Raw genomic sequence first — 70,656 nt, 5'->3', positions numbered from 1 at the left:
CCTTGTTCACCGCCAGGCTGTACACAACTGGATCTCCTTGTGAGCCTCCCGCCAGGCTGTGAGGTGCTCAGGGACAGAGGCTGTACCTCATTTGTCTGGACTCCCCAGGGCCAGTCACGGTGCCTGGCACCGAGTGCGCTCAGCAAACGTCGCCGAGCGGGTTCGGAAGCGTCCGGAGGGGGGATCCCTTTGCCACAGTGACACCTCGTGGTAGATTTCGGAGGTGCAGCAGAGACCGGGCAAGGGGCAGGAGTAGGCGACAGAGGCGGCCTTTGTCGCTCAGGACCTTCGCTGGGTCTTGAATCCTCTTCTATTCCTTTCTGCCTTCCATTCCCGACCCCACCTTGTCCGCCAGCGCCCACTCTGGGACCCACCCTCCCACCACCGGTACTGCTATTGGCTGGAGAGACCCACCCACTCGTGACCAGCGGACTTGGGCACTTAGCAGATGGTGCACGTGGGCGTGTGTGTGTGTGTACACGTACACGTATCTCGGGGTACCTAGCATATACCCTGAGCAGATTTTTAACACTACCCCTCTTCTATAAGACAAAATTATTGGCAGTAGTAATCATGAAATGAATAACAATAAATGGCAGGCAGCCAAAATTTTCTTTTATTGAATTTCCTATATAAACTCATGCCATTTCAAAAATAAATAAAATAAGAAATAGTCATTATAGTTCAAAAAGGGAAAAAATGGGCAAATACTTTTAAATTACATTATTTAAACAAAGAGGGGAAATATACTTACATATTGATTTGTCCCAGTAATGAATAACATTACATTAGAATTAAATAAGACTAAAATACTAACAATCTGCAAAGAGACTTCAATTTTTTTAAACACATTGTTCAAATTCAATAAAATATTCCCTATATAATGTAAAATGTGCATTTTCCAAACAAAAACTATTGCAGCTTCACAGCTTGCTCTCTGATTCACAGTTTTAAATTTTAGTCACAAATAAAATTAAGCAATTCAAGTTCTGTTCTACAACTTCACTATCACTGAGCTAGGGCCTGGAGACACAGGCTGCACCTGAAGTGACTTGGTAGATTCCAACCATCAAAACCTGTCTAGGGGCCAACAGCGGAGCCAGGAGTTCTTGGAATTAACTTTCATGTAGAACACAAGGTTAACTAAAGGATAAGTAATATAAATGTGCACATTTGAAGCCTACATATGTAATCCCAGCTATTCGGGAGGCTGAGGCAGGAGAATTGCTTGAACTTGGGAGGCGGAAGTTGCAGTGTGCCGAGATCACTGCACTCCAGCCTGGGCAACAAGAGCAAAACTCCATCTCAAAAATAAATAAATAAATAAATAATAAAAATAAATAAACAGTTTAAGACACAAAAAGACAAATGTATGATTCTACTCATGTGAGGTACCTAGAATAGGCAAATTCACAGAAACAGAAGTAGAATAGAGGTTACCAGCAATTGGGAGATGGGGGATGGAGAGTTATTGTTTAATAGGTACAGAGTTTCTGTTCAGGATAATGAAGTCCTGGATCGTGGTGATGGTCACACAACATCGTGAATGTACTTAATGCCACCGAATTGTACACTTAAAAATCATATAAAACATCACATTGAAAAAGCAGTTAGATGGTAAATTTTATGTTATGCATACTTTACCCCAATAAAAAGTCAGAATAAAACAGGTTAGAATTAACAGAATAATTTGGGGAGGGGAATGGAGCATCATTTTACGGACGCAGTTAAGGAATTGAAGCGCAAGTTGATAATCAAAAGCATGATGACTTTTAAATTCTCTACAGACAAAGCACCTGCCTGCCCCTGGCTGGCTCTGTCCTACCTCCTGGCCCTTGGGACATCACTGGTGTGTTTACCTTTGTGGGTCCATGGTTTGGTTGTCCTTTTTGTGTGTCTGAGTCTGTGAGGTATTTGTCTTTCTTTTTTTTTTTTTTTTTTTTTTTTTCTTTTTTGAGACGGAGTCTCACTCTGTCGCCCAGGCTGGAGTGCAGTGGCCAGATCTCAGCCCACTGCCCACGGCAAGCTCCGCTTCCCAGGTTTATCCCATTCTCCCGCTCCAGCCTCCAGAGTAGCTGGGACTGCAGGCGCCCGCCACCTCGCCCGGCTAGTTTTTTGTATTTTTTGTAGAGACAGGGTTTCACCATGTTAGCCAGGATGGTCTCGATCTCCTGACCTCATGATCCGCCCGTCTCGGCCTCCCAAAGTGCTGGGATTACAGGCTTGAGCCACCGCGCCCGGCCAAGGTATTTGTCTTTGGGTTTCCAATATGTGTGTCTTGGTCTCTCTGCTTAAGTCCCATTTTGTGTACATTTGTGTGTTGTGTGAGGATTAAATGAGATGATCAGGGCCAGGCACACGTCACAGGGCCCATGATAAAGATCCAACAGCCATTTTCTGCTGTGTGCTTGTGTGTGTGTGTTCATCTTTGTGTCTCCCTGCATCTATTGGTGAGGGGATCTCGTGTCTCTTGCGTATGTTTCTGTATGTGTCAGCACTGTGTGTGACAGGCACAAGGTCCACCCCTGCTCCTTCTCTCTGGCCGAGGGGTGAGTGGATGGGGCTGTCAGGGAGGGGTGTTGCTGCCCTCAGTTCTCAGGCTTAGGGATCTCCCAGAGCTGGCCTGATGGAAGAGGATGCCCCACAGCCTGGCTTTCCGGACAGCCACACCAAAATGTCTCTGAGGCTGTCTTCTGGGTGAGTCCCAGGCTTTCCAGAAATTCCAGTTGGCTCTGCACTTGCTCCTCCATGGGCCCCAAATGGAACTGTCAGTATTGGATAGCAAATAACCCCAGCAGTATCCAAGGCCCCTTGAGGATACCTTGATTCACGTACTTACACAGAACTAGTGGTGTGAATCATTAGAGCAAATGGCCTGGGAGCCATATGCAACTCAAATCCTGAACTGCTGTCTGGAGACACAATCCATGTTCCTCCCCTAGCTGGGGAGCCTGGGCTCATCATCAGGCACCTCTGTGGGTCTCAATTCTGCAACCTTCCAAGTGGGCACAGTCACTTCAATTGGAATCCCTTCCTCCCTCCCTCCAAACACACCCTGCAGCAGTCTTCAATGTGAGTCCCTTTCAAGGCCAACAGGATGAGCCTTGTGAAGGTCTTCAGCATTCAGAGCCCTTGATGAATAGGTGGGGTGGGGTGGGGGCAGGGAGGCGGCCTGCCAAGGCCGGCTGGCCGTCCTGCAGCTTCAGGGTCTGGAGGGAGCAGGGCAGACTCACAGAGGGGAAGGGAGGCCTCTATACACACTTCCCTTTCCAGCTCCAAGGTTCCCAAGTGGAGGTGGGGTGCGGGTGGCCAGGAAACCCGTTTCCTGAACAAAGGTCAGCCCCTCTTGCCGTTGATGCTCTTTTGGGAGCCTTGGCCTTGGCCAGCAGGAAAGAAAGGCTCCTTCTCTTTGGGTGGGGGCAGGTGCTGGCACGGGACTGCCTGGGAAACAGAGTCCAGTGTCTGGCTCCAATGGGCATTCAGACACCCAGGGCCTGGCAGGCTCTGCCAGCTGCCTGAAAAAGTAGGCATTGTTCTGTCTTCATCCACACCAAAGGGGCCTTCCCTCCACTGCTCCTGGGAGCCTGGCCGACTCTTGCTGCCAGGGTGGGCTGGGACCCAGAAGTGCCCACATCCAGGCACCACAACCAGCTCTGTGGGAGGAGCGGCAGGTGTGGGCTTGGGGGATGGGCTGGGACTCATTCTCGTTCTCATTCAAGTGCTTGGAGTTTGGGAAAAGAGTTCTGGATTCTGAACCACCCTCTGAACTACAGGAAGGTCTGATTTGGGTGTGTGTGTGTGTGTATGTGTGTGTGTGTGTGTGTGTGTGTACCAAGCAGCAGGGACACAGGGCCTCTCAGATGCTTTGGGTGTCCCAGTTCCCATCTGTGTGGTTCAGCTCTGCTCTGGCATTCTTCCCTCAGCTTTCCACGCTAGCAAGAAGCCACAGAACTCCTTCATTAGTCTAGAGCTCTGGGAAGGGAGCTCCTAAATGCATTGATGAGCTTAGGAACCCCACTTCCTGATGGGGAGACTCAGCAGGACAGGAGGCTTGTGTGGGTTGTTTCCCTATTCCAGGAAACGGGCCTTTCCTTCCGGGAGTGAGCAAAGCTAATGAAGAAGGGACCTTCTGCTCTTTCATCCATGACACACAGGTGACTGAATGCAATGCGGTGCCCTAGACTGGATCCTAGAACAAAGCTCATTCCCAGAAAAACTGCTGAAATCCAAATAAGTATGGAGTTTAGTTCATGGTGTTGTAACAATGTTAATTTCTTAGTTATGGCAAATGTACCATGGCAATATCAGAGGTTAATGTTAGGGCAATCTCACTGTACCATCTGCAACATTTCCGTAAATCTAAAGTCATTTCAAAATTAAAAGGCAGGTAGATGCTGTAGCAGGAGTGTTTACCACCTCATCTCTTTACCCTCAACATACTCTAAGATTGCTGGAAGCCTTAGTCCAAGACTGCTTCTGAATACAGCTAATGTGCCATTAATGACAATTCCACATTCACACTGGGCCTAAGGAACAAAACTACTATTTAGAGACCAGATCGTCATGAATGTCAGGGGCTTGATCCCAGGCATCTCGTTTAATGCACTCCCCATCCTACAAGCAGTAGCTCTAACTTGTTTGAGAGATGGAGAAACCTTGGATCAGTGGGATTGTGAAGCTTGCTGAGGCCACAAAGCCAGAACTGCAGAGCCCAGTCTTGCTGAATTCCGAGTTGGGGTGCTTTGGGGGGTGCTTGCTGGGGTACTGTGCCTATAGGGTGAGACTTGTATCTGACAAAGCAGCTGGCTAAGGAAGTGGGTCCTGTGATGTGAGGATGGTCCGGAAGAGGAGCCGTTTCAAAGTCTGCAGGAGCTGCATTCTGTCTGCAAACCAGTGGCTCCTCATGGGAGAAGACTTAAAAGTAGCCCCATGGTTCATCAGAGGCCTGAAGGCCATTCTTAAGCCCACCCTCCTCCGTCACCAGTTCCTGCTGCTGTCCTGGGAAATAAGAAAGCAGCATTCCTCCACCCCCAAACTCAACCCTCCTTGGGGCTCTTCTGGTCCTTTCTAGGCCCCTTGGGCAAAGGAACTTTCCTTCACTCCCAATGCAGCTGCCCAGGCTGTGGGTGGCTGGGGCCCAGCTGGCCCCCCCGGTGGGTGGTGGGGGGTGTGGGGAGGATGCCTCCGTGGGCGGCCAGTGAGAGCCGGCTTCCTGGGGGCTTCCTGGGGCCTCCCCGGGACTGAGCAGCGTGGCCACTTCCGAAGGCCCCTTTGTCCGTCCCTTTATCCAGAAGAGCGGCTGCAATTGTGCAGGGCACAAAGCCCCCGCGGGCCCTGACTTCCCACCCCTGCCTGTGGCCTGCCTGGGAGAGGGTTTCCCAGGCTCCTCAAGAAGGCAGCCTCCTGCCCCCTCCTAGGCAGCCAGGGACCCAGATCTTCTACTTCCGGGCCCAGGATCTATTCATCTAGCCTATCCCAGCTCCCCCGTCCCCCAGGGGGCCCAGGCATTCACAGAGGCCATGGACTCACTGCTCCTCCATTGCCCATCCTGGACACACACGGGCAAATGGTTCCCAGGCTTACCACTGGGGTGGCGAGGGAGACCCCAGGAAGAGGCTGTGTGCTCCATTCACCTGCTGCAAAGCATTTTTGGAGGATTTGCTGACATAGAGGCATCCTGGGGTGGTGGATTGAGTGTGGGTCACCCCAAGAGGCAGCTGGAAAGTGGGGTACAGCCTGGGAGTGGGCTGGAAGGCATGCCTGCAGGGTCCTCGTGCCTGCTGTGAACACAGAGCAGCTGTGCCAGAGGAGGGACACAGTGAAGGAGGGAAGAGGGAGAAGGAAAGGTATCTTGACCTCCTCCTCTCCTCTCCTTATGCCTTTAAGCATTGGCATGCTAAGCCCTGGGCCGCCATCACTGCACTCAGTCCTTCTAGTACTAGTACTACCCCTTCTTATAGACAACCAAGGCTGAAAGGAGTCAAGTGACTTTCTCAAGGTCTCACAGTGGAATTCAAGGTAGTGGGTCTTTGACACTTAAGTCTGTGCTTCCCCTTCAGGAAAGGGGGCAGGGAATGCCAGAGGGGTGAACTACATGGCCAAGCCTGCAGAGGCTGCTCCAGGGCTGGCTGCCTTGCCTGGCCTGCCCAGGTACTGGGGCTCTCTGGGAACCCAACTTCGGCTGATCCCCTGGGGATGGCCCCCTCTGCTCAGTCTAACGGCTCTGGCCTGTCTAGGAAAGGGCCAGAAAAGCCCTTCACCCTGGTTTCATCCCTTACCTCTCTGCCCACCCCTCATCGCCAAAGAGGGACTGAGGATGGCACTCCCGGGCCTATCCATATGCCCTGGGAGCACTCCTGGAGGAAATCCTGGCCCACCTAGTGGCTGACGGCTTTTACCCAACCTGTTTTCTTCTGGGTTAGACGAGGCAGTGACTCAAGGTCTAGAGGTCCTTTCCTGGAATCCAGAAGGGCATTGCTAGCCCCAGGGGCCAGGCTCAGGACATCAACCCTCTAGAGAGAGCCAGCCCTGCTCTAGCCTCCAACAAGCCCAGGTCCTTCTGGTGTCCTTAGGAGCAAGCTCGTTTCTGGATTTCTCTGCAGTGACCGAACCAGCCCTGCTGACACTTCCTTCTCATGCCTCTTCCTTGCCTCTCTCTTCTCCCTCTTTGCTTCCACCCTGTTCTCCTGTACTTCCTCCTTTTCTCTTTTCTATTTTCCTTCCTCTCCCTTCCTCTGTCTTCCTCCTCCCCTTTCTCCTCTTCCTCTTTTGTCTTCTATTCCTTCCTACCCCCTTTTTCCTCTCCCTTTCCTCTGCTTTCCTCTCCAGTCCTCCTCCCCTTCTTTCTTTCCTTCCTCCCTCCTGCTTCACATCCTCTTCTTCCTTGGGCCCTCTGTCCCTTCCTTTTTCTCTCCCTCTTCCTCCTTCTTCTACCTCCAGTCCTCTCCAAGGGCCCAGGACTTGAAGCTCATATAAACAATGTAGTGAGCAGTCTCCTCCTGTCATCCCAGAGTGCCCACAAATCACAAAGCTTACATCAAAGGGAGGTCTTGGGCTTCCTCTACTAAAGTCCCTCATTTTACAGATGGGCCCAGAGAGGGTATGCAACTTGCACAAGGTCACATAGCTCAGAGCACTGAAGTACCATGTAGCCACTTGTCCATGGGCATACAAATAATCACAGTTACCATTAATTGAGTAACTACTCAGTGTTAGTCCTGTGCCAGGTACTTTATATCTATTCCATGATATCAACCCTTTAGAATAGGTGTTGCTGTTGCCTTTTACTTTGCACAGGGAACTGAAACACAGAGAAATCCAATGACTTGTCCAAGGTCACACAGCTAGAAGGCAGAAGAGCAAGGATTCAGCCTGGATTGGCTCAACTCAACTCTGATCTGCTTTTTTTTTTTTTTTTTTTTGGCATGCTAAGCCATATGACATCTATTCTCTGTCATCCAGGTTGGAGTGCAGTGGCACAATCTCGGCTCACTGCAACCTCTGCCTCCCAGGTTCAAGTCATTCTCCTGCCTCAGCCTCCCAAGTAGCTGGGACTACAGACGCATGCCACCACGCCTGGCTAATTTTTTGTACTTTTTGCTAGAGTGGGGTTTCACCATGTTGGTCAGGCTGGTCTTGAACTCTTGACCTCAAGTGACCTGCCTGCCTTGGCTTCCCAAAATGCTGTAATTACAGGCATGAGCCACTGTGCCGGGCCCAACTCTGAGCATTCATGAGATCTGCTAGGGTCACTAGCTCTAGCTTCCTCCTCTTCAGGACTCATTGGTCACTGACTTCCCCAGAGCCTGCTTGAGGTCCCACGAGGCCTCTGTGTTATACCAGACTATCCTTTGTCAGCCCAGACCTGAGGCCGCATTATACACCTAGATCCTGCCTGAGATGAGACCATCAGTTCAACCAGGGAGCCTGTCCTGCTTGCTCAGGCCTCGCACATGAGGGCAGAGGAGAATCTTGGGAGAGCAGGGTGGAAGGAAGGCCTTGGAGCATCTCCTCTTTGCATCTGTCTGCCCACCCAGGAGCTCTCCTTCTGAGATGTTGTATGAATTCAGCATCCACAAAAGCTCAGGGTAGAGGTGAGAGTGCAGCTACAGCTGTGGGGATGAGGCCAGAAAGGAGGCAGCAAGAGACACTCCAACCCCTCGCTGTCTCTTGGAGCAGAAGGAGACCTGTCAGATGCGGGAGGGCAATGGGCTACACCCTCTCGAAGAGGTGCTAAGCTTGGGCCTCTTGCCAGCTCTAAAGAGAGCCTGACCCCGGCTGAGCCAGGTCAGTGTAGGCCAGAATGTCTGCAGGACGCTGCTCAGTCCAGCAACTAGGTTCTTGCCCTTCACATGGCTTCCCTGCACTCGTCGGTCACAGGCCCTATGAGTGTGGGAGTAGTAAGGGATCCAGGTGGCAGGGAGTCCCTGGTGCTGGCTGGCTGAGCACCCCAGACTAAATGTGTGCCAACGCCAGGACCTGAGAGGAGAAAAGAAATGGGTCCACTTGACAGATGAGGAAACTGAGACCCAGATTGGGGAAGAGAGTTTTGTGAGTTCACACAGTAGATGACAGACACTCCTGGCTCTTGGAGGAGAGGATTCTGGGAGGACCACCAGGGGATCCCCCTCCTCATCCCATACTGGCTCACCAGCCCAAGAGTGCTCAGAGCTTGGAGGACTGCTATTGGGAAGCTGGGCAACTTCTTCCCAGAACAGGGCTTGGGTCCACAGGGAGTGCTTATGGAGGTCCTGCCTGCAGCACCAGAGCTAGCCCATATGGCATCTCCATTTGAGTTGGACAAAAGGACCCCTCTCCCTATCACTTTACCTCCCTTTGCTGGATGGTAAACACATCCAGACTTTTCTTTTCTTTTCTTTTTTGACAGAGTCTCGCTCTGTCACCCAGGCTGGAGTGCAGTGGTGCGATCTCGGCTCACTGAAACCTCCACCTCTCAGGTTCAAGCGATTATCCTGCCTCAGACTCCCAAGTAGCTGGAATTACAGGCACCTACCACCATGCCCAGCTAATTTTTCTGTATTTTTAGTGGAGATGGGGTTTCACCATGTTGGTCAGGCGGGTCTTGAACTCCTGACCTCCAGCAATCCACCTGCCTAAGCCTCACAAAGTGCTGGGATTACAGGCGTGAGCCACCATGCCCATCCCACATCCAGACTTTCTGATCCAGTGCCTGAGGGCACCCCACTCACCTGGCCCCTCTCCATGCCCCTCTCTTCCCTCTGCCATCACCTCTCTCTACAGCCCCTCTTCCTTCTCTATCTACCCTCTCGTTCTCTGAGCTCAGCTGGGCCATGTCCCCAGTACCCCCAGAAGTCCCAGCTTTACAGAGGGCCTTCCACAGGCCTCTTGCTGGCGTCCCTTTGCCTCTGCTTGCCCCAGCAGACCCACCTTAGCACCTGCTGTGCCTTTGGGCCAGACGCCATCCCTCCTTCCTCTCCTGGACTGCTCCTAAGCATGTATCCGGTCTTAGTGGTCCCTTCTTTTAGGAGGCCTTTGCACCTTTGTGACCCCGTTGGCTGACTTAGCTGCCCCTCTGCTAGGCTCCTCCTTGGGTGGGCCTGCATGCTGCATGCTGACACTCTGGTTCCCCAGGTGACACAAGGCTTCCAGAGCAAGGGAGTCTATCTGTCTTTCACCCAGCTGCATCTCTATGCCTAGACCCAGAATAAAAATCGCTACTATTTAATGAATATATTGAATGTTTCCTGTGTACCAGACACTGTGCAGAACATGTTATATACCATACCTCAGTGACTCTTCACAATGACCTCTTATGTTCTATTACTAATAATAAGTACTAACAATAATATATGCTATCATTAAGCCCCTTCTACAGGTAAAGAACTGAGTCCCAGAAAAGTTTCCTGTTCAGGAGTATGTTTCAATCTTCTGTGATAGGTACCGTCTCTGGGAAAATGAGGGTTGAATGAACCAGTGAACAAACCGCAAGGATCTTCAGAGATGGGCAGGGAGAAACTGGGCTACTTCTCTCACCAGAGGGTGGCATCGGGTCCCTGATCCCAGCAGGGACTGTGTCCCAGCCCAAGGGGCTCTAGAACCTTCTGAGATTAGCTCTGGGTCCAAGCCTCAGGTATGAGATGTATGCACCTCATTCTGTGAGTTCTGGGCCCACCTCTGTAAAATGGGCATTGCAATCCTGCCCTGGTTGCCTGCATGCTGGTTTCAGGGGCTCAGGCCCAATCCTGAATGTCAACATGCTTGAAAATGGTAGGCCGGGTGCAGTGACTCAATCCTGTAATATCAGCACTTTGGAAGGCTGATGTGGAAGGATCCCTTGTGCCAGGGAGTTTGAGACCTGCCTGGGCAACATAGCGACACTCCGTCTCTAAAATAATTTTTTACACCATTTTGGGAGACTGAGGCGGGCAGATCACTTGAGGTCAGGAGTTCGAGACTAGCCTGACCAATGTGGTAAAATCCTGTCTCTACTGAAAATACAAAAATTAGCAGGTGTGGCAGCAGGTGCCTGTAATCTCAGCTACTCTGGAGGTTGTGGCAGGATAATCACTTGAACCCAGGAGGCAGAAGTTGTAGTAAGCCAAGATTGCACCATTGCACTCCAGCCTGGGCAACAAGAGTGAAACTCCATCTCAAAAAATAAATAAATGAATAAATAAATTTTAAAAATTAGCCAGGCATGGTGGTGCACACCTATAGTCCCAACTACCTGGGAGGCTGAGGCAGGGGGAGTCGCTTGAGCCCAGGAGCTGGAGGTTGCCATGAGCCAGGCTGGTAGCTGTCCACTGTGCCGTGAGCATAGATGGGAGTGAGATGGTGGCAAGTCACAAGGAGCTGGAAAGTTGCCCCCTGAGGTAATGCAGCTGTGGCTGCACAGGCTCTATCCACCTGCTGTGTCAGGGAGGAGGGAGGAGAGGAAGAGAGAGGGCACTGCTGGGGCAGTGGGCACAAAGCCGGCACCAGGTCAGGCAGGACCAGTGGGCAGACCAGGGTCAGTGGCCTGGGTGAGGTCTAGGGCATCCAGATGCCCATCCTCTTCCCAAGGCCACTGTGGCTTCCCACTAATCCTGGGCATAGGGAGGGGTGGAGCCAGGAGGGCAGAGCAAACCTCACAGCCTGAGGGGAGCACCTGTGGGCGAGGGGCCTGGGAGAGGAGCTGAGAGAGGAGCTGAGGCTGCATAGCAAGGAGCTCGACAGTGAAACAAGGCTGAGTGTCGTTGACTTATTCAACAACCTTTATTGAGCCCTTTTACTGAGCATGATGATCCAGGCATCATGATATACAGCTCTGAACAAAACACATGACCATCCCTGCCTCACAGAGCTGACATTCTGGTGGAGGAGGTGGGCAATAAACAAGATAAATAAGTACATTATAGACATGATCTGAAGGTGAGGAATAAAGCAGGAAGGTGAACAGGGTGTGCTGGGGCTGCCATTGCAAATAAGGAGGCCAGGGAAGGCCTCATTAACAGGGTGACATTTGAGCAAAGGCATGAAGCCAACTCTGATGCCGACCCACCTATTCATGCTTTGGAGTCAAGTTCGGATGTCAGCTCCAAGACTGCAAGGGTATTGGTTTTTTTCACTGGTGGATCCCAAGCACTTGGGTGGGGCCTGGTGCCTGGTTCAATAAGTATTTGTGGATATGATAGAAATGAAAAAAAAGGAGTCGTTTGGCATCCAGTCATTGCCGGGGCTGGTGCTGGGGTTCTCCTGGTGAAGATTCCAGCCCCCACCCTCCTGGGACAATGCTTGAAAACCACTGACCCTACTGGAAAAGTGGCAAGGGGCGGGGTGGCGGGAGGGCGGGGGCACAGGCCAGCTCCAGGTTGGGGACGTTTGCTGTGTACAGGCAAGACTATGTCATCTTGCTTGGGTTCCCGGGTCACGCAGGGTCTGCAGTACTGTGGTGCCGTGTGATCAGAGACCATGGTGGTGGCTGGGAGCCTCTGATGTGCTTCTGGAGCCGGGCTGCAGTGGCTTACACGGGGCAGCTGAGGGTGTTCCATGTCGGTGGGGGTAGGGGCAGGGGCTCTAGGTTCTGATTGCCGCCTGCCGCCCCTGGGAAGGCAGTAGGTGGTGGCTGGGTTGCCTGGAAGTCACCTGCACCCCTTCATGACTGGGTCCTGATCCCATCCTAAGTCTCTGTGGGGTGGCGGTGGGGTGGCAGCTTGCTGGGGTGTCTACCTGGGAGATATGGAACTCTAGGTCCTAGGCCCCACGAGGGCCTTTGCAGGCGAGCAGGGAGCGTCAGTTTCTGCATGACGTCCTAGAACAGGGAGCGTCAGTTTCTGCATGTGTAAGATACCAACCTGCCTGTTTTAGGGGCTGTTGTGAAGACTGAAGGGAAGGAAGGACCTGGCAGCACCTTTAAAAGGCCCCTGAAGGGCTGTGCTGGGTTAAAATCCCGCCTTCCCCTAATTCCTAAGCCTCTGTGCCCTGCGAGGGCTGCATCTGCCCCAAGAGGGCGCCCTTTCCTAATTTTCACAAAAGATTTGCAGGGGCCAGCAGCCGCGATGGGGCACAGGCCCTATCAGGAGAGAGGGTGGCCTGCCACCCGGAAGCCCTTGGGGACTCCCTGGGGTTAAAGCACCTTCCCTGGTGCGGATGTTTGCCAGTTCTCGGAGGCAGGCGGAGTGGGGATCCCATCCCCAGTGGCAGATGAGAGGCCTGGATGACCTGCGCAAGAGATCGTGCGTGGAGGTGCGGCCAGCAAGTCCGGGGCTATGCTCCACGGTCGCCCCGGGATCTGCACATCACCTGCCCAGGTGGCAACCGGTTGAAGGCTTCCAAATGTCCGACACCTCTCTCGATCCTCCAAGCCCAGCTCCCACCTGCCCATCACCCTATCACTAGGAAAGGAGGAAACAGTTAATAAAGTCCTTATTTCCATCACATTTGCCATTTCCTGATCTAAGTAGAGTGTCAAGAGAGTGACAGGCTAAAACTGCTGATTACCGTGGCTTGAAGGCAGTGACCAGTGAAAGGCACTAGTCACTGCCTGTTTTGGGTGCCTAACCCTGTAATTAATCAGCAGTGGTGGGGGGGATAGGGGGATGAGAAGAAGCTGGGGGTAGGTTTGTGCAGCTCCCACCCCAGGAGGTGGGAATACGGCAATTAAAGGGACAGATACTCTCCTCCCCTCAACAGCCTGGTAGGTGGGTCTGAGGATGGAGGAGGCAGGGACAAAGGTACAGTCACCAAGAAATCAGTTGGGTTATTTTGATTTCAAACCCAGATTGTCGGTCTGTGCCTAGGGTCTTCTCTTCCCCCACTCCCCCAAATCCCTAGGGTTATCATTCAATCCAGTTTAGCAGCCTGCCCTCTGGGGGCCTAAATGTTAGAACAGATGAGGCTGATGGAGACTCAAACACACAGAGCCATTTAATCCGTCTGGCAGGAGGGACTGTTTATAGAAGAGATTTCATTTATTTTACTCCCAATATTGAGGAGGCTTGGCGGGGAATAAACCCTTCCTCTAGGTAGGCTGGTAAACTTTGCAACTTGTTTGCAAGCATGTTTGAAACATATGGTATCATAGGAACAAGGATAGCCTGAAGCCTGGTTGCAGATCACACTTTTCATTTTTTCACTCATCCAAGTTATTGATTTTGTCGGCACTTGTAGCATCAGGGGCACTGCAATCTGGATTGGGGTTTCTGGCATTCCTTGCAGGATGAGCCCCGGGAATGGTCTCTGACTGCACAGCACCAGCCTGCCACTGGTGGGGACCCCTTTGTCGTTGGGGCTGTTTTCTAGGATCCAGTGCGCTGCCAGCCAGGGCTCAAGAGGAGGCTTGGAGCTCAGATCTGGATCTCCTGGGCAGGCAGCAGTGCCCTCCTCTGAGGCAGAAGTGTGCCCCAACCTCTAGGTGGCCAGGTTAGGGAAGCTAGGACTTGATCTTCTGACCTGTTAGTCCCCTGAGGATCAGTCAATTAATCCACTAAAGCTCGGTTGTTTTTATTTGACTCCTAACACTGTTGCCCCACCAGTCCCCTTTGTATACCCTGGGGGCTGAGAGACCAGACAAGACTAAAATCCACAGAGGGGTCAGAGGGGAGGGCCTGGCAATTAACCCTGCATCCTGAGCAGGTTGGAGTCAGGGGTCAGTGGGGGTGGGGAGGGGCTGACCACCAGCTGCCACGCCCAGGAGGAGGCCTCCCGGGACACCCACAGGTGGGATTCCAGGCAGGCCCAAGTTGGGGAGAGACAGGGGACTCTGAACAGCTTTTTCCCTTCCCCACACACCAAGGCAGGGCCCATCCTGCTCCTGCCCAGGCCTCTTCCTGGGGTAGGACCCCTGCCCCCCACCCCATCTGAAGCAGCAGCTGATTCCCTCCCCTGCTGTCCCTCCCCCCTCCACTCTACTTTCCGAGGAGAATAACCTGTGATAATTTTTTCTTCTTCTTTCTGGCAACTAATGGACTCCTTAAATAGCAAAAATTGCGGCCTGTAATTAAGATCTTGCTTTTTAAATGATTAATCATTGTAACCCCTTTGAGCAGCATCCCACTTCCCACTCTTCTCACATTGAAATGCAGATCGTTGGCAAGGGAGGGAGGTGCTCCCAAGCCACTGAGGAGCAATTAAACCTTCCCAGCTGTCACTCGCCCGCCTCGTCTGCCTCCCCGGCCTGTCCAGACGCCTAGGAAGGAGAGTGCAGGGCCCCTGCTCCACGGTGGCGCCAGACTCACCAGCAGCCTGGCTGGGGGGCACCGGGCCGGTCTGCCTCCAAGCCTGACCCTGGCTTGCCCTTGCGTGGCAGCCCAGAAGCTGGCTTTTGGACACTCCCAGGAAGTCAGATCATGTTTGCTGAGCACTTGCTGGGTGCCCACACTTTAAAAGATCTCATTCAATTTTCACAGTAGCCACCTGAGAGAAATGTGAAGACGCCCATTTCTACAAACGGGCAAGCAGAGGCACAAATTCACAAACTTCAGAAGTGGTCATAACAGGATTTCCAACAAGGACTGGCTGATCCAAAACCTAGCCTTCGTGTAGTTGGCAGGAGGTCATGGGAGACCTCACTGAACACGCGTCCACACACCACACACGCACGCACACACAAAACTCTTCACCAGCTTGCAAAGGGCTCTCCGGGTTGATCTCTTTGAAGTCATTGTTGCAAACAACTGCCATCATTAGTCAGTCTGTGGAAGTGTTTCCAAGCCTTCTTCCATTGATATATACATGCAATGACAGCACGATTTGGGGGTGGTAGGTCATTGGAGCTAGAAGGAAACTTGGAATCCTCAGAGTCCATGCCCCTTTTTACTCAAGAGGACACTGGGGCCTGAATGTCAAGAGACTTGGCCAACATCAAAAGTCACATTTGCAGCACTTAGCAGGTGCCAGCTTCATAGCAGGCGCTCATGGATCTGTTAAATAGTAAACATGGAAAGATGTACTTCTTCCTTTAGGGCTCTACTGTTGCATTTTTCAGAAGGGATTTTTGTGTATTTGTGTGGTGGTGGCAGAGGTTTGGGGGCAAAGGAGCTCCATCCTTATTGACTGTTTCAGAGGAATGGGCAGGAGAGAAAGAGAGACAGTCACAAGCATGAACAGGGCTTCTGTGTGTGGCTGTGCAGACCCCTGCACAGATGTGCTGGGCTAGGAAAGTTGGAAAGGCCCTTTCACTGCTGGCTAAGCCAAGACGTGTGCATGGCTTAGTGTGGGCCTGGACCAGGGCTGGAGGAAGCGGGAAGGCCAGCATGCTGCAGAAGGAAATCCCCTCTCAATCTCCGACAGAGAGCTGATTCCAAAAGAAACCCAGACCTAAATAGTCAGTGACCCACCCTGGTTAAGATCCTAATGATAAGCTGTGGGTTGGGGGCGGTACCTGCTGCCTGTAGGGCAATTTGGCAAGATTGGCACCATTACGAATGCATATAAGCATTGGTCCAGCAAGGCCCATTTTGGGAATTTATCCTACAGGTACACTCATACTGTGAGAACTCACTTATGTGCAAGACTATTTGTTGCAGCATCATTTGTGAAAAAAGTTGGAAACCACCCAAATGAGCCTCAAGAGAGGATGGGTTCAGGTGAAACCATGTAGCTGAGTAAGAGAATGAGAACGATCTCCTTGCTCTGATAGAGAAAGGTTGCAAAGATCCCCATGACACACTACCATAAAGAAAAACAGCATGACATAGTGCACTATGCCACCTTTTGTGTGAAAATAAGAGTCACGTTTGCATTGTCATGCATTCTTCTTTGTACATGTTTATGTACAAAGAAGCTCTGGAAGGACACATAAGAAACTAATAACAGTGATTATCTTTTAGGGAGTGGTGAGAACTGAGCAGATGGGTGACAAGGCCATGAAGACTTTTCACCGCAGAACTTTTTTTGTACTAGATGGAAGTATTAGCTATTTAAGGCTGGGGGCAGTGGCTCATGCCTTTAATCCCAGCACTTTGGGCGGCTGAGGTGCATAGATTACCTGAGGTCAGGGGTTCAAGACCAGCCTGGCCAACATGGTGAAACCTGTGTCTACTAAAATACAAAACCTAGCCGGGTGTGGTGGTGGCTGCCTGTAATTCCAGTTACTCGGGAGGCTGCGGCAGGAATCGCTTGAACCTGGGAGGTGGAGGTTGTAGTGAACCGAGATTGTGCCACTGCACTCCAGCCTGGGTGACAAGAGTAAAACTCCATCTCAAAAAAAAAAAAAAAAAAAAAAAAAAAAAAAAAGAAAGTGTTAGCTACTCAAAAAAATTAATATGAATGATCCTACATGCCCACCCCAGTGGGTATACACTGTCATAGGAGGTGCATGCCCTGGGACAACACCACTTATGGCCTGGCCACGTGAGTATCCAGGGCTGAGCCTGCTTTTCCCTTTCCTTCCTCAGGGGCATCCATCCCAGTTTCCTTGGTCTTACTTAGCTGGCCTCACATCAGGACTTACCCAATCATCCAGACATGGCTGTGGCCCCTCTTTGTCTTGCACCTCCAGAGTGTCAGGCAGGTTCGTGGTCTCTGCCCCAGCCATATGTATCTGTGACACATACACACGTACAATCACATGCACACAGGCTCGTACACAACATGCACTTGTAAGCACACAGGCACACCTGGGTACACGCAGGCCTGGGCCCTTCCTCACATTACAGATGCTTCAGCCACAGGCAGGAGCAGGGGACTGATAGGTGTGAGTGACACCCAGGAGAGGAGGAGCTGGAGGAAAGGAGGGAGCTCCCCCTCCCTCTGGGCCATTGCCTCACACAGTCCAGGTCAAAGTGGGCACTGAGGCTCCACATTCCCCAGGACTTTGGGGAGTGGGGCGCTCGCGAGCTCAGGAGGCAGGCCACCCTGGGTTGGAACCCCAGCCCTGCCGCCTGCTCCAGGTGTGCCAGGGCCTGCATCCTTACATTGGCAAGTCTAGAAACCGAGGCACGGGGAAGTCAACTGACTTACTGAAGTCCCCCAGCTGGTGAGCAGTGGAGCCAGGATTGTACCTGTGCAGGCTGGCTCGGAGGATATGATCCTCTTCCCACCACTGGCTGCCTCTAAGTCCTGTGGATCGTGGGACTTTCTTTCAGCTTTCTGGGGCCTTCTAAACACACCTCATCCAAGATAGGGTGAGAAGTGGGTGCTTAGGACGCAAGAAGGTTTTTGTTAGGGCCCTTTCTCCTCCATACTCCCATAAGAGGTGGCTCACTGGCTTTTGTTCAGGGTCTGACACATGGTGGCCAAAGGGTCATTGGCCTGGTCCTGCTGGGCACGTTTCAGGACAAGTGCCCCTGGGTGCATGGGGTCCTCAGGAAATGCCTTTGCTGCCCAAGACTGCCCAGGGATGAGGTCTCCTGCGGCAAGGGCATCCCAGAGACCACCACCATTTAGAAAGGGGTAGCCCAGCTCACCTTGCCCAGAACCAGTGCCCTGTCCTGGGTCCTCATGCCCATCATGGCCCTGCCACATCCTCCCAAGGTGGCGCTAAATGGCACAAGCCCTTCTGTCACTCTGAAAGTGCAAGACCAGGAATATGTTCAGGTAGAACTGTTTCCGGCTGCAAGTAATTGATGGACAGGGACTTAAGGCAAATGCGGCCTTATTGATTTCACACGGCAAGAGGGTGGTGGGCCAGGGTTGGTCCTGTGACTCAGTGATGTCAAGGAATGGGCTCAGTTTTTCTGGTAGCCGTGGGACTTGAGTCTGAGGCTTTCTTTTTTCCTGTCCCCTTACAACACATCTCACCAGCCCATCAGGGAAAAGGACCAGTGAACCCTAATTTGTTACAGCCAGGAGCTGTTGGAGCAAGGAGCGACTCTAGCATGGATGAAGGCCTGGGTAGGGAGCCTGGTTAATACAGGGGATTCATGTGGCTCCCAGTTTGCACCCTCCCCACCATCCTGGCCTGGAGGAGAGGGAAAGGGAGGTCAGTGGCTTCTTCCTTTCCCCACCCCCACCCGCATTCCAGGACACCTCCTGGAGCTGTGCTTCGCCCTGGGCCAGCCCACCCTAGACCGTTCCCATCCTCTCTGGGTGTGATGAATGCCAGGGCTGCTTACAGAGTCACAAATTAGGTTGCCAAAGGCATCCCCAGCCTGGCCTGGAAACACCTCCCGGCTGAAAGGAGGCGCGTCTGGGCTGAGCAGACGTCTTTATTCAGCTGTAATTGATGTTTCACAGACGTCTGTAACTCCGTCTGGAGGGACACAAAGCGCCCCCATGCTTGGCCCGGGCAGCCTCTTTATGTCGTCCCTTTTCATCTGGCAGTCAAAAGTGGAGGAGCCGCCTGGGCTCTCCTGCTTGGTCCCTGGGCCAGGACAAAGGCGGGCGCTGCACACAGAAGCCACCCGGTGGGCCTTCACCTCCTGGAGTGCTCTATGCTAATCTAGCGCCAGCCCAGACCCCTCCTGCATATCGATGGGCAGCAGGGACTGCCCCTGAAACAGGCAGAGCCCTGGCTCACCCGGGAAGGGGTGGCTCCCAGCAGCCAGACCTCAGTCGGTGGGTCCGCCTGAACCCAGACTCAGTTGGCTGAGATGGTGGGTGAAGGGACCTTGTAGCGGAGCAGGGGTTCTTAGCCTGGGACCCAGCGCCCCCAGGGGAGGGACATGTGAACCACTGAAATCACAGGCAGCTCTATGCACAGACTTTTTCTCTAGGAAGAAGTTCCATATCTTTCATCAGGTGCTCAAAAAGGTAAGTCCTACCAGGCACAGTGGCTCACACCTGTAACCCTGGGGCTTTGGGAGGCTGAGGTGGGAGGATCGCTTGAGCCCTGGAGTTCAAGATTAGTCTGGACAACATACTGAGACCTCATCTCTAAAAAATTTTAAAAAATTAGTCAGGTATAGAGGTGCATATCTGTAGTCCCAGCTACTGAGGCTGATGTAAGATGATCCCTTGAGCCCATGAGTTTGAGATTACGGTGAGCTGTGATCATGCCACTGCCACTGCACTCCAGTTTTGGTGACAGAGTGAGATCCTGTCTTAAAAAAAAAAAAAAAAAAAAGAGGTAAGTCCTACTGCTGGGCTCACCTAAACTCCCATTTTACAGATTAGAAAGCGGAGGCCCAGAGAGCACATGCCCAATGTCACGTGATAAGTTAGTGGTACCACTTCTGCTCAAAGACCCTCTCTGCTCTGCCAGACACCACACAGTTGGGAGCTCACAGAGGCCAGGCAGGTTACCGTAGGGGAGCAACCAGGTTTTCCAAGGAGGGGCCAGGGAGACAGGGGAATGTGCAATGATCTGCCAGGGTAAGCCCAGTGGTGCCAGACCCTCAGGGGAAAACTTAGACTTTTAAAAAATGGGAAATTTGCCAATTAAAAAATGCTGATTCATAGCTTGCAGAGAGTAGAGTTTGAGACTTTTGTTTTTTGCCTCACTGAGTTCCTCCTCCTCTCTTCTGCAGGCAAGGGAAGCTCCAATGTGGCCACACGAATCCAGATTCTCCCTCTGGCCCCCTTGCCCTGAAGCCAGAAGGGGGCTGCAGTGCAGAGCTGGTGCCCAGAAACCCATGCCAGTTGTCCGTAGTGCCCCAGAGCAGGTTTGCAGCCCTCTGACTGTGGGGCTTCTGCTTTTGGTTGTCAGTCCTGATTGAGATGCTCTGTCTAGAGTGACTGCAATTCCTCGGCTTTCCTGAGCCCTGCTATTTCCCAGGCTGGAGGCAGAAGTGACAGGTTCATGGTGTGCTGGTCCCTGCAGGGTGCCCTGACCTTCCCTCTGGGCTTGGCATGATCCTGCAGCATCCTCCAGAGAGGGCGAGAGGGAGCGAGAGGAGACCAGAGTGGGAGAGACGGAAAAAGAGAGAGACAGCCACAGAGAGAGAGAAAACAAGAAGAGAGCGACAAGGAGGCAGATGTAGAGGGAGAGAAGGGAAGGGAGGCAAGGGAGCAGAGAGGAAAAGAGAGAGAGGAGGAGAGAAAGAAAGAGGGAGGATGAGGATCAGATCGATATAGAGAAAGACTGATATAGATATAGATATAGATCAGAGAGAGAGAGACAGGAAATGGGGCTGCCTGGAGAGATAGAGAGACACAGAGAGACAGAGAACAAGACTGAGGCAGAGAGAGCCAGAGACAGAGCGAGAGAGAGAAGGAAAAAGACCAAGAGGAGAGGAGGTGAGAGGCCAGGGGAGGAGAGAAGGCAGGGAGCGCACAGTTCCAGGTCTGGAAGTTGCCCTTGACGGGTGGGATGTGGGAGGGGGTGGGGGGTGTCTCTGTGGTTCTCAGGCTCTGAGGGGTGAGAATCAGCACCCTCCCAGATGATTTGCTCTTTGCTGTGATGCCCGGGCCATGCCCACCTGCATCTGAAGCCCAGGTGAAGCCAGAGCTACCCCTGTGCTGGGTCCACGATGCAGACTTCCAGGACTCACCTGTTCTAGACCATGCTCTGAAAGGCAGAAGCGGGGCTTATGCTGATATCCAGGGAGGCGCTGCAGACGGGAGACCCCACCTGCCCATCAAAGGAGTTTACATTTATTTGGGAACAGGTGAGACACAATTTTTCAAATTCTTAAAATTTAAAAAAAATGTTACTGGTTTTTAGGGTAACAGCACAGGAGGGGATCAAGTGAAACATAAAGTTCTCCTCCCCTACAATACCCTCAAGTACAGTCTAGGGGATTTAAAATACTGGGGGTACCCCTATCCTTCCCTTCCCTGTGTGAGATGAGATTGGGGCTATTGGTTGACATCACGCCATGGTGGCATCTCTTAGGAACATGAGAAATGCCAGGTCCTTAATGACACAGCTTTTCACAAGTACCCATGTGTGTAAGTACACACACACACACACACAATTTATGCTTCAGATGCAGCTCCTGGTGTATCCAGGGGCTCAACTAAGTGACCTTTCATTGCAACCGGGGGTAGCAGCCAACTAGGGAGGCTGGATCACGTATCAGGCACTGGTGTGCTGCTCATAACTATGGCCTTTGGGACACTTCACTGTCTTGTTCTCAGCGACTCAGGTGGGGGCATTTCAGGCACAAGAGAAAGACAAACAAAACTTGGCCAGCAGGGGAGATGTCTGAGGGGAAAGATGAGCAGATAGGCCAGGCTCATTCTTTTGTTTATTCAATGAGTGAGTCCTTCTTCTAGCATTTACAGTGAGTGGTGTTTATCTTGTATGCATTTAATCGACAGGCACATAATGATTCACACTCAAGATGTTTTTAATAAAAAATACTGTGCAAGTACAGTTGAATATGCACTTTCTTGCATACTACACCTTATATATCCGTGACACATTTATACGTGCATATTACTGTAAAGAGTTGTATATATCGTACTATGATACTGTGTATACTGACTTGCTGAGCAACTTAAAGGCCCAAGGATAATTTTTTTTTTTTTGGGGAGATGGAGTCTCACTCTGTCACCCAGGCTGGAGTGCAGTGGCACAATCTCAGCTCACTGCAACCTCCACCTCCCAAGTTCAAACGATTCTCCTGCCTCAGCCTCTCGAGTAGCTGGGACTACAGGCACGTGCCATGACACCCGGCTAATTTTTGTATTTTTGATAGAGATGGGGTTTTGCCATGTTGGCCAGGCTGGTCTCGAACTCCTGGCTTCCAGTGATCTGGCAGCCTCGGCCTCCGAAAGTGCTGAGATTACTGGTGTGAGCCACTGTGCCCAGCCCCAGGGTAACCCAGTTCTATTAATAGCACTAGCCCCACCCTCTGGGGGAGGGTTCTGGGTGGTTTACGTCATTCATAGAGGTCCCAGTCCCCACACCAGTGAGTGGTTTAGGCATCAAAGTGTGCTGTGCCATTGGCACAGTCATCTACTGCAGCCTAACAAACAACTTCAAAACTTAAAATCGCAGCATTTATTTTGCTCAACACATCTGTAATTGGGGAGGAAACAGTGAGGACAACTTGTCTCTGCCATGTGGTGTCAGTTGGGCAAAGTTGACTGGGACTAAAAGGCCCGTTTCCAAGAGGGCTCACGCACATGGCTGGCAAGTTGTGCCAGCTGTAGACTGGTCATTCAGCCTAGGCTGGGGGCCAGGGGACTCCTGCTTGGCTGGGTCCCAAGAGACAAGAAGTAGAAGCTGACGATTGTTTATGGTCTGGGCCCTAAGAAACTGGCAGTGTCACTTTTGTCCTAGTCTATTGGTCAAGCAGGAGCTTGACCCACCTAGCTCAGATTCAAGGGAGGGTATAGACTTCACCTCTCAAAGGGAGGGGTATAATTTAAGAGCGACATTGTTAAAACTGTCATAGCCAAGAGAACATGGGAAGTCTATTGGGGGATTTCTGGGAAAGGTTTCTTTGCTCTCAAAAAGAGACATAAGCATAACAGAATAACAATTGAGAGTCCAACATAAGAAATGAGACAATCTCAAGAAAAACAAGAAGATCATACACTTGACCCTACATGATTATGTTCCTAATTTCATAAAATTCAGGGAAAGGAGAAAAGCATTAAAGTATCTTCTACAATTGTTACAATTGGGATAATAATAAAGCATAACTAAATTACATATAATTGTGTGACTTATACTTTAAAAATCCTGTAGGATTTCAATATTTGATGGGAAAACTCAATATTGTCAAGATGTCAGTCCTTCCCAAATTAAAGCATATATTCAGTGTAATCCCACTGAGATTGGAAATTACAAGCAGACTCACTCATCTGGAAGAGTCAACGTGAAAAATTAACCAAGAAAAATTTGAGAGAAGAGATGTTCTTACAGGATGCAAAAGCACATAAAAAGCGTTGTATGGTAGCACAGGTAACAAGAAATTGGAAACAACTTGAATGTCAACAGGGAAATAGGTAAATAAATTAGAGTGGAGGCCGGTGTGGAGGTGCACACTTGTAATCCCAACACTTTGGGAGGCTGAGGCAGGAGGATCTCTTAAGCCCGGGAGTTTGAGACCACCCTGGGCAGTATAGTGAGACCCTGTCTCTATTTTTTTTAAAAAAATTAGCTGAGTGTGGTGGTGTGCACCTGTAGTCCAGCTATTTGGGCTGAGGTGGGAGGATCTTTTGTGCTCAGGCATTTGAGGTTGCAGTGAGCTATGATCACACCATTGCACTCCAGTCTAGGCAACAGAGCTCTTGCTCTCGCTCTGTCTCAAAAAATATAAATAAATAAGTAAATTAGAGCAGTAGGTCTCAAACTTGAGCATACATCAGGATCACCCAGAGTGCCACTAAAATACGATGGCCAGACCCATTCTTAGTGCTTCTGAGTCAACAGGTTGGTAGGCATTCATTCAAGTGTTTGTAGCAAGTAAGTTCCCAAATGATGGTGATACTGATGGTCCAGACCACACTTGAGAACCACTGAATTACAGAATGTTCTAAAACTGATAGAAACACAAGGGGGGTAAGCTGAAAAATAACATCAGTTTTCAAAAAAAAAAAAAAAAGACTCTAGAACTAAAATGAAACCAACATATATTTTTATATATATATATAATTTTATATATAATTTTGTATATATATATATATAAAATTTAACTTAAAAACATGTCTGAAAAGAAGAAAGTACACAAAAGGAAGAGATGGTTATTCCTCTTCCCCTAAGCATTGCTAGGTCTGCATGTGATGCCCAGAGCTGCTCGCCACCTTTATATTGACCTCAGGTTGAAGCCAATGGCAAGAGGTGTGGAGCCGTAAGACTCATAGGAAAGCAAAACTGGATGGATACATGAGCCTGGAATGTCCCTGGGGAGATTCTTATATGAATTCATAAATCCTCTTATGATTTAAGCCATTTTATTGGGGTTTTCCCAATAGTAATAGTCAAAACCGTCTAACTCATGCAGTAATGATTATGATTGTTTGTAAAGATCAAATAAGGTCATATAAGTGAATGCTCTTTGGGGACCTTGACACATAGTAAGGTTCTCACATCCAGTCACCATTTTCTATACTTATTCTGCAAAAACCTTCAGAGCTGGGCCATATGGGGACATTATGTGGAAGCTGGCAGATGCTCTGACCTCCAGGAGCTCAGGGAATACAAGGGGAGCCAGGACAAGCAAAAAGAGGAATTTAATGGCTCATGAACCTGGGATATCTAGGGCTGGACTGGCCTCAGGTGTCACAGTCCCTGCTACTCAAATTACGGCAATCAGCCTTTTTCAATGTGTCTCAGGGCTCCTCTTTGTGAGCCAGTTTTATTCTTTCCTGCTGTGTAGAGTTTCCTCCATGCAGCAGGAGAAGAACATGGATTTCACAACCATAAACTTACGTCATAGTGTCTGAGCAAGCCAAGAGGAAAGACAAGGCTCCTTTTTCTCTGCCTTTGTTTACGAAATCCCAGGGAAGAAGGCTGATTGGCCTAGCTTTGTCAGGTGCCCTTATCTGTGCCAATCACTGTGGTCAGAGGGATGGGATACCATGCTTGACCAAACAAATGTGTGATACATGGTTGTTTACATACATCATTTATGATAGCTAGATATAGATATCTGCAGAACAATATTATCACAAATTCAGAGGCAGGCAATGCGCATATGTATTATCTCAGTTTCTGTGGGTCAAGAATCTTGGAATGGCTGAGCTGGGCCCTCTGCAAGCCTGCAATCAAGGTGTGGGTCAGGACTGGGTCCTCATCTGGAAACTTGACTGAGGAAGGATCTACTTCCAAGCTCATGCAACTCTTGGCAGAATTCAGTTCCTTGCATTTACAGGACTGAGGGCTCATTTTCCTGCTGGCTGTCAGCTGCCCTCAGTTTTACAAGCCACTCTCAGTTGGACCTGAAATGGCCACCTGCTTTATCAAAGCCAGCAAGAGTGTGAAACACTCCAGCAAGACAGGTGCTACAATCTTATCTATTTAATTATGTAACCAGGTACACAGAATCACCTGCATCCCATACCTTTGCTGTATTCTATTCATTAGGAGCAAGTTCCAGGTCCTGCCAAACAAAAAGGAGAAAAGGTTACACAAGGGCAAGAATACCAGAAAGTGGGATCATCTATTTTTTTATATCTACATATTCATAGTATTTGTTGTCCATCTGCTTTGTGCTAATTATCCCCTTTAATGCTCACAACTCACTCTGAGATAGATGTTATTTTCCACATTTTACAGATAAGAAAACCGAGTCTCAAAGAAGTGAGGCGATCTACCAAAGATCACATATGTAATTACTGGCAAAGATGGATTTCAATCTAAGTCTATCTAACTGCAAAACATCTCCTCTTTTCCTTATATCAAGATGCTAATGAGGCCAGGTGCAGTGGCTCATGCCTGTAATCCCAGCACTTTGGGAGGCCAAGGCGGGTGGATCACTTGAGGCCAGGAGTTCGAGACCAGCCTGGCCAACACTGTGAACCCCGTCTCTAATAAAAATACAAAAAATAGCTGGGCGTGGTGGTACGCACCTGTCATCCCAGCTACTTGGGAGGCTGAGGCAGGAGAATTGCTTGAATCCAGGAAGTGGAGGTTGCAGTGAGCCTAGATCATGCCACTGCACTCTAGCCTGGATGACCGAGTGAGACTCCATCTCAAAAAAAAAAAAAAAAAAAAAAAAAATGCTAATGAATAAACCATCCTGGATGTTGTTTAGTGAAGCCAACTATCTCTGGGCTTGGACACAACTGCATGTCTTTCCTCACTTTGGTGAGGTGAGACTCTGGGTCCTTCCCCAGTCACACATGTGCCATTGAGTCCAAGTAAATAGCTATCAGTTATGTCCTTCCCCTGAGCCTGTATTTTTCTTTCCTTTGCTCCCATTTGGGTAGTCTACTCTGTACTCACTGCTATCCTGTTGGCATGGGGCTGTCCAGGAAATACAGGTATACTACCACCTTCCTGGCTTCTGCTTCTCAATGCCCAAGCCCCTAGAAAAATTCAGATTTGTGAGCAAAGACACAATATCTTGGAGAAGCAGAGGAAGGAGGGGATTCTCCTTTCTCCAACACCCTTGGAATAGAGAAAAATTCTCCCAGGCTGGGGAGAGAAGAAAGGGGTGACAGAATGATTGGGTGTTATTGCCTTAATTTACAGACTGAGATTCACAAATCCTCAACTTTAAGATGTGTTTCCAACCCACACCCCCTTCTCTGAGCCCTTCCTATCCCTCTACAATGGGTTGTATATTTGTCAGGATGTCAGTCTGGTTGCTGCATGAAAAGACCCAAAAGAATAGGGCTTAAACACAAGTTTATTTTTCTTACATAAAAATCTGGGTGGATGGCCTAGTGCTGGAATGGTGGCCCCATAATTATCAGGGACCCAGACTCTTTCTGTCTTGTTGCTCTGCCTTTGTTAACATGCAACTTCAATTTAATCTGCATGTCAGGGAGCAGGAACAGAAAAGTGCTTCCTTCCTGGAGCCTGACTTAGGAAGTTGTGTACTCCACTTCCAGTCATTGGCCAGAATTTGATCATGTGACCACATGCTAGTGGCAAAGGAGTTTGGGAAATGTAGTTTTATATTGAGAGGCTACATGCCCCTTTATTCTACAAATAGTTATGAAGGGTAGAATAGGTAGAGTGGGACAATTAGCAGTCTCTACCAGTGGTCCTATGTGGTCCAGCCCTGTGGCCTTAGCTCTGATTCTTTGTTTAGGAGAGTTTCTGGCCTTAGCTCTGATTCTTTGTTTAGGAGAGTTTCAGGCATAAAATCTTTTAATACGGTGGCTTTGCATCTGTTGGTGCCTTCAGGAAACAAGAAAAGAGTGGACAGGGGCCAAAAGCCACGTCCAAGTGTATCAGCAAGCAAGGAAAGGAGGGTCAGCATGGGGGTCCTGCTAGGTGTTCTGCACCCAAAGCAAGTTCCAAGGGTGACAGCCTTGTCCACTCTTACTGCCTGCCATCCTGATTGGCTGTGCTGTGCCTAGACACTTCACTCTGGTTATCTCCTTCTCCAACTCAAAGAACAACTTTCCAACTTTTTTTTTGGTGTGTAAGGTGAGATGGGGTTTCTAGGCTGAGGAAAAAATTATCTAGGTAGGATCTGGGTCTTCTACTCTTACAGCCCCTGCTCAAAAAAGGGAAGAATGCAGCAGGTGGTAGATTTAGGTCCTATAAGTCGTGCATCAGAATTAATTCCCAAGCCCCTCAGTATGTCTGTTGTCTTAATTCACACGCCTGCCACCCACATTCACAGCCTATATGTCGCTGACCTGGGTCAGTCCCAGAAAAGCCTCATAAGTGTTCATAAAGGGTATCTCTGCTTGCTAACCTCCATCTCATTCTCCCAGTGTAGCCAAAGTGAATGCATGCATTCATTCTTTCACTCATTCATTCAACAAGTAATGATCAGTCTTGCAATGTGCCCAGCTCATCCCTTGGCAGATGGGGTCTCTGCCCTTTGGAACTGGGGAGACTGGCCAAATGGCACAAAGAAGTACACCATCATGGGTGCCTGTAATCCCAGCTACTTGGGAGGCTGAGACAAGGAGAATCTCTTGAACCAAGGAGGCAGAAGTTGCAGTGAGCTGAGATCACGCCACTGCACTCCAGCCTGGGTGGCAGAGTGAGACTTTGTCTCAAAAAAACAAAAACAAAAACAAGAACAAAAAACCACACACACACACAAACAAACAAAAAAGAAGTATAGCAACACAAACTTGATTACTGCTATGGAGAAAAAGTACAGAGTACAAAAAAGGCATGCGTAGCAGTGAAAAAAATGGAATGGGATAGGGTGTGTAGAACATTCTAGGCATCAGGCACAGCCTATGCAAAGGCCCTGGGGCAAAACTGAGTGTGACAATTCCTAGAATTAAATGAAGCCCTGAGGTTGGTATCCCCAACAGCGAGGAAGGGAGTGGAGAATGCTGTTCCTGATCCTGTCACCCCTACTGCTTAAAACTCTTCAATGACTCATTGCCACTAGCTTTAGTATAGGATCCACATTTGCCCTTGGTTAGGTCCCTGCCTTCCCCTCTGGCCTCACCACTCCTGATCTGGATGTTCTGTTGCCTCCCAGACACTGGTCCCTCCATCCCCAATCCTTTGCCCGAGTAACTCCTACCGGTCCTTCAGGACTCAGCCTAGACATCATGGTCTCTAGAAAGCTGGAATGGATATTCTCCTGTTTGCCTCTTCAAATCCAAGCGCTCTCTGTAGGTTTTGCCAGGAGGGAGGGAAGTGAGGTCAGGGGCCTGCTCTGCAGTTAGCTGTGTGGCTGTGGGTAAGTTACTCAACTTCTCTGTACTTCAGTTTCTTCATGAGGTAAAATGGAGATAATAACTGCACTGACCTCATAGGATTATTGTGAAGGTTAAATGAATTAATAATATATGTAAAGTGCCTAGAGCTGTGCCTGGCACATAGAAGTGCCTTGTGTTTGCTGTTATTGGTCTTTAGTCTTCTCCTGTCCTGGACTGGGTACTATGTCATTGGTTTCAGTCTTGCCTCTCCTCACAGGGCTGGGGAACTTTAGGGAGTGCCTAGGCCTCCCTGCACTCCTGCATCCTACTACTTTGCCCAGTGGAAGTCATATGGTAACTGCCTAACCAGTTGGATTTGCTCTAAGAAGAATGGATTTCTGGCCATCTCCCATATGGAAGTAAACATGAACTCTGGCCTCTTCTCCCAGTTGGGGGACAAGGGGTTCTGATCTCTGAGATCTCTCTCCACACCCTGACTCCCAATACCACCCCGCACCCCAGCCTCCTGCCAGCTGGCAGCAGGGCACATCCCAATGGCCCTGGAATGGAAGAGTGAGGGGCACTGGTGGTGAAGGCAGGGTGGGTGGTGAGGACGGTGGTCTTGTGAACACCTGTGGACAGGGGGATCTTCACATTCACAAGGAAACTGATGACCCAGGTGGGTCCAGTGGGAAGTGGCCAGGGTGGACAAGGCCTTCAAATCTGAGAAACAAAGTAGTTGGGGGTGCCACACCCAGGGAAGAGAGGAGGAGTCTTTCCATGCTGAAGGGGGACCTGGGGAGGAGAGAAGACCCTTTCTGAGTAGCCCAGGAGGCAGAGAAATGCATGCACTGCAGGTTCTGTGTCTGGACTGATAACAACCATTGTTCCTAATGACCTTTGTTCCTGAGCAATGTGTCCAAGGCTTGACACTGCTGTGTGCCACAGCCCCACGCTGACAGTGACTGCAGCACACACCGCAGTATGCTAGTGCTAACCGTCCCGACAGTGCCCTCCCTTGGTCATCTTAGTCTTCTGCATCCTTAGTTCCTCATACAGAATTGGGGTTGGGGAACAGCCAGTTCCTGTTTGCTGGTTGAAGGAAGGAATGAACCCATATGGTAGGGGCAGGGCAGAAGAGGCAGAGGAATCAGATAGAGCTGGGTTCAAAGTTCTGCTCCTCATCTCCTAGTTCTGTGGTGCTGGGCAAGTTGCTCAGCTTCTCTGAGCCTCAGTAGTCTTGTCTGTGAAATAGGATACCCAGTACTTACTTCTCTGCGTTGCTGTCAGGTTCTGTGTAAACAAAGGGTGGCACAGTGATTGGTGCCTGCCTAAAGGCTCAGGAAACAAAGCAAGAACTTTCTTCCAAGTCTCTGCTTGTCCTTGAATCTGTGTGTAGTGCGACTCACCCTTTCAGGACCCCATCTTTCTGGCATCTTTGAGTCCCCTGCTGCTCCCAAACTTCAAGCCTCAGCCTGTCCCACAAGGGAACAGACACAGGGTACAGAGAGCTGCCCACCTTCACCTTGAGGGAGCCTGGAGGTCACCTCTTTTGTCCAGCCCTCCCTCTGGGGGTCCTTGCCTCTCTACCCCATCCTTCATCTCAGCCAGCCCAAAGGGACATCCCAGAGAACAACGCAAGCTGGAAGGTGCTGGAATTGGTGGGAAAAAAGGCCCACGACGGTGAGGAATGAGTTCCTGAGGCCTGGGTGCCCCACACCCCCTGGGCCTGCCTGCTCCCTGCAGAAGGGTCCCTGGTACCTTCTATTTTCCCAGCCAGGAGGCCGCCGGTTCCCACATTACCACATGAATGGGGCACAAGCCCCCCTGTCCACTCGAGCAAACAATTTGGCTAGCAAATTGACATAATTACAAGAGACAGCGAGGGAAGAAAAACGCCCCCCACCCCCTTGGCCCCCCAGCGGGCGACTCCCGCCGAGTTCCTCTGGGCTTTGTGGGCCGGGCGCTCAGGGCTGATTAGAAACCTTGTGGCCTTTTCAAGAGCCCTAAGTGATTGGTCCCTTAATCTGATTACAATTTGCAGAGCCCCTCCAACCACCTCTGAAGGGCTGTTCTCAAGCGCCCCGCTAGACGATGTGCAAGTACACACACACACACACACACACACACACACCGAGCACCCACTTGGGCCTGCTGGGCGGGGGCTCTGCCACTTTCGTCCTCATGCCTCACTCCCTCAGTCAGGCATATCAGGTCCCATTCCCTGTGCCCCAAACCTCAGACACACAAAGGGCCTGACACTGCCCCTAATACATGGGGTTGCCCATCTTTAGAGGGTCTCACACAGATACAATGCCCAGGCCAGGGGCTTATGTGCACACACACTCCTGTGAGTGCACCTTCTTCTCATCTCCCATCCCTTCTCAGGGCGGCTGCCCTGAGCATCCAGGGTTAGGCTGCCCGACCCCATCAAGGGCAGCCCCTCTCCCCAGCAGCGGTATTTCTGGGGCTCCTTGGGCTGCAGCTCCCACGGGATTAGGCCCAGCAGGCTGCCTGGACACCGTTCAGGCACAGGCTGCCCAGGGACAGGACTTGGGCTGCTCCCAGCTTGGGAACTCAGCTCACAGGGACTTTAGTCAATGGTCTCAGCCATCCACATCCAATTTGTATCTCTTAATCCCTGGGACTGAGCCACAATGGCTCCTTTTCCTGTACTTGCTGGGGCTCTCATAGGCCCCAGCCTGGCCTCCCACCCCAAATAGAGCTCCCACTGGGCAGCAGCTCGGGATAGGAGTGGGGTGGGGGGAAAAGCAGGGGCCAAGGCAGAAGTGGACTGAAGTGGGGGCTCTGCCCTTGTTAACTGTTCCACCCTAGAAGATGCAAGTTGGGCGTGTGTATGAGAATAGGGAACATGTGTAGGGCCTTCTGGAGTGACCCCCAGTCTGCTGTAACCCCATCTTTTGTGCATCCCAGTCTGGAGGCCCTGGGAAGGGTATTGTCTACTTAGGAACCCCATCCTTTTGTCAGGTCATCCTAAATACCTGGAGCCTGGAGTCAGAGAGCAGGGAACACGGAGCCCAGGTTCAGACACTGGAATCAGAAGGATCTGTGACCTTGACTGAGTAACTTATCTGATCTAGGCTTCAGTTTCCCCACGTGTAAGATGGGAATGCTGCAGCCTCTCTCTCTCTCAGGGTTGCTGGGAGGCTAAATGAGCTGAGGCACATAAGACCCTCAGCACGGTGCCCAGCGCAGTCAGTGCTCCATGCCAGGTTGTGTCATTGTTCACAAGTCAAGAACAAAGAGGGGTTTGTACAACCATCAAACACACGGATGGGGCAGTCTGTGTGCACCCCCTGTATCCCTGTGGAGAGAAACTTGGGCTCTGCAGGGCTAAGGAACTTCACTTTACAGTTGGGTTTTCCAGGAGGACCTTCTCAGTTGCCCACGTTTGTCATATCTAGCTGATTATGTGACCTAGTGCTGGTTTTGGAAAGAGGGGCCTCAACCCAGATCTCTGCCAGGGAGGTGAGGCAGGAGAATAGGGTCTGAAAGCAGGGAACTTAAGGCCAACGCATGCTGACTGGATATCAGAGGCTACTGACTTTTCAACCCCTCCTTTGTCTGTGTGGCAGTTGAAAAATGAAAGTACCACTGATTGGTCCCCTCCCACAACCAATCAGACTGGTCGTGGGCCTACTCTTCCCCTCTAGCAACCAATCAGACTGGCCACAGGCCACTACTTCATTTGCATAGAGTGAACCAATGGGAAACTTCTAGAGGGTATTTAAACCTCAGAAAATTCTGTAACCCATGCTCTTGAACCACTTGCTCGAAGCTGCTCCCACCCTGTGGAGTGTACTTTTGTTTAAATTAAATCTTTGCTTTCACTGCCTTGTTTTGTTTGTGTGTTTTGTCCAGTTCTTTGTTCAAAACGCCAAGAACCCAGGCAACTACCCTTAACTGGTTACATATGTTGGGGAGCCAGTCAGGAGGTAAGCCCAACGTTTAGGATTTATTTTTCTCTTTTTCCTCTTTCTCTCTTTTTCTCTCCAACTCAGGACCCTCGGTGGATAGCGCCTATGCACAGAGGCAACTGCAGGTTTCTGGCCAGGGCTACTTTATGGTGAAACCAAAAGGTTTCTATGTGGAAGCACCTAACCCCCACTGCCTGGCTTCGGTGAGGGACCAAGTCCTTTTCTTTTTCAGTCTTTGAGCGGCCGTTTCCTAGCAGCTCTTTAATAATTGAGGGCAACTGGCCAGGACCACCCTCTGGTGTTACCTGAAGGCCAAGGAGTGAACGGGTATAGCTGCCTGCCTGGAAGCAGGAAGGACTCTTTTCTGTCTTGTCCAGTTATCATCCCTGAACCCTCCATGTGATGCAGTTGACAGTGGCAGCCCATCCAGGGTGAGCTTACATTTCAGGCGACTTAAACCTTGTTTACTTATGCTAAATTCTTCCCTTCCCCTACTCAACTGGCTAAGGACAAGTCAGAGGGTTTGGGCAGATGGTTTGTGTGTGTCATGTGGGGGGATTCATAAAAGGGAATTTATGTACAATTTAATCTCACCTAAATTTAGAAAGTTAAATAATTGTTTTAAGTGGGATAGGAAAAAATCCAAAGGTTTGACTGAAAATTAATTTCTAGAAGTCAATGCCTTCATCCAGGGACAAGAGGGAAAGTTCATAGTGGGCCATCAGTGGTGGAGGAAACCATTCCATAGTGGTGTCGGATCTAAGGTCAGAGACATCCGATAGACTAAGATGGGGCCCTAAAGAAGGATGCCCCCCCAGGACCCCAGTTAGGGCCCAGAATTTTTCCAGGGGGATGACCCGTGTAAAATTTGGGTCACCTAATGAGCCCTCCACTTGTCAAAGTCCTCTTCTCTTTTCCAGACCACTATGGGCAACTCTCCATCAATTCCACCTGTTCCTCTATGGGTAACTCTCCATCTATTTCACCTGATTCCCTGCTTGGCTACATCCTCCACCACTGAAATCAACTTGACCCTGACAATCTAAAGAGAAAATGTATGATTCTCTTTTCCTGCAATACTGTTTGGCCTCATTATGAACTGCTCAGCCTGGAACAGCGGGTGGTCAATAGTAGCCTTAATTATGACACCATCCTGCAATTAGACCTATTTTATAAAAGGCAGGGCACATGGTCAGAAATCCCACACATACAGGCCTTCATGGCACTATACCAAAACCCAATAATCCCCTCAAAGGAAAGTCCAAATGCAGAACTAGATATAGACAACCCCTTTTCACAAGGGCCACCTCTCTCTCAGGGTGACAGAAACCACCCCCATATAACCCCTTGCTGAGGGCTCCTGAGGCTAAAACCAAAACACCGGGGACCCTACTAAGTCCCCCTCACACTTGGAGGAGAACACCATATTCAACTCTCCCGCCAGCCCTGCTACCCATTGCGGAAGTAGCAGGAGCAGAGGGGACAGTCCTAGTGCAGGCCCCCTTCTCTGTAACTGATGTACAACAATGTAAGGAAAAGCAAGCAAGCTATTCCAAGAATCCCGGGAAATTTGCAGATGGGTTCCAAACTTTGACCTTAGCCTTTGATCTCTCATGGAGAGATGTTCAATTCATTCTAGCAACTTGTTGCACCCCTTTTGAAAAGGAATGAATCTTTGAGGCTGCCCGCCAGGAAGCAAACAATTTATTTGCCCAAAACCCACAGGGCAATCACCTGGGCCCAGACATAGTCCCCACTACTGACCCTAATTGGGACTATAACACACCCGTGGGTATAAACAACTGGGCTAAAGTTCTTGAGGCTCTCCTTGGAGGAATGAAAAAGGAAATAACTAAGGCCGTAAATTATGATAAAGTAAGTGAGGTTACACAGGGCAAGAAGGAAAATCCAGCCATGTTTTATGGCAGACTGAAGGAAGCCTTTAAAAAATATACTAATCTGGACCCTTCCTCTCCTGAAAGCAAAATATTAATGGCACATTTCATTCACCAATCCACCCCAAACATTAGACATAAGCTCCAAAAGCTACAGGTGGGGCCACAAACTAATCACAATCAGCTTCTTGATATCACCTTTGTGGTGTATAACAATCATGATCTGGTGGAAGGAAAAAAAAAAGAGTAAAGAAAAATAGCAAGCCAAAATTATGGCAGCCATCATCGGCAATGCCCTGAATGACCAGAAAGCATCCAAGGGAAACCCAAAGGGCCAGAATGATGATGCCAGAAAGGGCTCTTGCTTCAAGTGCAAGAAAGCTGGGAACTGGGCAAAGGACTGTATTCATACCCCTCCAAGCCCCTGCTGAAAATGTGAGGGCACCAATTATGACCCCTGGCACTGAAGAATTCATTACCTTTGCTCCTACCGAGGAGCTCCATCAGGTAAAACCCTAGCTGTGCACAAGGAGGAATCAAATGAAGACTGAAGGGGCCCCAGGTCTTCCTCACTGCCCCTGTCTAGGAATATTGTAATTACTACTGAGAAGCCCTGGGTAACTCTGTAGGTCATGGGCACCCAAATTAAGTTTCTTTTTGATACAGGGGCAAGTTACTCTGTTCTTACTGCTTATACAAGAAAACTTTCTTCCCGGTCCGCAAGTGTTATGGGAATGGAAAGAAAGCCACAAACAAGATTATTTACTCCTCCTTTGATTTGTCAATTTAAGAAACATATCTTCCAACAGGAATTTCTAGTAGTACCAAGATGCCCAGTCCCCCTGCTGGGAAGAGATACTATGGTTAAAATAGGGGCACTACTATAATTTAAGCATCACCTAGTGAAATTGCTAATAGTAAAAAATACGGACAGTGTCCCAGACCACATTAATAAACAGATTAACCCACTAGCATGGAATACTGGGAAACGAGGGAAGGCCAAAACAGCAGTGCCAGTCAAAATATGGCTTAAAGATCCTAGCTATTTTCCCAATTGAAAACAATACCCAATTAAGCTGCAAGCAAGAAAAGGCCTAGTGCCCATAGTTGAGGTATTACTTACCCATGGGCTCTTAAAACCTTGCAATTCTCCCTGCAATACTCCCATCTTACCCATTCTAAAGCTTTTGGGGGAATACCAGCTAGTATAGCATATCAGAATAATTAATGAGGCTGTTATCTCTCTCCACCCATTGGTGGTGGATCTATGTACTCTCTTGGCTCAGGTGCCAGGGGATGCAAAGTGGTTCTCAGTCCTACACATAAAAGATGCTTTCTTTTTCATTCCTCTGGTCCCAGAGTCCCAATACCCTTTTGCCTTTGAATGGGAAAATCCTAATACCAGAGAAAAACAACAATACACTTGGACAGTGCTCCCCCAGGGCTTTCAGGATAGCCCCCACTTCTTTGCCCAACCCTTAGAGAGGGATCTGAGGGGTCTGAAACTGGGGGACGGGAATATACTCCAGTATGTGGATCACCTTCTTGTGTCTAGCCCAACCCAAGAGGCTTCTGACAAAAATACTATAAAAACCTTACATTTCCTGGCTTACAGGTGATACAAAGTTTCAAAAAGAAGACTCAGATTACTCTCCAACAGGTCCACTATTTAGGGTATATCTTAACACCTGGAACCTGGCAAGTATTCCCAGAATGAGTGCAAGCCATATGTGGTTTGCTTCCCCTCCTCCCCACCCCAAGCAGCAGTTTCATTCTTTTTGGGGAATGTCTGGGTTTTGTGGAATATGGGTACCAAATTTAGGGCTCATGGCAAAGCCCCTGTATGAAGCAACAAGGAGGCCTGAAAATGAGCTAATGGAATGGACCCTGGAAATGAGAGAAGCCTTTGCAAGCTGAAATAAGCCCTTACCCAGGCTACAGCTCTTGGGATCCCAGACCTAACTAAGCCCTTCTCTTGTATATAGCAGAGACGAATGGCATAGCTCTGGGAATGCTAGTCCAGAAATAGGATCAGAACCCGGACCAAACACCTACTTTTCAAAGAAGTTGGAGAGGGTGGCCTTGGGATGGCCAAATTGCCTGTGGGCAACAGCAGCCACTGCTATGTTAGTGGAGGAAGCCACTAAAATCACCCTGAGCCAATCACTGGAAGTTCTAACCCCAGATCAGGTAAAGTCAGTCTTAGAGATAAAGGGACACATCTGGATGATGGGGGAAAGGTTAACCAAATACCAGGCCATGCTCCTAGACAATCCAGATGTAACCCTTAAAACCTGTAATACTTTGAATCCAGCTTCATTAATACCCGTAGGCCCAATAACAGATCATTCCTGTGAGCCAGTCATTGCACACACATGTTAGCTGGCCTAATTTAAAAGATCAGCCTCCCCCAGATTCTGAGGACTTGTTCACAGATGGCAGTTCTGTGTCAAATGCAGAGCACTGAGCTGCGTATGCAATAGTCAATCACATCACCATTATCTAAGCTCAGTCACTGCCCCTTGGCACATCAGCACAAAAGGCTGAAATCATTGCTCCCACCCGAGCATTAATGTTGAGACAAAAGAAAAAGCTTAACATCTATACAGATTCTACATATGGCATTCCTTGTAGTTCATGCTCATGCTACAATCTAGAATGAAAGGGGACTACTAGCTAGCAAACACTCCCCCATAAAGCATGGGCCTGAAATTCTTCAGCTATTGGAAGCAATACACCTGCCAAAGGCCATAGCTATAATCCACCATAGGGGGCGTCTAAGGGACTTAACCCCTATAGCACAAGGGAACAGAAATGCTGATAGAGAAGCCAAAGCCACATCCCTCAGGGTGCAATCCCAACAGATCCTAGCACTGATTTCCTTTCTACAATTCCCAATGGATCCTGAACACACAGTACAGGAAGAACAGTTAATAAAGGAACAAGGGCGGGTGGGCGGACGGGGCAAAAAAAAAAAAAAAAAAAAAAAAAAAGGATCCTGGTGGTATATGGGATCAAAAATACATCTCCCTCAAACAGCCCAGTGGAGAATTATAAAAACCCTGGTTGACTCCTTCCATAGGGGAGAGATGCCACCCTGGCCATGGTTAACAGGCTCTTCATTGGGCCTGACTTAGCTTCGGTGGTCAAGCAGGTCTGTCAAGCCTGCTCACTGTGTGCACTTAACCCAGGAAACAAAATGTCTCCTCTAATAGAACCAGTCCAGAGGAGAGGAACTTACCCAGGGGAAGACTGGCAATTAGACTTCACTCATATGCCAGCTTGCAGAGGATACAAGTTTTTGTCAGTGCTAATAGATATCTTTACTGGTTGGGTTGAAGCTTACCCTACCAGAACAGAGAAGGCTAATGAGGCTATAAAGCTTCTCTTAAAAGAATCCCCTGGTTTGGGTTACCTCAGAGCCTCCAAAGTGATAATGGCACATCTTTTATCTCCCAAATAACTCAAGGGGTTGCTAAGGCTCTTGGATTCAAATACTATTTACATTCAGCATGGAGGCCTCAATCCTCCAGGAGAGCAGAAAGGGCTAACCAAACTCTAAAATGAGCGTTAGCTAAACTATGTCAGGAAACATCAAAAACTTGGGTCAGTTTACTGCCTCTAGCCCTCTTAAGAATCCGTTATACCCCTAGAGCAAAAATTAAAATAACCCCCTATGAAATGTTATATGGAAAGCCATTCTTAACTAATGATCTAATTACTGATCCAGAAACAGCTGGTTTAGTAAAATACCTAGTTAACTTAAGATAATTTCAGCAGGCTTTGCAAAAGTGTGGAACTCAAAGGCTCCCCATACCGGGAATTAACCAGCAACACAAAATCAGGCTAAGGGATAAGGTACTTGTTAACACATGGAAGGAGGGATCACCTGCTCAACAATTGCAACCCCAATGGAAGGGACCATTTTCAGTGGTACTGGCTATGCCTTCTACGGTCAAGGTACTAGGATTAGATACTTGGATACATGTTTCAAGGATCAAGTCTGTGATACCTGAAGCCCCGGACCAGGAGCCTGAAGCTCCCATCAGACAGCCAAAAGACAAGTAAATGTCTACCAACTTTCCTTGGTGTTTTTGTTGCATAGTTACTGTAGGCTGGATAATAGCAGCCATGTTCTCAGATTTTTTGCAGTTTAATTGCTTTCTTTCAAATGATTGGAATCACTTCCTTTATAGTAATTAAGCAGACTGTTGTAATTCATTCCTATAACAAACATTCCTGACAGCATAGGTATCCACCCCCTGAAGTTCCCATTAAATCTTTTAACCAAATTCATTTCCTCTCACCTAGAGACCATCAAGCTTCAGATGATCCTGTGACAAGGTTTTCAGCCTGTTCCAAATGAAGACAGCACCCCTGGCCATCAAGAAACTACCCTGTCTCCACTCAATAGATCAGGGCGGGAGTTCAGTGATCCCCAGTAGGTAGGGACTGCGCCTCAAGTCAGTGTGACACAGTTACAGAAGAAAGACCATCAGTCCATCTGTCCCCTATAAAGATTTCCGGGGATCGTGTCTCTCAGGGGGGAAATGAGGCAGGAGAATAGGGTCGGGAGGCAGGGAACCTAAGGCTGATGCATGCTGACTAGATATCAGAGGCTACTGCCTTTCAATCCCTCCTTTTTCTGCATGGCAGTTGCTGCTTGGCAGTTGGAAATGAAAGTACCTTGGATTGGTCCTCTTCTGCGACCAATCAGACTGGTCTCGGGCCACTACTTTATGTGCATAGAGTGAACCAATGGGAAACTCCTGGAGAGTATTTAAAGCCCAGAAAATTCTGTAGCCCAGGCTCTTGAGCTGCTTGCTGGAGCCCGCTCCCACCCTGTGGAGTGTACTTTCGTTTAAAATAAATCTCTGCTTTTGCTGCCTTACTTTGTACATTTTGTCCAATTCTTTGTTCAAAATGCCAAGCACTTGGACAACTATCCTCAACCGGTAACAGATGCACTGGGCATAGGCTCTCGGTGCAGCCTGCACATGGCCCAGCCAGTGCTGGCCCCCTGCCCTCCCTGTGCAGCCCCCAGGACCCAGGTCATGTGATCAGGAGGAGGGGTGAGCCCCAGAGCCCTAAAAGCCTGGCACTGGGTTGGGCCCAATACTGTTGGCCTGGTGGTGCTTGGGATTGGGGTGGGGATTGGTGGGAGGTGGGCTTCAGGAACCCCCCCCCCAAAACCCCCTGGCATCCCCGGCCACATCACCCCACACCCTCTCAAGCTGCGGGCCCCTCCCAGGCCCTTCGTAGGCGTATGGGGCTGGGCCAGGCGGCTCTACTGGGGGAGGGAGACTGGGGCTCAGATCAGCTGAAATCAAAGCCACAGTTCTCCTCCCCGCCACACCGCACCCCTGCCGAGCGCCGCGCACCTCCTCCTTTGTCACAATGTTTTTCAATCCGGTGAAGCAAACTGTCCAATTAGAGCCAGGGCCTCCGGCTTCCATCTTTGCCGACATTTAATTAACATGCTCCTCTTGGCAGCTGCTGACAAGTTCCAGAAACAGGTTGTAAAGGGTTTTTGTCTTTACCCAGCATGGAAAATGAGGGGTGTTACATCGCGGGAACATGAATAGGTTGCATTTCGATCCCACCTTCCCCTCCCCACTGCACTAGTAAGAGGCATGCAGCCGTGTGTGTGTGTGTGTGTGTGTGTGTGTGTGTGTGTGAATTGCAAGGGGGCAGAGGAGAGGGCGGAGTTGGAGGCTGAGAGACCTCCTCCCTCTTCCCTCACCCCTTCTTCCCAGGAGCCTTTGCTCCACAAAAGATCCGGATTCCATGTCTTATTCTCCAACTGGCACACTTTTGCCTCGCCTCTCTTCTAGCCAGTAACATACTTCACCGTGTTAATTCCTACCCATGGGTCTGTGCCCATGCTGCTTCTTTGCCATCCTTCTGGTAAACTCCTATTCAGCCTCCAGAACCCTGATCAGGTGGCCCTGCTTTGAGAAGCCAACGGGGCACAGACTTCCTGTCCAGCCACACCTGTCAGAGTTCAGCATGGATTCTGAGGGTCAGGTCTGTCCCCCAGCTAGACTGTGAGACCCTGAGACCAGGAAGTGTGTACTACTCTGCCCAGGGTGGTGGTGAGCCTGGGGGATCTACCCTCCTGAAACCTTCCCGCACTGTCCAGGGAGAAGAAGGCTGGCTTGGCAGAGAGGAAGAAGGGAAGGGATGGGGAGGACGAGATGGGCCCAAAGAAGCCCTCCCTCCCTTCTCCCAGTCCTGCTGGAGTGCCCAGAGCAGGACCACATGGAGGGCACAAAAGGGATGCCAGATTTCTCAAGGGCTGAGTTTCTGGAGTAGCTGATGGAGGGGGCTTGAAGCAAGACCCCAGCCCAGAGCTGAGCCCTGCTGGGTGCCCCAGGCTGAAGGCAAGCTCCAGCACCCAGGTTCTGCTTTCTCAGCCTGGGATGGTTTTCCTTGTAGTGTGGGTGGTACCCTTGGATGAAGGTAAGGGCTGGGGCAGAAGCAGGTCTGTTAGGTCCTTTTCTCTCTCAAACTGGCCCCATTGGAGCACTCACACCCATTTTACAAAGGACATCAAGAATGTTTATTCCCGGAGGCTGCCACCTACACAACACAGAGAAGTCTAGGGGACCCAGGGAGCATAGGAGATGCTGGCTGATGTGCAGGCAGTGGGTAGAAGAGCCTCATAGGTGGTGACTGGCAGCTAAGTTGTCTCCTAGGAGTGCTCAGGTTCACCCCCAGGCTCTAGCCCCACTCTGAGCCTGTTTTTCTCCAGTGTGGCTAAGACCCCAGGCAGAGGCAGAACTTCTGCAGCCAGAACCTGGCTTGGATGCCCACTTTGTTTGTAGCTTCTCCTTCTCCATTCTCAGGCAGACCCCCTGGGATGAAGGGGAGGGAAGGGATGGAGGCACCTTGAGGCCAAGCCAGCAGGTGGGGGTGCTGCTTGCTCGCTTTTGTGTCCCTAGTTAGGTCAGCACCAGCTCCTCTGGAGCCCCGGGACAGTCTGTGGAGCCTGCAGGGAGACAGCCAAGAGCAGTGGGTCACTGCCCTGTCCTGCTGTAGCCTCTCAGGTACCATTTTCTTTTCTGGATGGGGTGGACATTAAAGGCAACTGGGCATAGCCTCACCTTTCTCTTTCCTGGCACCCTAACATCCTCTCTTGCCACATCGCTCAGCCTCTTGCCCCAGACCCAGCTATTTCCAAGCTCTGGCCTCCAAGGAAGTTAAATAACAATAATAAGAACAGTAACAATGACCAGCAAGGACCTCAGTTTCTCCACTTGCTAGTTGCGTGATCTTGAAGAACCAGAACTTCTCCGAGCCTTAGTTTGCTCATCTATCAAAAAGAGGGCAGTAATTCTACCTGCCTTGTAGAGATCTTGGGAAGGTTAGATGTGAAAGCCATGAGCAAGGGCTTGGTGCATTCTGCAGAGGAGGAAAAGTATTAGTTGATGGAAAAAAGGAGGGGAGGGTGGGTCTCGTCTGAGTTGAGCAATTGAATACAGCCAGACCTGTCAGCTACACTTCTATAGATGAGGAAATCAAGGCACAGTCTCTGGGATGAAGAGATCCTCAAAGTCACACAGCCAGCAGGCACAGTCACAAAGCCAAGTGTGCCCCCAGGTCTCCTTCCATGCCCTTGTGTCTTCACATGTTTCTGTGTCTGTCCTGGATGCACGTTGTCTGACTCTAAGAAGCTCTCCTGCCAACCCGTGTGCCCACTGCACCTCAGGCAGGAGGGGTGGAAGCCCTCATTTCTTGATGTTTGCTTTTTGCCTCTTTGCTGGTAGCATCTGATTCTGAGAGCTGGGCCCCCACTGGGAGAACCTCCCTGTCATCCCCACAGACCAAGCCAAGCCCATACTCACCTGCTCCTCACCTGCCCTGGGAGCCTAGGGTACCAAGGGTACCGAGGAAGCCATGGGTAGCGGGGACACCATGGGTACTGAGGGTACTGAGGGTCCTGAGGGCTTGAAGGTGGGGTCTTCAGGGATGTAGACAGTGCTGTTCCCTTCAGGCATCTGCAGAGAGAGGATGCAACTCCGAGGGCCCTGTCCCAGGCCAGGCAAGGGTGTCCCTGGTGACTAGAACCTCCTGGAGCTGCAAATGGTGTGTGGCGAGCGCCACCTTGTGATCGCCATGCGGATCACATGCCACGGAAAGCAGGGTGGTCCTTCAACACAGGTGTCCTGCCCCTACCCTATATTAGGCACTATCCTGGGTGCTGGGGCATGGCAAGGATAAGACAGGGTCCTTGCCCCATGAGAGTAATGGTGAGGCATTCCAGTGAAATGCCCAGTGACAGTAAGAGTTGTAAGTGCACACCAGAGGCTTATAACCCAGCCTGGGGGATGCTGAGAAGTTGTGCTGAACCCACTTTTAAAAGATGAGTAGGAGTAAGGGGCAGAGGCAGTAAAAGGCAGTATGGCAAGCTCTGTAAACTGCAGACAGGTCCGAAAGTGGGGTGGGGAAGGTGCAGGGAAGGCCAGAAGTGGGTAGAGAGGTAGAGTGCAGGCAGGGCAGGTCAGCCCTGCCCTTGCCTCATCCGTGGTCCTAGGGAACACTGGTCCAATCCCCATCCTTTGAGAAGCCACCTCACTCCCAAGGTAAACCACTCAGGGCCTCAGGGACTGCCTGATAGTGTTCCTTCTATTGGCATGGAATTTCATTATTCCCAACCAGGTACAGCCAGCCCTCCATACCCATGGGTTTTGTATCAGCAGGTTACACCTATCACAGGTTGAAAATATTCAGAAAAAGCAACAAGAAAAAATGACAATACAACAATAAAAAATAATACAAATAAAAAACAATACAGTATTTACATTGCGTTAGGTAGTATAAGTAATCTAGAGATTACTTAAAATATGTGGGAGGATACATGTAGGCTTGTATGTAAATACTATGCCATTTTATATCAGGGACTTGAGCATCCCAGCAAGGGATCCTGCAACCAATTCCCTGAGGTTACTGGGGGATGTCTGTACTGCTCAAGGTATATAGAGCTGAGAGGTGTGAACTTGCAATAAATTACAAAGATCCAAACAGAACCAAGAGGGAACTTCTACATGGGGGAATTGATAACATTTCTGACTTATTTCATTAGCATAAGATCTGTGTGCTTTCTAATTGTGGTGTCTAAAATAGTTTAAGTTCTGACTTTATTAAATATAGAATAGAAATAATTATCCTGTGAGAAAAGAAAGTTTATTAGGAATGTAATAACACAGAACAATTCTTATGATAGAGCAGTAAGGAGAAAGAGACGGATACTAAATTGGGTGAATAATACAATCTCAACCATGTAAGAAAAATCTATGCAGAGAAAAAAAGATAGAAAGGAAATAGATCAGAAAACGTTAATATTGCTTGACATAGGGTGATGGGATTTCTATGTTTCTCTATTTCCAGATTTTCTTTAATGAGCACCTAGTCATTTTTAATTAAAACATTTTTAAAGAGTTAATTTAAGAGACATTCGTTATATGCATGAAGTTATAGTAGATATTAGTTAAAATTACCCTTAAAACTTCTGGTATGGTTTTAAAAATACAGAGCTAAGTGAAAGGCATTATGGGTGGCCCCTTGTCCCAGGAGCCACAGACACAGGCCAGTCCTCACCCTGTCATGAGGGGACAGTGTAGGAAGCATGAGGGGAGTCCTGCCATCCTGCATCATCCAATGGCAAGTGGGCACCTCCAATCATGATTCATGGGGAGAGGTCTGCCTGAAGTCACAGAAAGCCCAGATTGTGGCATTTTAAGGAAACTGAGTTCTGTGACATTCCACCACTTTCATATCTAGAACAATGTTCCTCAAGCTGCTCAAAGTGGTGGGATGCTGCAGAATTCAGTTTCTTTCTTTCTTTCTTTTTTTCTTTTTTTCTTTTTTTTTGGAGATGGAGTCTCGCTCTGTCATCCAGGCTGGAGGGCAGTGGCGCGATCTCAGCTCACTGTAACCTCTGCCCCCTGGGGTTCAAGTGATTCTCCTGCCTCAGCCTCCTGAGTAGCTGGGATTACAGGCAGGAGACACTGAGCCCAGCTAATTTTTTGTATTTTTAGTACAGATAGGGTTCTGCCATGTTGGCCAGGCTGTTCTCGAACTCCTGACCTCAGGTGATCTGCCCACCTTGGCCTCCCAAAGTGCTGGGATTATAGGCATGAGCCACTGCGCACAGTCCAGAACTCAGTTTCTGTATCGGAATCACCTGGGAGCTTGTCACTTGCAGAGTCCTGGTCCCTACTGAATCAGAACCTCTGGGGTGGTGCCTGGGAAGGTCTCCAGGTGGTTCTTATGGAGACTGAAGCTGAGCACTGCACTGTGATTCCTAACCCAGGCTGGGTGTTAGAATCCCCAAGAAAGCTTTAAAAAATTCTAACATCTAGACCCTACCCCAGAGCAGTTAAATCCAAGTCTCTGTGGGCTGGGGCCTGGGCTTTGGAATGCTGTCAAAGCTCCCTAGGTGATTCCAGTGTGCATCTTAGCGCTGAAAACCACTGCTCAAATACAGTGGTGCTTAGACTTGTTTGTCATCAGAATCACCCGGGGGCTTGTTAAACCAGAGTGCTGGACCCACTCCCTTGTTTTGGAATCAAGATGTCTGAGGAACTTAAGACTTTGCACTTCTCTCTCTCTCTCTCTCTCTCTCTCTCTATCTTGCTCTATTGCCCAGGTTGGAGTGCAGTGGCACCATCATGGCTCACTTTAGCCTCCACCTCCCGGGCTCAAGTGATCCTCCCGCCTCAGCCTCCAGAGTAGCTGGGACTACAGACGCATGCCACCACGTCTAAGTTTTCTATTATTTTTTATAGAGAAGGGGTCTCCCTATGTTGCCCAGGCTAGTCTCAAACCCCTAGGCTCAAGCTGTCCTCCTACTTCAGCCTTCCAGTGTAGGAATTACAGTTGTGAGCTACTGCACCCGTGAGAATTTGCACTTCTAACCAGTCTGCAGGTGATGCTGATGGTGCCGGGCACCATACCATGGGGACCACTGCTCTAGAATAAAGCTGACTGAGTCTTTAGGGACAAGAGTAAACTCCAGCTGCAGCTTCTGTCACCCCCGCTAGGGTGTGCAGAAAGAGAGGTACACACCACCCACTCCGAGCCCTGGGGTCTAGAGGGAAAAGTCTTCAACCTCCATGAGATACAGCCTCCCCCGATGAAGAAGTAGGGTAATGCAGGCTCTGACCCCCACCCCCGGCATCTGGGTCTGCAGGCCCCAGCCCAGCTGATGCAGGTGGAGGCGGGGAGGGAACGCAGCTGCACTCCTTCGGAGGGACAAATCCCTCAGAACTCACCTCCCAGTAGACTGCATCCTCAAAGCAGTTCTCATCTGAAGGTTGTCCCCAGAATGGTAATCTCAAAATAAGCCCTACAGAAAGTTGGAGATTATAGGATGTCAGGAAATGCCTTCCCTCTGCTCACCCCAGCCATTTCCCTCAGCTGGGAAAATCCTCCTAGGGCCCTTGGGCTGAAGTCCAAATTGCCTCAGTCCTGTAGCTAGAAGTGCAGAGATTAGGGATTCCTGGAGGCTCCAGGCTGACCTGTGCTGCACGCCCTTTGGTTCCCCACCCAGGGAGCCCCACAGCAGTCCCCCCTTCTCTGGCTCAGCCATTCCTGCTCACCCACAATGATGCCACCCATCAGGGCCATGGCCAGGGTCACCAAGAGACCATAAATCTGGAACTTTCCCTGTGTTCTTGCAGTCCAGTCCCTCTTGAAATCTTGAAAGTCAAAGGAATGGACAAGCCTGGGGTGGAGACAGGGGGCAGGTCAGGGCCCCATGGAGAAGCCAAGTAACCGCTTGCTGCTACCCCAAAAATGTGAGCGGGTACCATGGGCCCCAGACTTCCCACCACAACATGGGGACACCAGACATACCAGTTGGCCTCTAATGGGAAGGGACAGAGTTTGGGGAGAGAGGCACATGAAACAATTGGTCCAGAGTGGGGAAGGAAAGGGAGAAAGAGGCAGTTGGGTCCCAGAGGAATAGCAGGAAGAAGGGATGGGAGAAGGAAGGGGGAAGCTCTGTCCCACTGCGCCTCCTCCACATTTACCCTTCTTTTCCATAGACTTCAAGGCTGGCGGAGGCCGCTGTCACAGCACCCACGATGCCGCCTATGATGCCAGGAATGCCATGCAGATTGTTAATGCCACATGTGTCCTGGATGTGCAGCCGGGACTCCAGGAATGGCTGGAAAGGGGAGGTGGGTGCTGCTCAGGCCAGGGGCTGCATCAAGGTTGTGGGGAGGTGGGGATTCCAGAGGCCCTCAAATACACAGAGACCCAGGATTCTCTAGCCCTCAGTCCCCTTCCTAGGAACCCTCAGCTCACTGTCAGGAACACAAAGACCTCAGCATTCTCCAGCCCCCAGCCCCTTGCCTGGGACACTTACGGTCAGGTATACAAAACCCAGGGTCGAGATGATGCCACAGATGAAGCCGATGATGAGGGCGCCGTAAGGCATGAGCATCATCTCAGCAGCGGTACCCACGGCCACCCCTCCTGCGAGCGTGGCATTCTGGATGTGCACCTGGGCAGGGCAGGCAGAGCAGGCAGGAACTCAGTCCTCTCCCTGGAGCACCAGGCCTGGAGGAGCTCACTCGCTGGCTGTGCGAGGGTGTATCCTGGGCCCTGGGAGCCAGGGATGGCTGGGAGTTCACCTCAGCAAGCCAGGAGCGTGCAGAGGACTTCAGCCCCTACCCAGGCTTGCTACAGCTGCTCCCTGTGTCTCTCTGCACATGCCACCCATCCCACCTAGCAGGTCTGGGCATTTTCCACGTGCTGGTGCACCTGCCAGTGAGCCCTGACAACAATCACACACTTGTTTTATGTGTACCATGTATACCTGTGTGCCCAGACTAGCGTGTCTGAATGTTCTTGCCATGGATGCAAGTCCACGTCAAGTGCCTATGGGGTCTAGCCATACACACGTACTGGCTGCTGCTGTCTGAACGCTAATCTGCACCGGGTGCCGTGCTGCTGGCTGTGGAGGTCAGCTCTTTCCATCTCTACAAGTCTGCAAGGTGAGGACAGTTATCTTGCAACATTTGCAGATGAGGAAACTGAGGTGAGGGGGGTTAAATGACTTGTCCAAGACCACAGAGCTAGCAAGACGCAGAAAGGTGTCTTGATCCAGGCTGTATGGCCCCAGAGTCCCTGTCCTTGATCCTATTCCATGTCACTCCCTGCAAGTGGGTATGGATACACACAGGTGTACCAATCTGTGTCTGATTCCCTTCCCCAGGTGCCTGAGTCCCCACCTCTCTGCATGGTGACAGTGTCACCAAATAATTGATACTCCTGACAATGTCTCAGCACACATATGCCATGTCAAGACGCTTGTGTCAGATTATAAGACAGGTTGGGTGGAGTGGCTCACGCCTGTAATCACAGCACTTTGGGAGGCTGAGATGGGTGGATCATTTGAGGTCAGGAATTTGAGACCAGCCTGACCAGTATGGTGAAACCCCTCTCTACTAAAAATACAAAAATTAGCTAAATTATCTGGGCATGGTGGCCTGAGCCTGTAGTCTCAGCTAGCTGGGAAACTGAAACAGGAGAATTGCTTAAACCTGGGAGGCAGAGGTTGCTGTGAGCTTAGATAGTGCCACTGCACTCCAGCCTGGGTGACAGGGCAAGACTCCATCTCAAAAAAAAAAAAAAAAAAAAATTATGAGGTAAACAATGTCCTTGCTCTGGGTGCTGCTGAAAACTGGCCATGTTCTCAAAACAAATCATTTCTCCCCCAGCCTCATCTGCAAGATGGGTGTGATGATCCCCTCAGAGCTGTTGGCAGGGCATGGTGATCAGTGCCCTCCAGGCCCAGGCAGTCAGAGCCACACCCCCAATGCCCTCATGCTCACCATGTCCAGCTTGCCCTTCTTGTGCAGGGCACTGGATACTGCCACCGAGGTAAGCACACAGGCTGCCAAGGAGCAGTAGGTGTTGATGGCGGCTCGGTGCTGGCTGTCCCCATGGTAGGATATGGCTGAGTTGAAGCTGGGCCAGTACATCCAAAGGAAGAGTGTGCCTGGTCAGACCAGACAGGCCCGATGGGCCCGGGAGGAGAGGCATTAGATAGAGCCCCACAGCTCAGGCAGGCATCCTGTCCTTTAGCTCTAGAGGTGACCCCACACCCAGCTGTTTCCACCTCTGCAGCTTTAGTCATGCAGGGGCTTTTTCTGGAAGGCCCTCCCTGCCTTCCTCACCCCCCACTTAGCCTTCCACACCACTCCAGGAAGTCTACCCTGACCCCCATTTCTGGGCTAAATGCCTGCACCCTGTTCCCACAGCGCCAGGAGGGAGAATCTTTTCTCTACTGTAGGGAGATCCTCCAGGTGGCACTGCTGTCTATTCCACTACACTGTGAGGAGCTCCTGGAGGGCAGGGCTGGGTTTTGAGAGACCAGAATGGGTGTGGTCAGTGTCTTCTCTGGAATGAATGGACACAGAAGTGGAAATGCACATCTTGCCCTAGCCCAGGGGATGGAGTGAGCAGCTCCTGGTTACCACTGTGTCTGTCTTGGGGCATTCTAGGGGAAATACAGGATGAGTGACCAACTTCTTTCAGCTCCATGGGGAAGAGGGACAGACATATGGGATTCTAGAAGTATCTACAGGCAAACTCTGTCTGCCCTTCCCCCAAAGAGAACTGGCAGCCACCCACCATACCATGTGGGGATCAGGTCTGATCATGGTGGCCTTCACCCATCATGGCTGCCTTCACCCATCATGGCCGCCTTCACCCATCATGGTGGCTCTCGGTTATCATGGCAGTTCTCACCAATCATGGCAAAGAGGTCCGACTGGTACGCAGAACTCTGTCTCTCCTTGCTCTGCTCTAGGTTGCGTCGGTAGAGGATCCGGGTCACTGTGAGCCCAAAGTAGGCGCCAAATGTGTGGATGGTCATGGAGCCCCCTGCATCCTTCACCTGGGGTGCAAGGGACCTGTCAGACTCTGGCACCTTCTCTCCCTCCCTCCTCATAGCCATCCCTATCCTGCCACACACACACGCCCAGAGCTCCAGCCTTCTCGGACTCTTCAGGGTGCAGGATGGAGCCTGGGGCCCTCACAGACCAATCGGCTGGTAATGGGGAGAAGGTAGGGATTCCCATCAGCAAAATGCCAGGGTGTCCTCACCCAGCAGATTTGGTTGTTCCCAGATAGGGAAACCCAGGCCTGGAGAGGGACTTGCTCATACCACTGGAGGAGGTAAGGCAGAGGCAGAACTGAGGGAAACGCCCTACCTGCTTTGTCACCCACTGGTTTCCACCTCTGTGCCTCTCATTTGACAAGCTCTGCATTTACACCACCTGCTAGTGCCATAGCAGGGCTGCTATCAGGATTCATGCAGGCGACTTGCCCCTGGCGAGGGCCTGGTGCTTAACAGGTGCCCGATTAATGTTGGTCCCACTCACACTCACCTCCCCTTCTCTTTAACCTCCTCCTTCCTGCCCACTCAGAACTAATCTCAGATGAATAGAATCACAGACTCACTCCTTCACTTTAGACGGGGGAAACCCAGCCAGAGAGGTAAGTGTGTTATCCAAGGTCATAGAGCTGGTTGTTGACAGCGCTGGGATTCTCAACTCCCAGCCTAGCGGATGCCTCTACTAGCTGTGTGACCTTAGGTGAGCCCCTTAATCTCTCTGAGACTCAGCTTTCTCATCTATAAAATGGGGGTAAGCCAGGCACAGTGGTGGTTCATGCCTGTAATCCCAGCATTTTGGGAGGCCAAGGCGGGCGGATCACCTGAGGTCACGAGTTCGAGACCAGCCCAGCCAACATGGCAAAACCCCGTCTCTACTAAAAATACAAAAATCAGCTGAGCATGGTGGTGCACACCAGTAATCCCAGATACTCGGGAGGCCAAGGCATGAGAATCGCTTGGACTCGGGAGGCAGAGGTTGCAGTGAGCTGAGATCATGCCACTGCACTCCAGAGCGAGACTCTATCTCGGGAACAAAAAAAAAAAAAAAAAAAAAAAAAGAGAGAGAGTATGCATACTGAGGTTCAGTAATGCAAAGGACTGAGAGATGACCCTTGGAGGCAAAGGGAACAGCAAGTGCAAAGGCCTTGAGGTGGGACCAAGCTTTGTGCCTGAAGAGCAGACAGCAAGCTATGACAAAGCATGGGAAGATGGGGAGAGAGTAGACAATAAGATGGGGAGAGAGTAGACAATATGTGGAGAGAAAAGGTGGTGCCAGAACAGGAAGGGCCTTATAGCAAGTTTGGATTTTCCGCTGAATGAAATGTTAAAACTACTGAGAGATTTTCATTGGGTGAATGGTCTTCTATGCATTATTCATTTATTTGTTTATTTATTTATTTTTTTTTGACGGAGTTTTGCTCTTGTTGCCCAGGCTGGAGTGCAATGGCGTGATCTCGGCTTACCACAACCTCTGCCTCCTGGGTTCAACTGATTCTCCTGCCTTAGCCTCCTGAGTAGCTGGGATTACAGGCAGGCGCCACCACACCCAGCTAATTTTTGTGTTTTAAGTAGAGACAGGGTTTCCTCATGTTGGCCAGGCTGGTCTTGAACTCCTGACCTCAGGTGATCTGCTCGCCTTGGCCTCCCAAAGTGCTGGGATTACAGGCATGAGCCACCGCGCTTGGCCTAATTTTGTATTTTTAGTAGAGACAGGGTTTCTCCATGTTGGTCAGGCTGGTCTCGAACTCTCGACCTCAGGTGATCCACCTGCCTCGGCCTCCCAAAATGCTGGGATTACAGGTATGAGCCACGGTGCCTGGCCTCTTCTCTATGCATTATTTATAGGCCACTCTGGCTGCTGGAGATGATTTTCCTTAGGGGCAAGGAAGAATGCAGCCAGGGAGATGAGTCAGGAGGAAGAGATACGGTAGCTTGGACTAATCTGGTAGCTGAAAAAAATTACAAAATGAATGACTGAATTTAGGGTGACCTAAATCACCCCCTGCCAAGGACGGGGAGTTCCAGACAGAGTCCAAATATAGAAGAGGAGGGTGCTAAGAAAAGGGTGCAGTTTCTACATGAGTTCCCCTACTGTCCAAAAGCACTAAGGAGGCTTCTGAGATAGAGTCAAAGGTCTAAAGTGCCTCTTATCTGAGCCACTGAATTGACCTCCCCCAGGAAGCAGCACTCCTGTCATGGCCCATGTGAATGAGAGCTCTGGTGCTGTGTCGTACACACCATGGTCACTTTGGCCATTCACCTGGGATCCTGCCCTACAGATTTGCCCCCTCAATACACTGGATGCCTTTTCTTGGCAGAGCAATCTGGAAATGTGGTGTGTGTGCAAGAGTATGTGCAGGGATATCCTATTCATTCCATCTGATGTTGAGAAAGAAAGGAGGGGGAAAAAACAACATTCAAGGAAGCCCTGCTCTGCCCAGGTGCTGGATTGATCTGCTAGAAGGACGATGATATCTGCCTGTCTGGTACCCACTTTAGAGATGAGAAAACTGAGTGACGTTCAGGAGATTGAGTGACTCGCCAGGCTGGCATGTCTCCCCAGCTGTATATTTCTCCATACCCTGTCCCCCCAAAGCATCCCCACCACCTCATCCCCATTCTGAGCCCTGCTCACCTTTAGCAGGTTAAGGAGAATGAACTCATTCACAGCGAAGAGGGTCACTTGGAAGAAAGTCATGATGAGCAGCTGAATGGGGCTGACTTTACCCAGAACTGCCCCAAAGGCCACGCAGACAGAGGCCACGCAGAAGTCAGCGTTGATGAGACTGTGGGGAGACAGGCCAGTGGAGAAGCTGGGGCAACAGCAAAAAGTGGCACTGGAAGCCCTGGACTTTGGTCATATGTGGATTTCGGCTTGTGGCTGAACCTTTCTGAGCCTCAGTTTCATCATCTACACTAATGGGCACCTAACATTTACAGCTACTCCAAGAATGAAAAGAAACCACACATGAGACAAAACCAGTACAGCAGCACACACTAGATGCCCCCTCCCATGCAGCCCTATCTCAGGCCCCCACTGCTTGCAGACAGCTTGGGCTCAGGGTGCCATGTGGTCTCGCTGCTATTGTTGAGCATGCCCCATATTTTGGGGTCCTGCCTTGCCCTGTAACTTCTACCTGCTTTTCCAGAACCTCCTCTTGCTGCCTCCTCTTTCAGGAAGCCTTCCTGTTTCCTCCAACCAGATGCAGGTTCTGCTTCCAGATCCTTATCTCTCACTCTGCACACACCTCTTCTGCTGGTGACCAGGGCCTTGCTTGAGTTTGAACTGTTGGGACCTTTCCTTTACCTTGCCCATGAGAGAGGATCTGTGTCCAGGGAAGAAACAGAGGCTTTTCTGCAAGAAGGAGGGAGCTGGGGTGGTACTGGATGGAAGGAGGGAGCAGGAAGGCCAGCAGGGAGGATGGAGGCAAAGGGGCAGGTACACAGGTCCTGCTCAAGCCTGGACCCTGAACACCCTGCCAGCCCAGCAGAGGGCTGATGAAGAGGCAGACAGCTGAGTGGACATTGTGTAGACCCTGGTTCCATCCATGTGCCCACTTTGCCCAAGCCTGGCCTCCTTGTCCCCTGCCAGCAGCAAAGCTGTCCTCTGGATTCCAAGGCAAGACCCTCAGTGTGGCTGTTAGGCTGGGAGAGTTGCTGATGGGGTGGGTGTAGGGATAAAAGGGGCTACTTCCTCATGACTGTCACATCTAGAGGGGACTCCCTTCCCCTTCCATGCTCAGGGTTGTGTGTGTGAGAGAGAGAATGGGGTGAGGAGCGAGAATGAAACTAATTGTAGGGCCAGTTAGTGGAATGGGGGTGGGGTCCCTCCCAGTCCCTCCCAGTCCCTCCCAATACAGAGTGTTCACTGAACTGTCCACTCCACTATTGCCTCATTCACCACTGTGTCCCCAGGGCCTAGTAGGGCCTGGCTAAATGAGCTATGGCAGTTCCTAAGTGCTAGGCTCTAGGGTATCTACTAAGTACTATATATGCTCCCCTGTGCCATCCCTGAGCCATACAAGACAGGCACTGTCATTAGCCACATCATTCAGATGGGACATGGAGAATTAGAGAGGCTGAGTTATTTGCCCAAGATCCCATAACTGCAGCTGGAAGATTCATCTTGATAGAAGTGACGGTTAGAAAGGAGAGAGAGAGGCCGGGCACCGGTGGCTCATGCCTGTAATCCCAACACTTTGGGAGGCCAAGGCGGGTGGATCATGAGGTCAGGAGTTCAAGGCCATCCTGGCCAACATGGTGAAACCCCATCTCTACTAAAAATACAAAAATTAGCCAGGCTTGGTGGCAGGCACCTGTAATCCTAGCTACTCAGGAGGCTGAGAATTGTTTGAACCCGGGAAGTGGAGGTTGCAGCGAGCCAAGATCATGCCACTGCATTCCAGCCTGGGAGACAGAGTGAGATTCAATCTCAAAAACAAAAAACAAAACAAAACAAAGCAAAAAAACAAGGAGAGAGAGAGAACAGAAAGGCCCATCCCTTGGGCTATCAGCATCTGGGAGATGGAGATCCAGATGCCACATATCTCAGGAGGGCCAAGGAGGCTTGGGCAGGGCTGGCAGAGGGGCACTTTCTACAGTGACAGGTGGAACTTGGAAGACTCTTCAGCAGGGACAGGACAGAAGCCGGCGGGGGCGGGGGGTCCACATCTCTGGATCCACAAGGTCAGGTCTGGGGACTACATGCTCATCCCAGCCTTGGGCACCAGAAATCAGCTCCAAGTCAGGTGCTGAAAAATCAGTCTCCTGAGAGCCAATTTGTCCAAACTCAGATTTTTCAAGTGACCAACTTGCTGAACAGCTGGTTCACCACAAACCTGTTAACTCACGGTTTGTAATAATTCCCTTTGAATTTTTTTTTTAGATTAAAAACATTCATTTAGCCATAGCTATTTTGCTGTGGTGGCCAATGATATATATTACAGGTGTTTTTATACTTTGGATCTATGGCTTTGGGAATGATAACTTCTTGTGCATTTTGAACTTCAGGGTGATATGATATGTGTGTCAAGGGTCTTATACACAAGAAGACTCATTTATTGGTTCCAACACTTATCCAGTCAACTACCTTTCCTGTTTCTCTTAATTCATGGGTTAATTAGTTGGCTTGGATGAGGTAATTTTTTGCAAATATTTGACACGTGTCCTAGATTTCAGACACCTGGCCTATCAGAACTGGTTGGTATCCTAAAAGCAACAGCAGGGATTTGCCCTTTAAAGATGGTTTATACCAGTTCGCCTCTACGCCCTTTCTGTGGACAGTTTATGAGTGAGCTAATGAATGTTCATTTTCAAACACCAATGATTACTTTTCTCAGATTAAATTTTTTTTTTCTTGAAGGATGGAAGAATGGAGGAAAACAATTTTTTTTCTTTAGCCAACCTTGTCGTATATCTACAGAAATAAAAGTCTGCCTAAACTGGACTTAAAGAAGAACCTCCAATAAACTAAAACTTGGTTAAAGCGGGAAAAATCTCCCAAAGGCTCTTGATTAGGACCTGAGCAACAGAAATTGCTATAGGTTTCATAAGTTGCCATGGGATAGAGAGTTTGATAAAGGAGTCATTCAGTGAGCTGACCACTTTGTCCACTGATTTTTTGGCAAGTTGGCTTTGGGTGAATTTATTTTATAACCCGTTGGTGGTGTTGTGGGTTGGGGAGGTGTGTTGAGGCTTGGAGGAGGTCACTGCAGAACAGAGGGAGGGGCTGAGTAACCTGACAAGAAGGGGCTGGTGGTGCTCATCAGGCCAAGTCATCATAGAGAAGTCATGAGAAGGACGGAGCTGGGAAGTGACGGTAGGGTGCTCCACCCTTGGAGGCTGAGGCAGGGGGAGGGGGGCTTCAGCCCTAACACTCCACACCCACACCTGTCTCACAGCTGTTTCCAGCACCTGTTCTCTGGGATGGGTGGGGCGGTGAGGCAAGGCACGGAGAGAGGTACTTCCATTTGGCTGGAGTCCCCATTCGCTGTTCCCTTCGCAAGGAGCCTCAGAGGCTGGCGCAGACATCCCAGCTCTCCCACCAGAGTCCCGTGGGCTGCGGTCTCTCAGGGCACAGGGCTGGGCGATTTTGATGTGCCGGGCCCGGCTGCATCCGGCCGGACCCTATCCCCACAGGAAAGTCTAGCCTCAAGTCCCTGCAGCTTTTGTCGTAGGAGAGGGGAGACCCTCCTATGACACGTGGACGCGGGACTCCCACCCTGGGGAGTCGCTGATCAGGAAGCGAAGTAAAGTGTGTGTGTGTGTGTGTGTGTGTGTGTGTGTGTGTGTGTGTGTGTGTGTCTCGCAAGCCCAGTGTGGCCCGAAGGAGGAGTTGCCCTCCAGCCCCAAGCCCCGGCCCCGCCAATGGGCACGCCCTCCTCCCGCAGGCTCACCTGACCAGCCCCACCCCTCCCAGTCTGCCCCGCCTCCGGGGCCGACCCACGCTCACTTCTCCACTCCCACGACGATGTAGCGGTCTTCCAAGAAGTGGAACCAGCCCTGCATGAGCAGCGCCCATTGGATGCCGAAGGCCGCCAGCAGGAAGTTGAAGCCGACAGCGCTGAAGCCGTAGCGCTGCAGGAAGGTCATGAGGAAGCCGAAGCCCACGAAGACCATCACGTGCACGTCCTGGAAGCCTGCAGGGACAGTGCAGCCCGGGACTCAGTGGTCTAGCAAAGGTTCATCCCAGCCCTGGGTTGTACTAGGAGGGCTGGGGCAGCGCCTCAGTCTTCCCCGCCACTGGCCCGTCTCCCTGCTCCACCATCCTAGCCCCGTTTCCCCATCCCTACATCTGAACCCTGGGGCTGGGCGCGGTAACGCTGCCAGCAGAGCCTCCAGTCCCTTCATAAGGGCCTCTCTAGAAAGGGAGGCGCTCGGGGGGACCCGAGGTGGGCCCCCACCTTAGCTTATTTAAACCACTGGGCTGTAGTGCCAAGAGATTCCCAAGCACCCTCCTTGAGAGATGGCAGTTCCTTGGCTCTACCCTCCTCCCTGGGTGGCTCTGCTGGCCCAGGCTGGAGGTGGCAGCTGGGCATCGGAATTTGAGGCCAGGTGTGGGTTACACGCAGGGTCTAAGGTTTATAGCCCAGACCATCTGAGGCTATGATGCCCTGCCCTCTCCACCACAATCCTGTTCCTTTGCTATGGAGAATCAATGCTCATCTGGCCAAGGAGTAGCCTGGACAGGCCAAGCACATCAGTTATGCTGATCACATCCCCACATCCCACCACCGACTCCAGCAGATACACATCCCTGCATCACTGAGACTTGAATTTGGACCCCAGTTACTCCATCTCCTGGGTGGATGACTCTGGGAAAGTTAAGTGTTTTAACTTAGGGCTCGGCACCTGCTTCTGTAACGCTTACATCACAGATGTTGCAGGGATTAAACGCAGATGTGTATGTTAAGAAGCATCTAGCACAGTGTCTACCCCATACTAGGTGATCCAAATGGGCAGATGTCATTGTTTATTTTCACTCAGGCATGGCCTAATTCTGAGTTCTGACCCAAATCTTCTCCACCTCACAATGTGGCCTTGGCAAGCCACTTCCCTTCTCAGAGCCTCGGTTTTCTCAACGACCAAACTAAAGGGATGTATTAGGATGATCTTAACTGCCCTCTTGGCACTTATGTTGTATGGTTCTAAACTCCAAGAAAATAAGAGAAGACAAAGAGCTTTGAGAAGCAAAGAGAATTGCAGAAGCATAACACACTAATAGGAACTGCAGATGTCACAGGACACAGGGGCCAGATGGAAGGGCTCCCACTGGCCAAATCTGGGACAGTTTGAGCACCAAAGTAATTACGTGTTATAATGAATTAAAACCATTAAAAAAGGAACTCATGAGATCATACTGATAATAAGTTGGTAAACACATAAATGAGGTAGCAGATAGGGCTCTTGCCTACAGTAGAATGCTGAGGCTACGCTGGTAAATGTGGAAAAAGTGCTAGAGTTGGAAAATCATCATTTTCATGGTAAAGATTCAATCAGGGGATGGTAAATGCAGGCGGGAATTTTGATTATGCACAGGACATTTGCATTGTCTTAAAGGGTTTCCTTATAGACTGCTTATTAGTTGCAGAGGAAGAAAACAGTAATTATACTGGGCAACATATTGACTGGGTGATCAAAATTAATATCACCCATGCCTCCACATGTGATACCCTGAAAAGGACCTATCCCCTATGTGGGATTCTAGCTGAGACTGCAGAACCCAATCGCATCATGAGAAAACATCAGACAAACACAAAATGAGGAACATGCTATTAAAAAGGGGTAAGGCTGTATTGTTGAAAAGTATCAGTCATAAAAGACCTTCAAAATGTTCCAGATTAAAAGACATGACAAAAGTTATTAAAGTCAATACCTGACTCTAGACTGGATTCTGTATTTGGTGGGGCTGGGAGGGTTGGGGGAGTGCTATAAAGGTCATTATTGGGTCCATTGAGAAAATCAGGTATAAACAGATGAAGATATTGTCTTAATCAGATATAAACAGATGAAGATATTGCATTAATGGAAATTTATGAAGTTTATTACTATGGTTATGGAAGAGAATATCCCTATTCTTAGGAAATATACTGGAGTAGTTTAGGGTAGAGGGCCATGATGTATGTGATTGACCCTCAAATGGTTCAGAAAAACAAAGCACACATGTGTATGTGTGAGTATGTGTATGTGTGAGTATGTGTATGTGTGTGTGTATGTGTGTGTGCATATGTGTAGAGAAAGAGTGAGCAAATAGCTAAGTCTGAGTATACAGTATTCTCTTATTGTTGCTGAGACATAGTTTCATTTTGTTGCCCTGGCTGGAGTGCAGTGGTGCAATCTCAGCTCACCAAAACCTCTGCCTCCTGGGGTTCGAGCGATCCTCCCACTTCAGCCTCTGCAGCAGCTGGGATTACAGGCATGTGCCACCACGCCCAGCTGATTTTTTTTTTTTTTTTGAATTTTTAGTAGAAACAGGGTTTTGCTATGTGGGCCAGGCTGGTCTCAAACTCTAGGTCTCAAGTGATCTGCCCATCTTGGGCTCCCAGAGTGCTGGGATTACAGACGTGAACCACTGCACCCGGCCAGAGTGTAGCCTTCTTTGTGCTATTTCTGTTTGAGCAACTTTTTGTAAATTTGGAATTATTTCCAAATAAAAAGTCAAAAGGAAAAGAGACTTCAAGGCCCTGACTGACCTGTCCAGCCCCACCCACTTGTCTCCCCAGGGATTCCTACTCCCTCACCTACCTGCCTCCCAGGGGATCTCTACCTCCCCACATCTTCACCTCCCCTTGGTGCTCCAGCTGCTCTGGCCTTCCTTCTGCTTCTCAGCCCCACACTCTAGGGTCTTTGCCTATGTTGTTCCCACCACCTGGGATGCTGTTCCTGCAGAATGGCCAGATCTCAGCAAATTGTCACCTCATTAGAGAGGCCTCCCTGACCACCCATTTAAGATAGGTTCTCTCCCTATGGCACCCTGTTTTCTTTCCTAGGTTCTCTCTCTTATGGCATCCTTTTTTCTTTCACGGTTCTTGTTATAATTTGAAGTTATGCATTTGTTTGTCTATCCCACTCCATTATAAAACTCCAAGAAGGCAGAGCCATGCCTGTGCCAAGGTCGACTCTCAGTTAATAGCTATGGATGAATGAATGATTGTTATTGTCTCAGAAGCACCCAGGTGTGCCAGCTGAGCAGTGGTCCAGGAGCATAGGTGGGATTTCACAGGAGGGGCTGCAGCCCCCCTCCAGTCCAATGCCTCCCACCAGGAGCGCTGATAGGTTCTGGTGCCCACTGTAGCCTGGCCAAGGTTGCAGGAGCATTGCTTACGGCACAGCTGCCTGGACCTTGCCTGCCCTCATCTGTTTCCCCTCCAGGCTTCCCTGAGGCTCAGGCCAAGGCCACAGACCCCTCAGCTATCACCTACCTGGAGGAGGCTTAGGGGGCTTGGCACACTGAAGGGCAGGGGTACAAGCCAGTGTGGGAGAGCTGTGGGTCCTGCCCCAGGGTGGTGCTCTGAGCTTCCCTCTGAGTTTAGCATCGGTGCTGAGTTTACATGAACAAACACACCTCAGCTTAGGTTTCTCAATGTGTGCAGCTGATTTCATGTATGATCGTGTTGCAGGGTTTATCACATTTCTAACTGTTGTGGAAGAAATTGAGCTGATGTATGTGAAACACCATAAATGGTATTATGGTTATTCTGGGAAGAACTGATGGGTGACAGACTGGAAGAGAGGTGTAAAAGAGAGGGAGGTGACAAATTCAGATGACAATTCCAGAAGCAGGGAGGGGAGTTGGCAGGATGACAGGATGGCAGTGCTGTTGACAAACACAAGGCAATGGCAAGAGGTTGCTGTGTGGGAGGGAGGTGCTGGGTCTGGCCTGGCTGTGGTGAATTTCAGATGACCACGGGGGTGAGGGCTGGGCGGTGGGTGCGGGGTGAGGGGAGAAATGGAGCCTGGCCATGGGGGCTTGGAGCTAGGGTCTGAGATTGGGCAGGCCTTCAAATAGAGCTGTGAGTTGCAATGTGGGAATGAAGGGAGAGAAAGACACAAGCTGAGAACTGGCTGTGCCTTGAAGCTAGCAGAGAAGACAAGGAAGGCGCTGGCAGGGAGGTGGGAGGAGCCCCTGGGGAAAGACAGCATCACTGCAAGTGAGGTCCTTTCGACGAGAGGAGTGTCAGTTGCCTGGTGGTATAGAGGGGCCATGCTGGCAGGGGCGAAGCTGAAGAGGACCAAGGGAGCCACTGCTGCAGGGGAAGGCGTGTGTGGTTTCAGGGCTGCCTTGGCCTCTGTGTGGCCTGAGAGCAGGAGCAGAGAGCCCTTGCTTTCCTGGTCCATCCTCCCTGCCTGTCCCCTCTCACCCTGCTCTTCTCCCTGCTCTGGTGGGTGCCCTGTCTCTCCTTTTCACCCTGTCTTGGGGTGTCTCTTTTTTTCTCTTCCCTCTATCAGGAACACAGACACCCACTTCCTTCTCCCTGGGCACCTCCCCGATTTGTCCTCTTGCTTCCCATCTCTTTATTTGTCCAACTGGTCTTAATTCAGCATCAAAATGTATCCATTTATTAATTTCTGTTTCATGAAGTTTGGTGCTACCTAAAATGATTTTTAGGCTGGGCGTGGTGGCTCATGACTGTAATCCCAGCACTTTGGGAGGCCGAGGTGGGTGGATCACTTGAGGTCAGGAGTTCGAGACCAGCCTGGCCAACATGGGGAAACCCCATCTCTGCTAAAAATACAAAAATTAGCCGGGCATGGTGGTGCACGCCTGTAATCCCAGCTACTCGAGAGGCAGAGGCTGGAGAATCACTTGAACCAGGGAGGCGGAGGTTGCAGTGAGTTGAGATTGTGCCATTGCACTCCAGCCTGGGCAACAGAGTGAGACTTCGTCTCAAAAAAATAAAAATAAAAAAAAAAAAAAGATTTTTAATAGTGATGATTTGAGGGTCCAAACTATATGGACCTTCAGCACAACAGGACAGAACCTCTCAGATCTACAGGTTCTTTGTCAGTCAAATGGGAGATAGTAACAGCCCCTGGACAGTGCTCACTGCAGAGCTTTGTAGCACACACGTAATGGGATAACCCAATCAAAGCCCTGTGCGAAGGCAGCTGGCTCTTTAGCAATTGCCTCATAATATTAGTTATTATTTCTCTTTTTCTCTTTCAAGACTGACAAGGTTGCATTGGGTTGGCAACTTGCTGAGGGTCAACCAAAGTTGACCCTCAGTCTCCCTCCCCAGCTTTGGTGACTCCAGCTGTCCTGCCCAGAAGTGTCTTCCTCAACCTGGAGGTCCCTGATGGGGCGGGGCTGGCACTCTGGCCTCCAGGGGCACTAGTACCCAGCTGTTCTCCCTCTTCCCTTACTCCCAGCCCCCAGCCCCATTCTAGCTCCTGTTGCTTCCCTCTGTAGATGAGTCCCCTACCAAGATGGCTGAGTCTAGGGGATCATTAGGGTCCCACACTAATGGGCCTCTGCAGCCCTCTCCTCTGCTGCATCAGCACAGGAAGGACGGTGCCCTCCAGGGGCTGGGTGGCGTCCCCCTCCTCCTCCCATTCACAGCCCAGCCTAACTGTTTGGTTTGAGACCTACTGGCCAGTTCCCTAATTTCCCCAAGACTCCGTGCCCACCTCTTCCACATCAACACTGCAAAATCTCCTGGGGAGATGGTCAGGGCAGCAATGCCACAGAAGACCCTGGAAAGCAGGTAAGCCCTGGGGCAGGGGGGCTTGGCTCTGACCCTGCCTGTGCCACTGGCTGGCTGAGAGTGTCCAGCACCTCTTGAAACTTCATTACTTCCATCATAAAATGGAAATTATAAATGCCCCACCTGACAGGGCAGGCAAAAAGCATTTTGTGATTGGGAAGTGCACAAAATAATTTAAATCCTATAATAGTTCCAACTAATATTCAGGGAGACGTGTCTCCACCATGTTTCTAACAAGGTGCTGATACTTAATCACCTTAATGGAAGGAGCACTTACTCCCTTCTGGGGAACTCAGTGGCAGCATTTACTGTCTTCTCTCTTTACGCCAGGAGATGAGTGCCCTAACAGTCACCTGTCATCTTGACTCTTCTTAGACATCCTGTACTTTAAATAATATTTCCACCTTAACATGGGCACGCTGAGGCTCGCTGTGGTGAGGTGGTTGGCTCCTCCATGCAGTGATGCACCCGAATAGGATCTGTTTAATTCTAAAGTTCCACTGCCTCCTGCCTGTGGGTAAGCTCGTCCTTTATCAAATGGAGCCTGCTTTGGCCTCATGACACAGTCCTTCCGGTGTTTGAAACCAGAGCTTCCTCCACCCTGGGTCATCTCCCAAAATGTGTCCCACTCCCTCCTTGGTCTTCCAGGGAGCTTCTGGAGTCCAGGCCCTGGTGGCTCCTCCTTGGGCCAGCCTCCCTGAAGCCACTGCCTTCAGCGATTCACCCAGACCCTGGATCACCAGGCCATAGGGAAGCTGCATGTTCAGCAACCACAGCCACTGCCCACATCACGGGCCTCCAAGGGCACTGCCAGGGTGAGTCCCCAACTGGCTCCATGCCTGCTGCCTGCTGTGGGGCCCATGCCTAGGGAGCTATCCTCAGGCCAAGCCAACTGGAGCTGGACTCCTCTGGACACTGGAAATGGCCAGCAGGCTTCACTAACCCCCTGAGTAGAAACAAGGCTCACACAGTTGCTGATGGCCTGGATCCAGGAAAAGGGAGGGCACCTTGAGGCCTTCCCTCACCCCAATCCCCTAGGAATCACCTCGCTGCCCAGGAACCCAGGCTTGGGGACTCACATGGGCCAGGAAGCCTTGTGCCCTCTAACTCCTAACCACAGCCACCGTGAGTGGAGGAGGGGAAAGGAGGAAGGTTGAGAATAGGGAGCAGAGTGGGTCAGGAGTATGGGCTCAGACCCCAGGGCTGCTCCTCTTACTCCCTGGTTTCCCAGCTGAGTGACCTTTGCAAGACACTTCTCCTCTCTGGCCTTAGTTTTCTCATCTGTAGAATGGGGGTCGTCACAGTGCCTCCCTCACAGGTCGTGGTGATGATTAAAGGAGAGAATACATGTGCGGTTGAAGGGGTGGCCACTACTTCTTGCCAAGATTCTTTCCCTATATCCCTCTCCTCTGCTGCTTCCTGCTCCAGTGGCCAAGAGCTCCCCAAGAGAACTAGCAGGGGAAACTCAAGGCCCTCCTTGATGCTGGGGCTCTCCCCCTCTTAGCATCCTTACCCCATCCCTTTCACAAACCCTACTCTTGGGCCACACAGAACCACTCCCCCTCCTCACAACACCACCCCACACCACCCCCTTTTAGTGGCCCCCTTGGTTGCTCGGCTTCTCCCCTCCTCGCCATCCACCACTTCCCAGGAGGCCATCACAGATCCCTTCTGCTCAGAGCACTTGGTCCCACTGAGCCCTGGGCACCACGGTGCCCCTCTCTGCTTCCAAAAAGTCTGGGAACAGAGACCCAGGATATTCAACTTATTTATCCAGAGTGACCACAGCCCTAGTTTGCCGGGATAGTCATAGCTTATCCCTAGGTCCCGGCAAATTACTACCAGCACCACCTTCACTCTCAAAGGTGTCCTCTGATGATGATAAATTATATGATCACACTACAGATAAGCGCTTGTTGCATGAATACGTGAAGGTGGGGTGTGAAAGGTGGGTGGGTGAGAGTGGTGGGAGGATAAGAGCTGGGGAGATATAAGGACTGTACCTCCCCACTGGTGAGGTTCTGCAGCTCCTATTACAGAGTTTCTCTCTCTCTCTCTCTTTTTTTTTTTGAAAGGGAGAGAGATAGAGATTCATTCTGCCACCTAGGCTGGAGTGCAGTGGTGCTGTCATAACTCACTGTAGCCTCAAACTCCCGAGCTCAAGCGATCCTCCCACCTCGGCCTCCCAGAGTGTGCTGGGAATACAGGTGTAAGCCACCGAACCCAGCCTATTTAAGGTCTTGAGGTCCTCCACTCCCCAGACACATTGAGCACCTGTGAATGCCTATGGGAGGCCTTGCCCCTTGTGCTCTGGGGTCAAGTGGGAAGCAAGAGCAGGAGGGAGGGACAAGAACAGGCAAAGGAGGGTCTCAAGCTTGCCTGCCTCACTTGTTTGCTGGAAAGTCCCCCGCTGAGGAGAGGAAAGGTGGACAATGTGAATAGTGGATTTGGAGCCTGAATCCCAAGGCTGCAGCTGTCAAGATGCCTTTTTAAAAACATCCCTAAATGGAGCCCAGGAGAAACTGTGGTCTCCCCAGCAGGGGGCGCACCCCTTGTCTGTTACTTCCCTTCTAGGCATCATGTAACTATTAATGCAGCCCATGATAGCCCTAACTTTTTGGCAGCCACTTAATATGGCTGGCTCCCACCAAGCCTGCAGCCCCCCAAACTCAGTCTTTTTCTCATGCAGGCTGCCATTCTGAAAGTGTGCAGTTGTTTTCTTGGAGATAGAGAATCCCCTGTTGCCGACAATGTCTAAAGTGTGGAGGGAACACCAGTTGATATAGACGGATGCTGGAGAGGGGCTTTAGGGTCCCTTCCGAAGCTAACAGTCAATGACTACATGAACACCACCAGCTAGAATAATTGTCATTGACTGATGGTGGATGGAGTGGAAAATCAGAAAGTACAAGGACATTCTGATTTTGGGAAGAGCCCCGGGCTGAGAGTCCAGAGGTCGGGCAGCTCAGAGTGACCTTGGGCTAGCTCTCCCTGCTCCTGAGTCCTAGGACACCTGTGTTTGGTGCTCTTGTAGCAATTGCTCCATTATGAAGAGAGGATCCCACCCCAACTCTGTGCCAGAGCTTTACCTGCACTGCCTCGCCACAGCCTCACCCCAACCCCTGTGAGGGAGGCCCTACCATTATTTTCATTCTGTAGATGAGGAAATTGAGGTTTAGGAAGGTTGGCATTTGCCTGAGGCCACCCACCTGGTTTATGGCAAGAGCCACAAGAGCACGAGAGAAAGAGAGGTATGTGATTGCAGGGTAGTGCTCTTAACCGCAGCACCGCTGACACCAGAAAATTCAGGGGTGCTTGTTTTCCCTCTCCAGACTAAAAGGGGGTGGGTGTCCTGGCCTTCTGGCCCACCAGTGGTCCCACAACACCTCTGCCCACAGCAGGGCTGGCTGGCCATTGAGCCATCCCTGTCGCCCTCGACATGGAACCTACCCGCTTATTTGGAGTAAGCGCTCCTCTGGACAAGGGAGCCAGGTCACCCACTGGTTGGTAATGGAGCGAGAGGACTCAGGTCTTTTTAGGATACCAAGCAGGGCTCTCTGACAGGGATGTTGGGGGCCTCTGACGGCTGGGAGGGCGGTCAAATAAAAACCTTATCCCGGTGTTTTCCCTACTAGTTTTTCACGGGGAAAAAGAGTTTGTGCACATCTGACAATTTCCCACGCATGCCCTGCAGAAGCTGGCGAGATGGGGAGTCCGCGGCTGCAGCGCAGATCCCCTCCTCTGCCCTGCGCTGGGCCGAGCCCTTGGCCAGGTGGGGACCGGCGTGGATATGCCTCCACTGGGCCTGCAGGCGGCGGGACTTACTCGGGTAGCGATAGTAGAATTCGTTCTCCACCTCGCTCAAGTTCTTGTGCTTCCTCTCTGTCCACCAGTGGGCGTCGGCATCGAAGTCGTAGCGCACGAACACCCCGAAGAGAATCACCATAGCTACCTGCAGGAGCAGGCAGGTGAGCGGCAGCCGCCAGCGGAGGTTGGTGTTCCAGGCCATGTTGCAGGGGTGCCTGGCCGGGCGAGCAGCGGGCAGTTCGGACGCTCGGAGGCCGGCGGGGCTTTTGAGACCCGGGCAAGGGGGCGGGGCGGCCACGTGGGGCACGGAGCAGCTGACTTGGGCACCGCCCGCGCGCTCGCCCAACTGGCAGGGGCCCAACCCAAGCCAAGGGTCCCAAAAGATTCCCCGCGTTGGGCTGGGGGACAGCGGCAGGAGCAGAGGCCGATAAGGCAGTGGGCAGGAGGATCAGGGTGCCCCAACTTCTGTGTCTCCGGTTGATACTGGGGCCTTTCTCCTTTTGTTCTGCTGAACAGGCAAACGGGGATCATTGGCCTCCAAACGAGATCAGAAGGAATTCCCAGACCTAAGTCGTCATCATCATCATCATCATCATCATCATCATCTGCATCATCATCTGTCCTTTTTCTGATTATGAAATTCACACAGGGCACATGAAAAACAAGGAATGTTTGGGACACTGTCACACAACAGAGCGGCCTGGGGAGACATCTGTGATGTGCTACCCCAGACTTGACCCTGGAACAGAAAGCGGATGTTAATGGGAAAACTGGTAAAATCCAAATAAAGCCTGAAAATTAGTTAATAGTGACGTTCCCATGTTGTTTTCTTAGTTGGGACAAATGTGTACGGTTATGTAAAATGTTAACAGTAGGGTAAACTGTGTAAGGGCTATATGGGGACTGTCTTTGCACTTTTCTGTAAGTCTAAAATTATTCAAAAATACAAGGGTTTTAAGAAAGAAAAAAAACCACATGTATAAAGGATTGTAAGAACAATTTAAGAGTTTTTCACAAGTTCATTGATCTATAATCAGAAACTGTCTTTTGGTTAAGATCTGTGATCTTGACATGAGTTAACCATAATATTTAGGTAAAATCTATGCTTAGTCTGTATATTGTCACAATAAATGTGATTTTATAATTTTTCTTTAAAAATACAGAGATAATTGTAGAGATTTTGAAAATACAGAAAAACACAAAGAAGAAAGTAAAAATCACCCATAATCCCACCACCCAGAGGCAATACTAATATTTCAGTGCATGTACTCTAGTCTTTTTCTAGCTCATTGAAGAGGGGCTTGAGGGGACCGGGGGAGTGTTTCAAATGATCACACTAATTTATAGCCTTTTTAACTGCTTTCATATTTTGTAAACACTTCCCCATATTATACTTCTACAACTCTTTTTTGTTGTTGTTGTTGAGATAGGGTCTTGCTCTGAAGCCCAGGCTAGAGGGCAGTGGCTTGATCGTGGTTGACTGCAGCCTTGACCTCCTGGGCTCAAGTAAGTGATCCTCCCACTTCAGCCTCCCAAGTAGCTGAAACCACAGACATGTGCCACCAGGCCCAGCTAATTTTTTAATTTTTTTTTTTTTTTTTTTTGTAGAGACGGGGTCTCCCTATGTTGCCCAGGATGTTCTTGAACTTCTGGGCTCAAGTGGATCCCCCTGCCTCAGCCTCTCAAAATGCTGGGATTACAGGCATGAGCCACCACACCCAGCCTACCACAATGTTACTTTTATAGCAGGATATACTGTGTCTTTTCTCAACAATCCCTAGTGTTAGGTGAGGAGCGATGAGGATATTTTTTATTTGTTTAGTATTGCAAATAATGCTATCATGAACATCCAGATATGTAATTCTTTGCACAACTTTCTATGAATTCTTGCAGGCAGAGCTGTTTTAATACATATCTCTAGATGTTCCCCTAGAAAGATTTTACCAGACAAAGCGTGCACCCTACGAACCAGGGGTCAATGATTTTTCCCATGCACTCTTGCCAATGCTGGCTTTAAAATATCTTGCCAGTTGAAATCCCAGATTTGTAAAAGCCACTAATGCCATACATAACATCTGAGGCTAAGCACCTAATCAGGGTGCTTGGAACTTGAGTGTGGCCATACTGTGCCAGTGTGGGGTACCAGGGTATCCCCACTCCCTTGGCAAAGCAGCAGCCAGACACTGCATGAGCAATACCAGCAATAGGGACCATTTATTAAGTGCCTGCAGTTGCCAGATCTTTTAGATATATATTTAAATTCTCAACTAAATACTTGCTAAGTGGACATTGTAGGTATATCCTACAGTTGAAAAACTTGAGTTCTCAGATTGGCTAAGGAACTTGCTGAAGATTCAAACCCCAGGCTGTCTGATTTCAAAAGCTGTAGTCTTTCTACTGCACCATTCTGCTTGTCCCCTCTGGAAGGAGCTAGAAGGAGGGTTTGACTTCAGGCATGTGCATTCACTGCTGGGGAGAAAACCATCTAAGTACACGGCAATGGGAGTAAGTGGAGGGAGGGAGAAAAGGACTGGGATGGGGAGGCTGCTGCAAGTAGATTCATGAGCGTCTAGGTTCCACACAGGAGCGGTGGCGTTATGGGATAGAGGGCAGTGGGTGGTGTGGTCCCTGAAGCCTGGGCCGGGAGGGGGCAGGTGGAAGACCTGCTCGCCAGGCTGGCCAGCTTTAAGGATAGGGAAGCCGGGGTGTCTTGCTCATTGTTAAAACTGCCCTCCCATCCAGACCTCTTCCAGAGTCCCCTAGCACACCTGTGGTGCTGGAACCCGGGTGCCCCTTGTGGGACTCCTTGCTGGGGCAAGGCACAGGGTCCAGGAGAGAGATGCTGACTCGGGAGTCCTGCAGAGGCTCAGTGGGACAAACCTGGAGCCACAGCCAAGCACAGTCACTACCCACAGCCAGCACAAGAAGGCCACTTGCCCTTGACCTTCATATTTGGTAGACTAGAGGTACAAATGACAGACTTCAGACTACTAGGAGGATACAAGGTTGAAGGGAGACCCTGTTATCAGATGGTTTTTTCTTGGGTTACATTTTTGGGCCACTCAACTAATATAGGTCATCATGAATTAACATTCAAAAACAAATCCTGGCCGGGCACTGTGGCTGTCATCCCAGCACTCTGGGAGGCTGAGGCAGGGGGATCATTTGAGGCCAGCCTGGCCAACATGGTGAAACCACATCTCTACTAAAAATACAAAAATTAGCTGGGTGTGGTGGCGGGTGCCTGCAATCCAGCTACTCGGAGGCTGAGGCAGAAGAATCTCTTGAACCCGGGAGGTGGAGGTTGCAGTGAGCCGAGATCGTGCCACTGAATTCCAGCCTGGGTGACAGAGCAAGACTCCATCTCGAAAAAAAAAATTATTTGTTTATAGTATATCAACATACCATTGCATTTAACCCTTTATGGCATTTCTCCCTTTGTTTTATTCCAGGAAGCTGCTAGGTCTCTCTTGACCTCAGTGAGCCCCAGCAATCACCAATCAAGGAAGGGGCCCAGGGAGCCTCTTCCAGTCCGGAAGCCTTCTCTCCATCCTTTTCTCTGTGGCAAGACCAACTGTCAGAGCCTCCACAGCCTGAGGGCCTGGGTGGTGTGACCCCTGCAGAATAGGGGGAACAGAGGGAAAGCTAGGCATTGAAGTCCCTGGTTTCACCTCTGCTTCCGGAGTAGTTGTGTGACCCTGAGCAAATCGTTAACCTCTCTGAGTCTCTACTCTCTCATCTGTAAAACCAAGACAGTTATGTCCCCCGGGGTCTTGGTGAGGCTTATTCTGAGTAGCTGGGACTACAGGTCTGTGCCACCACGCCCACCTAATGCTTTTTGTATTTTTCTGTAGGGGAGGAGTTTTGTTATATTGCCCAGGCTGGTCTTGAACTTCTGGGCTTAAGTGATCCTCCCACCTCGGCCTCTCCAAGTGCTGGGATTACAGGCTTGAGCCACTGTACCCAGCTGGTGAGACTTATTCTGAGATACAGCACAGTGAAGAGCCCAGACAGTGCCTGGAATGTGACATGCCCTCAGTTCCTGTTCATTTTTTTCCTAGTGCCTGGAACAATTAAAAAGTATGTGACACTTGAGATTCTCCAGAGAAAGATAGGTAATCAAGGTTGAAGAATTGAGGCAGGCAAGTGTGGGATGCTGGAAGGAGTCCTGGCCTCTGCTGGTGATCGCAGGCAAATTCTTAACCTCTCTGGGCTTGCATCCTCACCTGGAAAATGAAGTGTGTGAATGGGTCATTTCCAAAGCTGCTTCTAGCTGCAAGGCTCCCCCCAGCCTAGAGGAGCTAGCCCCCTCTGTTGCTTTTCACCACCCACATGCAGCCTTCTCTCTGGTTGGACAAGCCGAGTGCATTGCTTCACAGCCTCTTGTAGCCCTGCCAGGACCTCAGTCACCCAGGAAAGGCCTCACCCTTGATCCTGGAGTGACCTCAACCACATCCACTGTGTCTTATCCTGTGTGGGGTTTGCAGGCTGCCCTCTTCGGCTTCCTCCGCCTCTCCTCCCATCATGCCCTCTTCCTCCTTTCCACATTCTCCTCTCTTTCCCACCGAGGTGGGAGGATCACTTAAGCCCTCTCTTTCCCACACCCAGCATCCTCCCAGCCACATCGATCATGGCACCTGTCCCCTGTGTGAGGTCCTGCCACCTTGACACAGTGGGGCCCTCTCCTAGTGCCCCCTGCATAATATTTGAGAAGATAAGACCACAGACAGCAGAGTAACTGCTAACACCAGCTCTGCAGGCTCTACAGGCCCAGTTACTGGAGGTCCAAGTTGAAAGTTGGGCTAGGACAGAGAGTTTTTGGGATGAGGTGGGTGGGGAGCACACCACCCTCTGAAGTCATTCATTCCCCAGGGGGGCCATGAACTCTGTTAAGACAGGGGTAACATCTTATTTATAAATCTGTCCCCTGCTCACAGCCCAGTATGGGGCACAGAAAAGGCACCTGGGGAGTGTTCCAGAAGGTTGGAGGAAGGAATGAATAATATTCTTTGAGCACCTAGTGTGAAACAGGCACTGTTCTAGGTGCTGAGACATGGCAGTGAACAAATGAAGCAACAATCCCAGTCCTTGAGCTGGCATTCTAGGAAGGGTGGGAAAGGTTGGCAAACAACCTGCTAGTATGTACCTTACTTATTTACTGTGTTTAACAATAGATAGGTAAAGCAGACAGCATGTCGGAGGGTGATACGTGCTGTGTGGAGCGGAGGGGAGGAAAGTGGGAGAGAGGCGGCCAGGAGTACAATGTACACTGAGTGGCCAAGGAAGGCCCCATGGAGGGAAGCAGGGAAAATCAGTTCTTCTGTCGGTGCCCCACTCCCAGCCCACAGCATTTTGATACGACTGCCTTTTTTCCCTTC

General features: G+C 50.4%; 1 protein-coding gene across 3 annotated transcripts; it reads right to left on the bottom strand.

Annotated features, from left to right (window-relative positions):
* Positions 1–24,172: 24,172 nt before the first annotated feature.
* On the bottom strand, positions 24,173–65,543 carry RHCG (Rh family C glycoprotein). 3 transcript variants are annotated; one of them, XR_001904568.3, is made up of 12 exons: positions 65,297–65,543; positions 55,720–55,906; positions 51,904–52,054; positions 49,121–49,268; positions 48,202–48,368; positions 46,731–46,868; positions 46,393–46,529; positions 45,961–46,085; positions 45,634–45,707; positions 42,205–42,357; positions 41,464–41,999; positions 40,896–41,348 (listed from the first exon to the last, which is right to left on the bottom strand). XR_001904568.3 is itself a non-coding variant. In XM_009210907.3 (11 exons), exons 1-10 carry the CDS (start codon positions 65,478–65,480, stop codon positions 42,229–42,231), a joined length of 1,440 nt encoding a protein of 479 aa, XP_009209171.1. In that variant the 5' UTR covers positions 65,481–65,543; the 3' UTR covers positions 24,173–25,337; positions 42,205–42,228. The 3 variants fall into 3 exon arrangements, 2 of the variants coding, with proteins under 2 accessions (XP_009209171.1, XP_003901415.1); XM_009210907.3 differs by lacking the exons at positions 40,896–41,348; positions 41,464–41,999 and adding an exon at positions 24,173–25,337; XM_003901366.3 differs by lacking the exon at positions 41,464–41,999.
* Between the last annotated feature and the right edge of the window lie 5,113 nt (positions 65,544–70,656).

This window comes from Papio anubis, chromosome 7, assembly GCF_008728515.1.
Source record: "Papio anubis isolate 15944 chromosome 7, Panubis1.0, whole genome shotgun sequence".
Lineage (NCBI taxonomy): Eukaryota > Metazoa > Chordata > Mammalia > Primates > Cercopithecidae > Papio > Papio anubis.
This window is presented reverse-complemented; position numbering and strand designations above follow the sequence as displayed.

What these genes read in the sequence shown, in the direction of transcription:
- RHCG (XM_009210907.3), bottom strand. Translation starts at nt 65,480, where the DNA reads ATGGCCTGGAACACCAACCTCCGCTGGCGGCTGCCGCTCACCTGCCTG. An exon ending in AGAAGGGCAAGCTGGACATG is followed by an intron (nt 46,869 to 48,201) that starts GTGAGCATGAGG and finishes TGCCCTGCCCAG; the next exon opens with GTGCACATCCAGAATGCCAC. An exon ending in TGGGTTTTGTATACCTGACC is followed by an intron (nt 46,530 to 46,730) that starts GTAAGTGTCCCA and finishes TCCCCTTTCCAG; the next exon opens with CCATTCCTGGAGTCCCGGCT.